Genomic DNA, 72,089 nt, shown 5'->3' with positions numbered 1-72,089 from the left:
TTTCTTTTTAGAAAACAGTTGTAAAGTGTGAAAAATGCACTTTTAACACTTTGTTACTGTTTTCATTAACTGGCAACATATTAAAAAACTAAGAAAGTGGGGGGAAATCGGTTTCTCCACAATTTTTTATTTTTTTTCTTCAAATTTTCCCACAGGAAAACCATTATTTTCCAATGGGATTTTTTTTTTTTCAAAAAATTAGTTTCCTATGAATATACCCAGGGGAAAAATTCCCATTTTCTAGCCAGCTCTAAGTGTAACTGACATGAGAATCTGAAAACTTAAGATCAGTAATCTTTTGTAAAATAAATATTGCAAGGAAAATTTAAGATATATCCAGTGACTTTCACTCCCATCTCCACCAGAAACATCCTTTGATCCTTAAGCTGATATTAACTATTAACAATGGCTTGGTTTACCCCTATGCTTCTTTGTTTGGGGGGAACTCTATTCAGCTACAACATACCCTTCAGGGTATGTAAGGAAGAAGTTTTGCATTTTTAGCTATATCCTCAAAGTTCCTGGACCTTTTAGGATCCCCTCTACAGGGGCTCTGCATAGAGAGAACCCAGGGATATTTTAAAATGGGGCTTGGAGTCTCCTCTCTTCACAGCACCCTCCCCTGCTCAGCCCATGGAACTACAAGCTGGAGGTGTACTGCCATGTCAGGAGGGGCCAACAGTGCTCCACACAGGACAGGCACCCACACAGGATGGTTCCTTTCTTTGAGGGTATAGAGATGCACTTTCCCACAGATCCATGGGACTGGGCGACTGCTCCCCCATTCAATACATACCTAAATCCATTCAAACACACAGGAATGTTCTATGGAAACTGACCTTTGACCTTTACCATGGGTTTCTTTGGGCTAGAGGTGATCTGTTCCATTGTAACTCATGTATGTACCATCAGTTACAGAACGGATGATGAAGATAAGACATGGTACTTACAATATTGGAAAGTTTACAGGTATAGGAAAGATCTTGAAAAGACCTAATAACTAGAATGATCAAATCTTTACTTATAATAAGCAGAACAGTACATGGCTGTCCTCTTTCATTCCTTCTTCTTGATATTGCTATGTAGAACAATTGCAATATTAATTCTCTGTCAATAAATCATTAATTTGGTCTTTTTTCCCCCTGTTTGCTAGTTGTCAATGAACAGATCATGAAATTCTCAAGTGGTATACTTTATTTGAAGATTTTTGTGAATGTTTCTAACAATAGTTCTTTGAAACTACAAGAATTATGACTATTCACAGACATGGCTTGTTTACAGTACATAACGCATTTGGTATTGATTTTGTTCCCTGACTGGATGAATTATGTAGCTAACACAATGCAAACTGAATTTTACAAATTAATATACAATTAGCCAGCTACTCAACATTAGCTGTTTAGTTACACAAGTCATCTAACAAGGAAACAGAAACAATATCACAGGACTAATGTAGCTAAGCAAACATAGTGGAAATTGTGAATAACAAATTTCAAATTTCAAAGTGAAATATGCAAGTCATTGTTGGCATTTGGGGAATATTCAAGCAGTATTGTTCAAATTTCACTTTTTACAAGTATTAGTGCCAGTAAAGCTCAAATTCTCAAATGGTCATGGGAAGTAAACAAGAAAAAATTGCAAATATAATATTTGTATATGTTAAGAAATATTTTTCATATGATTTGCTCAGTCTGCCTATGTAGCTCTTAGGAGCCAAAACAAGATTAGATAAGCTGATTAATATAATGCAAGTAGAGAATAAAATACATGAGGAGCTGATATTTGCTAATGACATTCTATATTCATAACTATCCAAACTCAATTTAAGTGCATTGAGAAATATGACATCATATCAGGGTACAAAATAAACAAGCAAAAGTCATAAATACAACTTTTTTCAATTCAATTTTACTAAATTGATTTTTAAATTATCTTCTCAAAGACTGTAGTACTTAGGCCTCCTAATAGCTACAAAATTAAAAGATCTCATTAAATTTAACCTATAGCCATAAACAGACACATCAGATTACATATTACTAGAGTTGAGCTCAGAGTTCAGAACTGGGACAGAGCTGTATCCGAAGTTCAGGGGGATGTTTCAACTCAACGTTTTAGTTCAGAAATTGTGACAATGTCAGGTTCTAGTTTAATACATTAAGGGAGGTGCTGAGCTGTTCTGCTGACTTGTCCTGGAAACCAGACCAACTGGATCTCTTTAGCAGTAACTAAGTCACATAAGGCAAAGGAAAGGTAAGGAGTGAGACTGGAATTAACCACCATCTCAAAAGGAAACTTCAGGTAAGGTTTATGTATGTTTGTTATTTGTTAAGACAAGAAAAACCCAAGAAGAGGATAAGGGGAAGCTTTAGACAATAATCCAAGGCATGCTTGTGTGTCGGAAGTAGGATGAGGCTTAGAACAGGCATTATCTGTTACAGACAGAGGTAGATTTGAGTTATGAAATTCAGATTTGGCTATGAATGTTCTCAAAATGTTGTGGGAGGGTTTCAGAACTGGTGCTGTAATTTAGTCCCATCTCTCAATATGGCAGACTTGATATTATGTTCAGATCCTTATTGGGAACAAATAAAATCATCTCAATTAAAATCTTCCCAGATATTAATAACTACATATGATTAATCAATATTTCCAAAATTATCCTTACTCAAAATGTAATTAACCAGAAGGGAGGTTTCAGATTCTCTCATGTCTTGATATATTTCTCCTCTTCTTACTATAACAGGAACTGCATTACTTCTTTCCAGAAATAGCTGAGACTCTCATTAGGTAATATTAAAAGGAAAGGAAGCCATTAAAAGATGGACAGCTGTGAAGAGTACATTTCTTATAGGGAGCTTGAGTTTTGATGTTTATAACTCGCGGAGTGTATGACCTTGAGTAAGTCACATAATTTGTTACCATTCTGTAAAGGGAGATAGCAATGCACCTTTGTAAAAAAACAAAAAACGACAACCCTATTTGAAAAGTAGAGGAAAAATGCTATGCACATTAATAACATTACAATATCCTTTCCCTACGTAATTTTAGCTCAGTGATATGTGCAGGGAGGTAAAGATAATATACAGTTAATCAGGACACACACATAAAAAACAAGCCATGACTTTTAGCCAGCAAAAAGTGAGTCCCATTTCCACGCATTCATCCTCATGTGCCCCAGATGGCCCTATTTCTGTGAGCCAAACAGAAATCTGGTAACCAAACTTTTCCAAAATTAGTGGATGTTTGGATCCATGGTTTTGCTGCAGGCCTATCTCTAAAGTTAAACAATATATCATGTGAGTTGAGGTTCTTGGAATATCTACATTCTGAAATAATCTGTAACCACACATGCCTATCAAAAGTATGGAACTGGTTCTTAATGCTTACATACCACATAACCAAGGAGGAGAATTTATGGCTAAAATCTAAAAGTCTACAGCTGATTTTTGAATCTGTCCCATATGGCAACAAAAGGTGTGTGTGTATACCATGACAGCTGGAGATTTCATGAGAAAGGTACACATTTACATAAAATTTGGGAAGGTGAAAACAAATTTTCTTTTTTCTTTTCTTTTCTTGAGGTGGTACGGGGAGTCCAAGAAAAGTAGTATCTAATACTAAGAATACAGAACTACTGAATATCTACTGTTATATATTCCAGGATTTCTGACTCCAAGGAAGAGTGTAATGGATAACCAAGTACAATGGGTTTTGAGAGCTCTGTTAATTGCCAAAAATCTAATATTTAAAAAAAACAGAAGTACTCCCAAAATAAATAATATGAGGTGCATGGTGGAACTGTACTGACAGGGCTGGCCGCTGCCCCTGGAAATTCTGTAAAATGGTCTGACTTCACAGCATAGAAGAGAATTGCCTATGAAGTTAACACAGTCTAATGGTATATTGGCTTCTGGGCATCTGTTGGGTTGGTAGGAAGATAAGATGTATTTCCCTCAACACCACCGTATCCTGCCCTTTACCACCTGCAGCCCATATGCAAGTCAAAAATTCTTTGGAGATATTTCTGCAGGATCCTGGGAAGAGGGTGATGGTATCATCCTGGAAATTGTGCCACTGTGTTAGAGAAAAAGAGGGAGATCTGACTATGGAGGGGCCACATGGTCAGCTGTGGCATTAATTGTTTGCATTACGTAAATTGTATTGGTGCTCAGATACTTTGGTCATAAGTGCATTAGCAAGAATAAAGAGAGATCACTAAAAATAAATAAATAAAAGACCATAAGGTAAAATCATCTTTAAAGAGGTCTTTTACTTTACCTTGGAAAAATGGAATGAAGTAAAAATCAACATTATCACACAGCATTACTTTTTATTAGAAACAACAATGTTGCCCAAGTTATGTGTGAGTTTAATTCAGTATAACCGGTAGCCAGATTTTTCACTAAAAACATAGAATTTAAAGCTTGGTATTGCTGTTAAAGGAAGGAACTAAGCATCGTGCAACAATCTTGTCCTACCAGCCATCCCTTTGAACATTTATTTTCTAGTATTGATTATACTGAGCCAGATAGTGCCATCTACTTATTTCAATCAATGAGAGGAAGATACTAATCACCATGAGTAAAGGTAGCAGAATCATGCCCTATATTACAGCCTGATCTTATGAGATGTTCAGCACCTTCAATTTGCATTGACCGATGATAATTAAGGATGGCTAGTACTTTGCAGGAGGTGCTCAGAATATTGCAGGACTGAGCCTTATCTTATACACTGCAAAACAAAGTCAGTGATAGAGATGAATTTGAACCAAAACCCCAGATACGAACTCACAATTTTTCGATCCAGAGCCAAACTTGGAGGAACGTGCTTAGCTTAAATGATAATATATTTATAATATTAAAAGTATCAAGATTAAATAAAGAATATGCACTGAGATAAACATTCAAAGAATATTATTTATGGGCTGAAGCCTGCTGGCATTAAAGTCAATAGAAAATTTCCATTGACTTCACTGGAAACAACAGCAGACCCCATTATGTGGACCATATTGAAAGAACATACAAAATATTATCTACCAATGGGACAACACTAGTTTCTTGATGGAATTTCTTACAATAAGTAGAGTCAAGATTTTTTTTAAACTCGCTTAAACTATAAATGCAATGCAAAATAAGATAATAAATCTTAGAACAGGTTATTATAGTTAAGTCAGTATCGATTTCTAGGAGTAAAATTGCTATATTACATGTTGTAAAACTTTTTCATACCCAGGAAAATATTACATTAAAACTATAATAAATTGCAATCATTTAATAACTTGGCAAGTGATTTGACTCCTTCTGTTCAATTTATAGTATCGTTCCCTCAGTGCCTGCTTCATAAAATGTGCATATTACTGATTCAGCTCTGATAGCTTTTATAGGGATGATATTGGAATACCATATTGTTCTTTTTAACTAATTTTTTTCTCCTTAGGTAGATTCATTTTTTAATCTTTCACAATCTTTTAGAATATCACTTACTCATCAATTTCACCATTTCCAGTTGTTGAACTAATAAAGTATCTCTTAACTTAATATTACATAGGATAAGCAAAAGAAAAAAGTCCCAATTTTAATATTTCTAGTCTTGCCTTAATTATAAGTCATTTGAATACAAGTTTACAGAATGTGTCCCTGAGATTACATATTTGTTTCAAATCTAGTTTTACGGCACTGCATTCTTTATTTTTAATTAAATTTTTATTGAATTTTCCATATAAGAGTAACAAACAATAAAATGTTAATTATACATGATCTGGAAAAATTTATATTAGTCAAAGGGCAAAAGAACTTATATTTGTCTAATATACATTCCCACCCCCCACTTCAGATTGTAGATATTACTCCTACCACATCATAGGTTTGAACTTCCCACAGCACAAATATTCAGTCTTGGCCTATTCTCCATATTCATAGATAGGAAAAGAGAAAATTTATGATGTAGGTATAACTCCATTCAGATTTAATTAAGATATTCCAGAATAATCTAAGCAATGCAAAACAGAACAAGGCAAGAGCAGACAAAACAAAACTAGACCAAATAAAATAAGGCCACCCCAATGTCTGTGGAAGAAACAATGGTTAAAGAGGATTAAAATATCCCACTCTTTTAGGAGGTATTTCTAACTAACCATATTTCATATTGTTTACAAGATTTGAGAGTAATATAAAAATCACATCTAGGTCTGGCTGAACATTTTTCATTGAAGAATTTGTTTGAAATTTCCTATATTTTCCATAAAACAATTTAGACCAACCCACCAACCAAAAAAATAAATAACTTAAAATTTAAAGAAAAAAATTAGGAGGGCAGATATTGGGCCCCCCCCTTTTTCTCCCTTATTAGCTATTTCCCCCCCAGACCAGAAAAGGTGTGTGTGGGAGGGAGGGGGCGGGGTAAAAGAGAGAAAACAAGCATGGGTAAATTAAATATTTTCATTTCGCCGTATTGTTTTCAAAACATTTTTGGTTTTGAATTTATTATTCTAAAACTTAGAAAATAATTCAAATTTTTCAACTGTTTCTCATCAGATTTCAGTAAAAGGGAAAGAAGGTATTTTGACCTCTGTGTGAGGCTTGCTTTTCTGTATATATGAGACTGTCTCAGGCTTTGCAATATACATTTTTTGTATAAATCCATTCAGGGACCAGAGAGAGAGAAGACACAATACTTAATGGTGCTGTGAACAAATATCTATGGCCTGGTTTCCAAAAGTGCTGAACACCCAGCTGTTCTCATTATTCTCTGGGGGAATGTTAGCTGCTCAGCATTTTTTAAAATGAGGACACTTATTTAGTTGTCTAAACACTGATTTTTTTTATTCTAACTATATTTTTGAAAAAATAGGTTCCAGTCTCAAATCCTCCAAAGTATTTAGGCACCTAAGGGGATTAGATGCTTACATACCTTTTAAGATCTGGGCCCCATTTGCTTTACTTTGGTATTATTTACAATGTCGTGAAATATAAGAACTCAGGCCTGCATACATCTCTGTACTGAAACTCTGACCCAGTGACATTTTTCACTTAAACCAGATAAAGGCACCACAAATCGTAATGATCCTTGTTCAGACACACAGCTGGCTCTGCTGTAGCCTTTAATAAAATAAAAGGAAGAAAGGAAGGAAGGAAGAAAACATTACATAATTACATAACATGAGTTAGACAGCCATGTTCACTTGAGTAATAGAATCCTGAAGTACTAAGAAGAAAGTTCCTGTTATGCTTAGCCTAATGGGGGGAAAACTCATGATTCACCACAGGTCATATTTTGCTCAGGTTTACTCATGTTATATAACAATGGCCTAGGTGTGGAACCCCGCATAAATAAGGGTTACAGAATAATGCTCACTTGTGATATAAGAAAAAAACAAAATTCGGATAACCTATTCAAATATCTTACAGATAAGAACAGGTTTAAAAATGTTATTAAAGTTAATGTTTAAAATTAAATATACACAAGTTAAGAGGGAAGGTAATGTACATCTGGGGTCAAGCTTGAGTTATGAGGGATTACAGGTATCGGTTGCAAGAGTGAGGAGATACATACATATCACATAACCAGCATAGACCCAGATTGGGGTGCAAGAGTTTTTAAAGTGTCAGTGGATAAGTGGGCTCAGGTACGCCACCCATGGAATGTATAAGGAGTCCAAGTCAGTATCGGTGTAGCGAATGATACTTGGGTGGGGTGCATCCCTTAGTTTGTCAGGGAAGGAAGTGGGTTATTTCCCTGGTCGGCGGTCTCGATTACTCAGGGTACGTCTATACTTACCTCCGGGTCCGGCCGTAAGCAATTGATCTTCTGGGATCGATTTATCGCGTCTTGTCTAGACGCAATAAATCGATCCCGGATCGATCCCGGAAGTGCTCACCATTGACACCGGTACTTCTGCTCTGGGAGAGGAGTACGCAGAGTCGACGGGGGAGCCTGCCTGCCGCGTGTGGACCCGCGGTAAGTTATTCACGTAGCTGAAGTTGCGTATCTTAGTTCGAAGTGGGGGGTTAGTGTGGACCAGCTCTCAATGTGGTATTGACGGTGTCCTGTGATGTGTTCCGTATAAATGTCTCTGGACCACCTGATGGTGCTGGACACCATGAGCTGTCTTATGAGCCGGGCGTAGCATCGACCGACTCCGCACGCTCTCAGATATAACTTAGAGAATTTTTCACTTGACCAGAGCTCAAAGAGCTATTACAAAACCACTTAGTTCTAGAGCAGTGGTTCTCAAACTTTTTTTTTTTTGTGGGCCACTTGAATATTGCTGAGGGTCTCGGTGAACCACTTAATGATCTTTCCAAATGTTGTTTGCACCATTAGCTAACTATTGTAAAGCACGTTGGATCAAAGCGCTATATATATTTAAAAAAACAATAAAAATAAACTTTTTTTGTTCTACAAATAAAAGCACACAACTCATATTTTAATATCAGTAGTCTTACCTTTCTAATGCAGTGGATATGCCCTCTCTCCCCTGCCGTGGCAGCCCCCAGGATGGGGCTGGGAAGGAGGGCCGTTTCTCCCCAGCAGCCATAGCCCTGGAGCTGGGGAAAGTTGCCTCTTTCTCTGGCCACCGTAGCCCTGCATATCCCAAATTCCCACCACCCCCTCTTCTTACCCCACTGCCCCCTCCCACCTACCCCTTATTCCCCCCAAAGCCACCACCTCACCTTACATGTGCATCTTCTCCAGGCACCTAATTAGTGGAGCCATGCCTGTGCGGCTCCACTAATTAGGTGGGTGGTCCTTCATTCTCTCATGTGCAGCTGTCCAGGCACGCACTTTAGAGGGAATTATCTGAGGATCATCTGAATGGAGCTCGTGGACCACAGTTTGAGAACCTCTGTTCTAGAACCTTATGTACATAAATAGTTGCATTAAACTCAATGGTATTATTGATGTATGTAATATTAATCACGCATGTTAGTGTTTACAGGATTGGAGACAAAGTGTGTATGCTCTGCTAGAAAATGCTGATGCTGACCAGAGTGACTGTCATAGATATATTCTAGAGATAATTCAATATACATGCAGAAACTATAAGCTCTTCTGGGTAAGGGCTATATGCTTACTCATAGACTCATAGACTCATAGACTTTAAGGTCAGAAGGGACCATTATGATCATCTGGTCTGACCCCCTGCATGCTGCAGGCCATAAAACCATCCCTACCCCTTCCCTGGACTGTGCTGCTGAAGTCCCCAATCCTGTTATTACTGACTTCAATCGGCAGAGACCCTCCTGCTAGAGATCCCTGCCCCATGCTGCGGAGGAAGGCGAAAAACCTCCAGAGGCTCAGCCAATCTGCCCTGGAGGAAAATTCCTTCCCGACCCCAAATGTGGCGATCAGTAAGACCCCGAGCATATAGGCAAGAGTCTCCATCCTGACCCCTTTTAGCCATTATGCTATTTACCTACCATTGCTTGGTTTTCCTTGACTACTATGTTTTACCATTAAACCATTCCCTCCATAAACTTATCTAACTTAATCTTAAAACCAGACAGGTCCCTCGCCCCCACCGTTTCCCTCAGAAGGCCGTTCCAATATTTCACCCCTCTGACGGTCAGAAACCTTCGTCTAATTTCAAGCCTGAACTTCCCCACGGCCAGTTTATATCCATTCGTTCTTGTATCCACGTTAGTACTAAGCTGGAATAATTCTTCTCCCTCCCTTGTATTAATCCCTCTAATATATTTAAAGATAGCAATCATATCCCCTCTCAGCCTTCGCTTTGTCAGACTAAACAACCCAAGCTCCTCTAGTCTCCTTTCATACGACAGGTTTTCCATTCCTCTGATCATCCTAGTGGCCCTTCTCTGCACCCGTTCCAGTTTGAGTTCATCTTTTTTAAACATGGGAGACCAGAACTGCACACAGTACTCCAAATGAGGTCTTTTGTAAAGTTCTGTGAACCCTTATCATTCAGCATGCAAATAATATTAAATGGATAACACCTATGAATGGAGGAACTTCTCACCAATAACTTGCCCAGTGCAAGACAACTTTCTTTCTGTAATCCATACCACCTAGGAGAGAGGGCTCCTGTTAGCCCCATTCCTCAACCACCTCCCCCCACCCCCAAATACACACACTCTGTTAACATAGTCCCTTGCTGTACCAGACATTAGGAGCTCCAAGCCCATTCCTCTCCTTCTTTAGTGGATGCTCTTCCTTAATCCTACTTCCAGTTCCAGTTTATCCGTGAACCAGACCCTTTATTCAATGAATACCTGCACTGGGCACCTGCCAAATTGTGACTAAATAAATTATACAACTTGGGTCCCCGAGTTGCTGAGGGGAAACTGAAACAATCCACCCTGCCAAAGCCAATCTGATGGTGACAGAGAAATTCCTTCCCAGCCCCAGAAAGTGATGAGCATAATGTCCTCAGCAAGGCCCAGAAACCCAGTCCTATTCTAATCCTAAAATGAACTGGGGGGGAGAGAAAGAGAGAGAGGCAAAGCATGCACTGATATTTCTGGGCACAGAATGGCTCCTGAGGCAGGAGAGAGGGGTTTTTAACTCACCCCCTTGAGTGTGCAGGGTCCAGTGGGCTTTTGCTGCACCCATCAATTCAGCCAATCAGGCAGGCACCCCCCTTACCCCAAATACCCTCCTCCTCCTCAAGCTTATGAGGAAGCTGAGCTCCCATGAGGAGGCGACAGGGGAAGGGGGCAATCCTTAAAGGAACCCCCAGAGCCTTCTTTCTCCTGTTGGCCCAAACAGAATCTTCCCAGCTCCGAGACTGTGGTGATGGGGGCATTGTCAAGTAGAGTACTTAAAGAGAAATGTCAGCTGAGAAATCTCCTGCTATAATAGGTCCAAAGTTGGAACATAAATGGGTACCACTTTGCGATTCAGATTTGAATTCATGCATGTGAACCCTAGCCTGTTGTTCTGTTTCTGAGTTGTGTCCAGATTTGAGAGATATATCTACAGAATTTTATAAAAAAATAAAATTAGTGCTGGCTTTAATATGGTCAAAATGTCACAAAAACCAGCTCATAAAAACTTGAGCCATCGTATCTGAACTCTAACACACAAGACCTAATGTGATTTGATATCTTGAAAACCTAGCTCAAACCTAATGCAGAGCCAAACATTACTCTGTCAGTCCACTTCTAATGCTACATAGTTTCAGGAGAAAACTTTTGGCTCCCATCATAGAGCTGCTGCCTTAGGGACTCTGAGGGTCGTCATTTGAATCTCAACTGTGGTAATACTCAAAATATGAAGGGTATAAGTGAAATTCACCCAAATGCAGAGGGACAAAATATGGTCCTAAGTACTTCTGTGTTAAAGAACTAAGCGAGGCTTGTTAGAAGGCTTTCCCTTCATCCTCTCCCCTTGGTTCGTGTCACGCAGACAGAAAGCAGAAGATCAGAAATCCAAAGTACAGGCAATGCAAAGTTTATTGGGGTTAGTTCCAAGCAAGCATATCCATAGCTTTACATGCCAGCAGAGTCTGTTTCCCAGTGTTCCGTTCCCAGCTCTGACACTGCAGAGTGTTTACCCTGTGTCCCCCTTCCCAGCTCTGACATCACAGAGCCTTGCCTGTGTCTCGGTTCCCCATTCCCACTTCCTCCTTCTTAGCAGGCCCAAATATACCTGCAATGCACGCCCACTGTCCCACCCCTTACAATGTATGGTCATGTTCCATTTTGGGGGGTCATTTTGGGGTCTTCGTCCCACCTCTTTTGTATCGCATGGGAGGGGTGAGGAGTGAGGTTGTGCTATGGTCAGGTAAAGGCATTTATTTGGCCTTTTAGTGTTTTATACCTTCCCCCCAACCCCCCCTTGCCCCGCCCGACTGGTTGCTTGACCTTGCCTTGAGATAGGAGTTGAGGCAGCCTTTCAGTGTATGCTCATATATTATACTCCCACCATGCCCCGTAACACTTTCACTGCTCTATCCCTTATCTCTCCCCATTATACTAACAAACCCATCTGGCCAGGCAGAAACAACACACACAGTGTCTTTGTCCTTTGTTCACACATATTAGTAGAAAATGTAAGAGTATCAAAAAGTCAAACCCAAAATTCTATCTCAGGCTTGTGGTGACGAAAAAGGAAGGAGACAGAGCGCCAGGTCGTGGTAGCCGAAAAAGCCTCCCAGGGACTTTTCTCTGGGGTTTTTATTATCGTACTTTTCTATTTACAACACTTATAAGTGGTTGAATTTCTGCGCATAGGAGGAGCATACAATACTCATCAACATGACTTAACAAGGTCATATATTGTGCACGTGAAAGCGAGCAGCGAGGGTGATGATTAGGTCAGCCAATAAATATTTTTTAATCACAGGCGTGGGGGTGTAGGCTGCTCCGGCCTTGCAGCCACGGGCGCAGTGTGCCGCAGCCGTGAACTACCAATTCGGGAGCTGTGTGTTCCTACATTCCCTCCTTTTTTGTTTTAAAAGCGGTGTTTAGACGGGGCACCCTCGCAGGGTCGCATACACAGTGCTACCAGGCTAGGTATACATTGAACGAAGCAGCACAGTGAAATGCCAAGGACCAAAATTAGGACCCTATATGTTAAACTGCAGCTGCTGCTTTATCTGGGGCTCGCCTTGACAACCAGGAGCCAGCAAAAAAAAACCCCAGTATGCACAAAATAAGGAGCGAGTTAGCATTAAGGCAAGCTAGCAATGTCACAAGATAATTTTCTGCGGTAGGTTCCAGCTGCTGCTGCACCCGCAACTGCTCGGCCTGCAATGAGAGGGCCTTAACTTGTCCCCAGGTCATGCGCTGCGGGGGCTGAGGTGGACGGAAAGGAGCTGTTGCAGAGTGAGAAAAAGGGCCAACAGGTTGTCATCACAGAAGGGCGACACATAGGAGCCTGGAAGAGACTTAAGAACATTAGTAACATAACCCATAGGCTGTATAATTTTGTTAATGGCGCGAAGATCCTGCAGGAGGTGCCATTTGCCAGATCTCTTTTTAATAACAAAGACGGGTGTATTAAATGGGCTAGTGGATTCCTCCAAATGCCCTGCCTGTAGCTGGTCATTGACCAAGTGCTGGAGGGCCTCCAGCTTTTCTAAAGGAAGCGGCCACTGCGCAACCCAGACGGGCTCGTCAGTGAGCCAACGGAGGGGGAGGGCCGTACGCCTAATCATCAATATGGATGGTGGCAGCAAACTGCGTTAATAAATCACGGCCCCACAGGTTGAGGTGGACAGGGAGAATGATGGGCCGGATACGGGCGCGGCGGGTGCCCTGGGGCGCCCTAACCTCCAACCATCGGGCGCTCCGTTGCGAGTCCTGCGCCCCGCCCACATCCCAGACAGCCGGAGCCTGCTCCGTGGGCCAATGGGCGGGCCACTGCGCGGCGGCGATGACGGTGACGTCTGCCCCAGAGTCGATGACACCCTCGAATGGCTGATCGTCGAGGCAATAAACGCGTTTAGGTTGGGGTGATCCAATGTCTTTAACGACCACTGCTACTTGCGGGTGAATAGTGCGCTGGCTGGTGGACCCGAAACCGCCAGTTCGGGGGACGTTTCTTCCCCCTGCCGGAAGGGAGTAGGGCACAAGTATAAGTTGTGCCCAGGCATCTCCCTGAAACAGTTGTTTTGGCAGATGACTCCACAGCTGAACGTGGATAATTCCACCATAGTCCGAGTCCACCACCCCAGGCACCACAAACAAGCCCTGCTTACTGGCAGACGAGCGGGGCAGAACAAGGCCCACCGTGCCCTCCGGCAACGGGCCCTGAATTTGAGACGGCATAAGGAGGACCTCCCCAGGGAGAGTTATATCCATATTTTTCTGATTGACAAGGTCAATCCCCGCACTGCCCCTTGTGGCGGCAGGAACATCGTGCACGGAGAGGGGCGCGGCCTTTGGCCTCGGGCTGGTCGCAGGCCCGACTACGAGTTTCCCGGGGGGTTGTCCTGGCTGGTTGTTAGGGCCCGGTTGTCACCCCCGGCTGAGCGACACTGCGCTGCCCAATGGTAGCCCTTTTTGCATTTGGGACACAACGTGCGGGGCCTCTGGCCTGCTTGGGGTTTGTTTCGGCACGCCCCCCCGCCGGGGGCCCGGCACTCCCGCCGAAAATGCCCGGGCTTTTGGCAATTAAAGCAGTTTCTCTGAGGCTTCTGCCCCTTGTGCAGGGCAGCGGCCAATAAGGCCATCTGATGGGTCTGAGTGCCTACGTCAGCACACGCCTGTAGCAACTGTGCCAGGGTGTACTCCGGGCGCCCGACCACTGCCTGCATTGCACGGCGGCAATCTGCATTGGCGTTTTCATAAGCCAGCTTTCTCATAAGCTCAGTTTGGGCCTCCGGGTTGTCGATCTGCCTTTGGACTGCCTCTTGGAGGCGGTCAATAAACTGATGGAACGGTTCGGCGGCACCCTGCCGAGTAACCGCGAAAGACTTAGAGGACTCGCCCGTAGCGGGGACCCTACGAAACGCCCGACGGATGCACTGACCGATAATGGGATAAGCGGCCTGGGGCGTGCCCACCGCCTGCTGGGGGATGCTCAAAAACTGTCCCGTGCCATATAACTGCTCAGCGAGATAGGCCCCCCCACCCTGTGCGGCCGCCGCAAGCGCCTCTCGCTGGTACTCGCTATCCCACACAACGTATTGCGCGGGAGACAGCACCATGCGGCACACATCTTTCCAGTCTTGGGGGATTAACCAATAGCCGTTCGACACACCTTCCAAGATCCCCAGGGTGAAAGTAGACCACACCCCGGTCTCGCGAACCGCCTTGCGGAGCTCGCGCAGAACCGAATAGGGGAGTGCCTGCCAGTCCACAATCTGCCTTCCGTTACCGTCATCCCGCCAAGAGACGGGAAACGCCTCAAACCCACAGCTGGATTCCTCGTCGGTCAAGAGACCGGCCTCACGTGCTCGCCGCACCGCCGCAGCGACAACGCCCCCCCCCCACCGACAGGTGGGCGGGGGGGCGCTGCCGCGGGCGGCGGCGCAGGGAGGGTCAGCTGCGGGTAAGAGGGGGGCGGTCCATCACCTGGGGGCAAAAGGGAGACTGGCTTGGGACCATCGGGGCCGACCCCCTCCAGCGCCTTCTTACAACGCTGCCAGAGCAGCAGGTGCTGAACCGGGGCACAGGATTCACTATAGAGGGTGGTCCTAATCCGTATCCAATCAAGAAGCCGCAACGACCCACAGTCCGGATACCAGGGGCACTGGCGATCTATTTCCCTTAGAAGGTCCTCGATATGAGCGACCGAGACAACGACACATGATCGTTGCCGTATAATCTTTTGTAACTCCCTTGCGTGCTCCTTCCGGGCACTGGAAAGTCCCCCCCCCATACTCACGAATCAGGGGCGGCAAACGGCCGTGGAGGTGCACTCGGCGTATCCAGCCGGTGAGCAGGGGGGATCACGTCGGGGTCACCAGATGTGGCGACGAAAAAGGAAGGAGACAGAGCGCCAGGTCGTGGTAGCCGAAAAAGCCTCCCAGGGACTTTTCTCTGGGGTTTTTATTATCTTACTTTTCTATTTACAACACTTATAAGTGGTTGAATTTCTGCGCATAGGAGGAGCATACAATACTCATCAACATGACTTAACAAGGTCATATCTTGTGCACGTGAAAGCGAGCAGCGAGGGTGATGATTAGGTCAGCCAATAAATATTTTTTAATCACAGGCGTGGGGGTGTAGGCCGCTCCGGCCTTGCAGCCACGGGCGCAGTGTGCCGCAGCCGTGAACTAGCAATTCGGGAGCTGTGTGTTCCTACACAGGCTGACAAACAAGCCTACATACTAACAAGGCTTTGCACAAAACATTGTATAGGCCTTCTGTACTAGAGTGATTATCACCTTATATTTATAATAAAATAAAAAATACAGTATATCCTGGGGCTGGTTCTCCTCTCACACATTTGTACACTTATCTAACTCCATTGCTATTGCTGAAGTTGCTTCTGATTTATACATGTATAATTGAAGGACGAATTAGGATCCCAGATCCTGAAGCCTAACTCTCCACTTTTGTACATCTAACTCCACCATTTCTTTCTCTTTCTAAATATTGGAATTTAGAGCTGCCAGATTTTGAATTAAGGTTGTCAGTCCCCAATAACCAGCCCACAACAACAGAAATATTTTGAGTGTCTTGTTTGGTAGAAGCTAGTTTGGTTAAGAGCAGACTACAGGGTATATGGGAATATTCATCTTGATGGGTAAACTCTAGAAACACATTATCAAGCCTGGTTCAACTTTAAGGGCAGCTAGGAATGTAAGCTTCATCCTGCTTTTAAAATTGCTGGATCCATCTCTGATGATGCCAGAACTGTCAAGCAAGTCTTAATACTAAAAGTATGCAAGTTCTGACATTTATAAAGGTGAACACGTAGACCTTCCTCTACAGTTGGCTCTGTCCCACACTCCCGCTACTGTTGCTGCCGATTCTGGTGTCAGTTCTGACAGCAGTATTGATGATGACTGTGTGATGACAGCAGATGATGAGGGGCTAAAGCAAAAATGGTAATTTAGCCCTGAGTCCTGCAACACCTTACTATCTGAACTCTACTAACTCAAGTGTTGGGGACATATATATTATAACTGAATAAAAAATATGGCTGTGGCTCAGGTTTGTAAATTATGCACTATTACTGTACATGCCAGTGAGATAATTAAAACTCTTCTTTCCTGCAGCCAAATATCATGTCTGAATAAAGTTTCCAATATTATTCTATGGGAAATCTGATCATAATTGAATTAGTAGACTAAATCCAACCCTACTGATTCCTTTCTCCCCTCAACCCCTCCCACAAAACTCCCCCCCCCCCCCCCACAACTCTGCATTAAAATATCCTTAAGTTAAATAGTTAAAACCGCAAAGGAACAGGTTCTCATTTATATTTAGGGTAAATGAGAATCAGGCTTAAAGAATCAGGAATGTAAACGTTAAGGCTGCACTAGCAATGATGACATCCTCCATATTTCATACCATATGTTTTACAGCTTAAATAGTAGTATATAAAGCTACACATTTAATGAGTAAAGTGGCTCCTGATATTTGCAATGCTGCTGAAGTAACATTGCAGCAGGAACCTTAAACTTTAGAGTTTCCTGATTTTTGCTGTGCAATTCTAATGTTGCATACATGTCATTTGTTTACACTTGCTTTCCTTGGTTTCTGTTGTAAGGAAAGAAGAAAAAAAAGGCATGTACATAATAATGTTAGCATGTAAATAGTCCTAATTAGGGCACTAGTGCCTCATGCTAGCCTGAAGGGGCAGATTACTGCATCTGGCTAGAGCACCATTAGCTTCACTGGATCTTCAGGTGTGCACAAGAGCAGGCTATGTGGATCAATGTGAAGAATAAGGGATCTGGTTTTGAAATGTACACCTAATTTAGATGAATTTGATGGGGATGGGTAAGTTTATTTCTTTCCTGCTGCTAATTGGGTGGGGATTCTGCTGCATTGCATTGTGTTGGCTATGTATTCACAACAGACTATGGTTGAAGCTTTGGGACACGATCTAAATTAATGTAAAGCAGCATAGCTCCATTGACTTCAGTGGAATGGCACTGATTTGCTCCAGCTGATGATTAGGTTCTTTATTATCAAATGAAACTATAGAATTAGCAGAGCATTGTAAAATGGTAACAGAAGTTGCAGACAGCCCTTAGAAGAGAAGGATTTATGAGTTTGATTCCTCTTTTAACTGGATTTTCCTTCTGTCACTAATATTAAATCAATTTGAGAAGTTTACTATGTGTCTTTCAATGACACACTTGAAACTTCTTTCATGTAAATTATCCTAATAGCAGCCTAAGACCAGTAGCCCCATGTCCCTGATCAGACAAGAGAGAACATGAGCAGTAACATCACAAAATAGATAAGAATTTCACTAGATTCTTCTAATGCCTCAGAAAAAAACACTCACTGAGCATGCTCAAAAACAATTCTTGTCAGTCATATATATATTACAAAAACACCATTCATCATAACCACCTGGTTCCTATAAACTCTCCTGAGCTACAGAGTTGTGCTTTTATAGAAAGTTTTTTTCCCCCCAGCATGCCTTTCAGCTGACTAACCACTTCAATTTGGCAGCATTGGGTTGTTATAGCTCCCTGTATTTTAGTTGGTAAGTATTAAATTCTCTTTAGAGTCTATCCTTGTTTTCCCTTTTATATTATTTATGAGATGGCATATTCTCAAATATATATATATATAAACTTCCACCAAAAATCAAGCACAAGTACTTATGCTTACTGAGGGTTTTGTCTTTGTGCAGTTTTAAATATCAGATGTCAATCACTGTTACTAGAGTTCTGTTCAGAAGAGGCTGCTCAGAATTTTTTATGATGGGAAAGGTACATTTTCTTCCACTCTTCCCTAACTCAAATCTTTGTGAAAGGATTTTGACCATGCATGGAAAATGTCTGCCTAAAGATGAACTTTTAAGAGAGTTATTAGCATATAAAAAGAGGGTGTTATAATGGCAACTGAGTTTCAGCCTTAACTGTAACAGGTGCTACCAGACATCCCACTAATACACTATAATTTTCTTTGTTTTCAAAATTGTAAATCCACTCTCTGTGAAATTAACAATATTCAGATGGAATACTTCATAAGTGGTAATAATCAGCAGTAATTTGGAAGAACTATTGTCTAATGTTTTCTAAAATAGGTTTACTAGTCTACATACAGTATATGCAGCTTAACATGGATATTTTCCTGCTTATCATGGATACCATCTTCCATATTTGAAAGAATTTACATTTGGGTCTGGATTCAAAGTTTCTGTCTGTAACTTATACCTGTAATGATCTGATTCAGAACCCTGGATCTAAATGGAAGTGAAATTAGGGCAAAGTTCTAACTAGGATCTTGATTAAAAATTTGAGGTTCAGGTACATCCCTATTTCCAACTAAGTTAAATAAATGCACACATATGTATACATATTAGGTATACAGAATATATTGTTGTCTCAGTTTCCAGTGCTGTTGTAGGATTTTTCTCAGTATTTCACATGATCACAGAGTAACTGTGTAAAGACTGCAGGATATGATCATATTAGTAGAGGTTGGAATATATCAGATATATACACTCTGCCAAATAGGAGCTTTTTGTTTATAGTTCCAACCATACATATTTGTGTGTCTATGCTTTCTTCGTGCACAATTTTTTAACAGTAATATAACCACGCAGAAAGAAAAACTACCTTAGTTGGGAAACATACAGTAATTATTCTTGCAAATTTCGACTGAGCAAAGTTTGTGTAATAGAAGAAAAGAATAATCAGATTTAAAACTAAATTAAACAGAAACCATTTCTTCCTTAATCGAAGCTATTCATTTTGTTTAAAATGTCATATTGCCAAGGCAACACTAGGGCAAATTCTAAATGAAAGCAAAATACAAAATATGTTCTTGCTTAATGTTTTCTGGCTATAACCCAGCTTGGTGGCAGCAGCATATATTACCTGGATGTGTCACTCTCTTTACCACATTGAAAGGAAAAAAGCAAGTACATTAATCACCACTAGATTTGAACTGTATGCAGTATGTGATTTTTTTTTTCCCTTGCAGCATAACAGTTAAATGTGCTTAAGTAAGACATCTGGTTCACTGTTGAAAAGTGGTGGGGTTGTGTGATTTTTAAATTTCTCTAGCACTTGTCCGTCTCTCTCTTTCTCTCGCTGTGCATCTCCTGTAGAGCCTGATGTTCTGCACAGTGCATCTCAATGTGCCTTTGAACAACACACTTAAGATACTAGTGTTGCCCTGTGATAGTGGAGAGGTTATTTTCAACCATGTGACAGGATTTGGGGGACCTACTGTTCACCATACTTATTAATATTATATATTTATATTAAAGTAACAATCAACAACCTTAATATTCTGAGTGCTGTATATAGAGGCAAATAGATTGAAAATTCTTTGAGGCAGGCATTAAGCTGCCAAGCAATGTATGGAGGGTAGCAGAAAGGGATATAATCAAATATATACAGGCCAAGATTTTTCAAGTAACTAGTGATTTTGAATCTCTGTGTCTCTCTGAAAGTGAGGCCTCTGTAAAGGTATCTCAAAATAGATACCCAAATCACGTGTCACTTTTGAAAATTTTGGCCACATTTTTTAATATACATTTTTGCATTTTTTTTAGTATTGTAATTGTAACAAAAAAAAAAGTATGGCAGTGTTGCTAATTCTTGTGATTTTTTTTCTCAAGTGTCTCATGAAAGTTGTTGTTTTGTTTCAAACTTCAGCCTCTGTAAATATGAGAATCTCCTACAGGTTTTTTAAAGTAATTTTCTAGCTCTTAGAGTTGTAGAGAGAAGTATGAAAATATGACCCCAGTGTACCCTAAAGGATTAAAAAAGTAAACAAAGGGAATCCAAAATAGATTTTTAAAAAATACATGATTTTGACTCATGAATTTTGAGCACTTTGATTGACAGTATTGGCGTGGGATTTCCCAAAATACCCTTCAGCCCCTTGCTCAACCTACCACTCAGTTTAACTATTTGAATATAGGAGACTGGTGTGATATAAGTATTAGGGAGGGGAAGAGAAGGAAGCAGCAATAATGAAGAGGAGGTGATTAGGGCCGTAATCACCTCCTCTTCATTCCTGAGAATTCTGGTTGGCTGGGCAGGAAGAGAAGATCATATCTTAGAAATGTCCTAGAGGGAGAAGAGGCAAGATTTGGAAACAGCATGGCTGTGTGAGGTGGGAGAGAAAAAGGAGTTGAAGATGAATCTTAGGTTACTAGACTAAGAGGAAAGATAGTGGTGGTGTAAGCAGTGACAGAGAATGAGGACAATGGAGACCATTTCAGAGGAGAGATTAGTTCAGTTTTTCCCATAATAAGTTTAAGTTGATGGTGAAACATCTGGCAAGAAATGTCAGGGAGATGTGCTGAAATGCAGGATTAGACAAAGGGAGACAGGTCAAAAGTAGAGTGTAAGGTCGGGGAGGAGGTATCTCATCACTAAACTGTGGTTCAGGGAGGCACAAAGTAACAGAGTGAATGCCAAAGTATCCTCCATCTTCATAAGCATCTAGATGCTATGGCTTGTTGAGTGCCCATCTTAATTTTGGCCACTTCAAATCTTTTCCTTCTATCCTTTCCTCTATACTTACTTTACATTTATACTGAAAAATGGGCTTTACGAGACACCTGGGCTCCCAGAAATCTCAGTGTCTCAAGGATTCAAGCTGGTTTTCAAGCCATTCCCAACAGGTAGGCAAATAGTGCCTTTTTGCTTCCTTAAGAAATAACTATGGCCAAAAAATAATAATGAAAAAAGGGTGATATCTGCTATTCTCCTATCCGTTCTGTAAGTCTCTCTCCATGTCATATATGAGACCCATTTGTTTTAATGGCATTTGAGTCTAATGAGTCTCAGATATTTAGTTTTATATTTCTTGCTCTCTCAGCATTTGTGGTAGTCTCAAAACTGGAGTTTTTTAAACACATTTGCTCAGATTATCCAATAAGTTCTTGGAATGTATTGGAGACAATTTTTAATTTCAAAAGGTGGAGACAGCTACTGTGGAGAGGCTGTTCTTGATTTGATTTTGACAAAGAGGGAGGAACTGCTTGAGAATTTGAAAGTGGAAGGCAGCTTGGGTGAAAATGATCATGAAATGATAGAGTTAATGATTTTAAGGAATGGTAGGAGGGAGAACAGCAAAATAAAGACAGTGGATTTCGAGAAAGCAGACTTTAGAAAACTCAGGGAATTGGTAGGTAAGATCCCATGGGAAGCAAGTCTAAGGGGAAAAACAATAGAAGATGGTAGTTTTTTATACATTATTAAGGGCACAAAAGCAAGTTATCCCACTGCATAGAAAAGATAGGAAGTATGTCAAGAGGTGACCCTGGTTTAATCAGGATATCTTCAGTGATCTAAAACTCAAAGAAGAGTCCTACAAAAAAAAGTGGAAGCTAGGTCAAATTACAAAGGATGAAAATAAATAAATAACACAAGTATGTAGGGACAAAATTAGAAAGGCCAAGGCACAAAACAAGATCAAACTAGACAGAGACATAAAGGGTAACAAGGAAACATTCTACAAATACATTAGAAGAAAGAGGAAGACCAAGGACAGGGTAGGAAGGTTACTCAATGAGTGGGGAGAAAGAATAACAGAAAATGTGGAAATGGCAGATGTACTTAATGATTTCTTTGTTTTGATTTTCACTAAGAAGTTCAGTGGTGATTGGACGTCTAACATAGTGAATTCCGGGAAAAATGAGGTAGGATCAGAAGAGGCTAAGATAGGGAAAGAACAAGTTAAAAATTACTTGAACAAATTAGATGTCTTCAAGTCACCAGGGCCTGGTGAAGTGCATCCTAGAATACTCAAGGAGCTGATTGAGGAGATATCTGAGCTATTAGTGATTATCTTTGAGAAGTCATGGAAGATGGGAGGGTTTCCAGAGAACTGGGAAAGGGCAGATATAGTGCCCATCTCTAAAAAGTGATATAAGGACAACCCAGAGAATTACAGGCGAGTAAGCTTAACTTCTGTACCCAGAAAAATAATGGAGCAAATAATTAAGCAATCAATTTGCAAACATCTAGAAGACAATAAGGTGATGAGTAACAGTCAGTATAGATTTGTCAAAAATAAATCATGTCAAACCAACGTGATAGCTTTCTTTGACAGGGTAACAAACAAAGAAAGCAGTAAACATGGTGTATCTTGACTTTAGCAAAACTTTTGATACTGTCTCGCATGACCTTTTCATAAACAAAGTAGGGAAATGCAAGCTAGATGGAGCTACAATAAGGTGGATGCAAAACTGGTTGGGAAATCATTGCCAGAGAGTAGTTATCAGTGGTTCACAGTCATGCTGGAAGGGCATAATGAGTGGGATCCCGCAGGGATCAGTTCTGGGTCTGGTTCTGTTAAATATCTTCATCAATGATTTAGATAATGGCATACAGAATACACTTATAAAGTTTGCAGATTTTACCAAGCTGGGAGGGGTTGCAAGTGCTTTGGAGGATAGGATTAAAATTCAAAATGATCTGGACAAACTGGAGAAATGGTCTGAAGTAAATAGGATGAAATTCAATAAGGACAAATGCAAAGTACTCCATTTTTAGGAAGGAACACATACAAAATGGGAAATGACTGCCTAGGAAGGAATATTGCGGGAAAGGAATCTGGGGGTCATAGTGGAGCACAAACTAAATGAGTCAAAAGTGTAACATTGTTGCAAAAAAACCAAACATACTTCTGGGATGTATTAGCAATAGTGTTGTAAGCAAGACACAAGAATTAATTCTTCTGCTCCAATTAGGACTCAACTGGAGTATTGTGTCCAGTTCTGGGTGCCACATTTCAGGAAGGATGTGGACAAATTGGACAGAGTCCAGAGAAGAGCAACAAAAATGATTAAAAACATGACCTATGAGGGAAGATTGAAAAAAATGGGCTTGTTTAGAATGGAAAAGAGAAGACTGAGAGGGGACATAACAGTTTTCAAGTATGTAAAAGGTTGTTACAAGGAGGAGGAAGAAAAATTGTTTTTCTTAACCTCTGTGGCTAGGACGAGAAGCAATGGGCTTAAATTGCAGCAAGAGAGATTTAGGTTGGACATTAGGAAAAACTTCCTAATTGTCAGGGTGATTAAGCACTCGAATAAATTGCCAAGGGAGGTTGTGGAATCTCCATCGTTGGAGATTTTTAAGAGCAGGTTAGACCAACACCTGTCAGGGATAGTCTAGATAATTAGTCCTACCACGAGTGCATAGGACTGGACTAGATGACCTCTCAAGGTCCCTTCCAGCTCTATGATTCTGTGAGAAGAGGAATTCTTTATCCTTCCCTGTCACACTCCCTCAGCCAAGGCCTCACTAATTGCTGATAGGTCAGTTGGAAAATTATTGTCTCTTTGTTGAGATCCCTTTCAAGAGTATATCAGGGTTTATACTTGGAAAGCTTTGTCAACAGTACAAGTCCTTGGGTCTTGATTCAATTTATGATAATTTGAATTCGATAAGTTTAATTAGAAAACCACTGGTTTATGAAAACAACTGGGTTTTGCTGAAGGACCACAGCGATCCTAGTTCCTGATTTGCCAAAGACTTAAGCACATTCTTAATTTTATGCACTGTTAGTAGTCCCAAAGAAATCAATAGGACTATTATGGTGCATAAAGTTCAGCACATGTGTAAGTCTTTCTGGGATCAGGTTAATAGAATAAAACATTTACAGCTGGACAAAAAAATTACAATGTTTTATGCAATTTTTTAAACATTTTTAAGGTTACCTATTCTAGGCTTCTCCCCACCCATTGTCTTTCTTGGATTGAGATACAGGTCTGTCTCTCTTCTGACCAGGGTATTCCAAGACTACACAGTCCCCTAACTGTACTGCGCTATCCCCAGCAAAAGCCAATCTGCCTAAGGAAGCTTCATTTCCCTTTTCTTCACAAGTGGCACACAGTGTAATTGCCATAGGTATAAGTTACCACATGGCTCTTTCTAAGCAAGAACAGTTTATTCTTGAGGTAAACACATTACAGACAAAATATATTAAAAACAATAAAAGAACCTGTGTGCATGGTTATAAGCTGCCCAATTCCAGGAATGGCTCTGGCAGGTGGCCAGTCCTTCAAAACTCCCACACAGGAGTTTTCCTGTGGTTTCAAGAATATAACAGTCTTTTGCCCAGAGCAGATGCAGATGTGGTCACATAATCTCAAAAAAGATATATTTTAACTGGAAAAGGTTTAGAAAAAGGCAACAAGTGATTAGGGGTATGGAACGGCTGCCATATGAGGAGAGATTAATAAGACTGGGACTTTTTAGCTTGGAAAAGAGACGACTATGGGGGGATATGATAGAGGTCTATAAAATCATGACTGGTGTGGAGAAAGTAAATAGGGAAGTATTATTTACTCCTTCTCATAACACAAGAACTAGGGGTCAGCAAATTAAATTAATAGGCAGCAGGTTTAAAACAAACAAAAGGAACTATTTTTTCACACAATGCACAGTCAACCTATGGAACTCCTTGCCAGAGGATGTTGTGCAGTCCAAGACTATAACAGGGTTCAAAAAATAACTAGATATGTTCATGGAGGATTGGTCCATCAATGGCTATTAGTCAGGATGGGCAGGGATGGTGTCCCCAGCCTTTGTTTGCCAGAAGCTGGGAATGGGTGATGGGATGGATCATTTGATGATTACCTGTTTCGTTCATTCCCTCTGGGGCACCTGGCATTGGTCACTGTCAGAAGACAGGATACTGGGCTAGATGGACCTTTGGCCTGACCCAGTATGACTGGTCTTATGTAACAAGAACCTAGGCTTGTGGGGCCTCTGTAGGCAAAAATCCTTCCAATTATTCCCTAAGGATTGGGGCCTTCTGTGGACTGGAGGTCCTGTTGCTTTGCTGGATTAGAAAGAAGGCCCTGCATCTGTTTAAATTAACTAGAAGTCCTTTCTTTGTCTGTTGGCACATGGAGAATCCAGTTCAAACCAGTATATGTAAGCCTCTCCAGGTGATGGTGCCTTTTGAGAGGAATTACAACCTGTGTGGATTTGCCCAATCACCATATGCTGTTCTTAGTTCCTGGAGGGCTGTAGTCCCCCTCCCCCATGGATTTACATACAGTCCCTGTCCCACAAAGATACATAAACCATTAACTTAATACAATGGACTCCAAAGATGTAAAGATGTTTAACTTAATTCAATAAGGCGTGTTCAGGATATTGCTGGATATTGTCATATCTGTTGCACCAAGTTCATGTTATATAGCATCACATTAAGGGTACATTTTCAAATAGTTTATAAATGGTTAATAAATGATATTTATCAATTGTTAGGATCTAACAGGTCAATAGTATGCTTATAACAATGGTAATAATAATTTACTCTTCTGCTTATAACCATCTGCAACACTCTGTTCATTTCTGTAATATACTTATCACTTCTAATAATTTATTAATCCTTTATATATTTTCTAATTTTATTTAGAAATTTATTATTATTTGTATTATTGTAGCACCCAGGAGCCCCAGTCATAGATCAGACACCTTGTGCTAGGAGCTGGACAACCATAGACAAAAAGACAAATATCAGTGTAGGTCTACACTTACCTCCGGGTCCGGCGGTAAGCAATCGATCTTCTTGTCTAGACGCGATAAATCGATCCCGGATCAATCCCGGAAGTGCTCACCGTCGACGCCGATACTCCAGCTCGGCGAGAGGAGTACGCGGCATCAACAGGGGAGCCTTCCTGCTGCGTCTGGACCCGCGGTAAGTTCGAACTAAGGTACTTCGAATTCAGCTACATTATTAACGTAGCTGAATTTGCGTACCTTAGTTCGAAGTGGGGGGTTAGTGTGGACCAGGCCTTAGTAAAGTGTGGTCATATCTCTGTTTTTCCCTGCTAAACTATGTGATTATTGATGACTAAATCCACTTTTTCTTTATATATTGTTGTTAGCTGGTATAGTAAATTGTTAGACCACACTTTGATTTGCTGTGAAATAAACTCGAGAGACCAAATATGAAATGCCAGTCAAGTTTATTGCTATAAGCCAGTAGTAATAATATAGTATAGGAAAAAGGTTCCATATGATACTAGTCTCCAGGAAGCCATCTCATGCAGCTTTGTTACATTCACCTTATGCAAAAGATGTGCTCCTTACATGTAAAGGGTAATCCATATGTCATCTGAAACAAGATTTAACCAATCATCTTTCTACCTTGTATTTCTGGTACCATGTGTGTCCTTTATCTCTTTGTTCTGAACACATGCATTCCAGGGACCAAAGGTTAGGAAGGCATCTCCTTAGGTTTGTACCAGTGTAGAACACTCAGATGTTTTGCCCTCTTCCTTGGGGACATTCCAGTACATGTATGTAAGAATGCCCTACTTCTAGCTATGGTAAAATAATCCTGTGACCTGTTCCTGACAACTATCTACTTAAGCCAAAGCTTACTTGAGCAAATGCAAAGTGTTATGGGATACTTAGCATAAGTGAACAGGATTATAGTAAAGGTATAGGGCAGTTTAGGCTATCTAACTATTATAATGGTGCTTAATTCTATTTTGCTTAATGCATACTTATACATAATGCAGATAATACATATCAATATGATTATATATGTGTTAGCATATATTGGTTTACAGTGTGATGCTTAATTGTTGTGGTCTGAATGAATGGGGGGTGGGGAAATGACAGACGGTAATATCAGTTGTTCAGCTGAGGATTTGTTGTCTGATTTTTTGTACTGTTTTCCTGAAATCTTTATGTTTACAGCTGTGCTGAAACTGCTTTATATATTAGACACTTGTATGGCAACAAGCATATGATAATTAGCCAATTAGTGGCTGATAAACTATCAGGTTTTTGGGCCTGATCCTGCACTTCACTCAGTTGAGTTGTTCTGATATATGTGTGTGTGATTATTACGTTGACAGAGGAGGCATTTATTGAGCTATAGTGAGTGTGTGTAATATATATATTTATTAGTGGTTGCATGTGAGCTTGAACTGTAGTTAATAATTCAGTTAGGCCATCTCTCATTTGTAAATTAGAACTTGTCCTGAATAGATTTAAATAGACCTGAGTAGAAAATAGAATTTATATTTTATGGGAAATTATTATATTTCAACCTTTGTTTACATCCGAAATGATGGATGAAAAGTAAAAATATCATTTTTTCCAGAACAATGAGTTCCAAAATGTTTTCATTTGGATATGTCTAAATGTTTCATTTTGACTTTTCCAATTCAAACAAAATGTCAGTTAGAATCAAAATGTTGAGTTTTAAAAGGTCAATTTGAAATACAAATTTTCATTTTGAATTGGCATTTCAAGTTAATGACATTTTTAGTTGAAGTGTTAAAATAAAATGTTTTCGTTTTAATCAACACTAAAAAAAATAAATATCTTGGTTTGTTTGGAAAAGTCACTTCAGAATATTGAACAATTACAGGAAGAGGTCAATTTTGAGGAAACGGAATTTTCTGATGGGTGGGGGGTGGGACATTTTTTTTCATGTGCCTTACATTTAAACTGGTCATTGACTGACATCAGTCTCTAATGCTAATTGAATAGGTTGCTTACTCAGATCACAGTCCTGCACTTATGAATGTGAGTAACTTTTCTCAGATGAAGACCCAGTCTGACAACCACCTAAGTTAAATTCATGCCTGAGTGCTTAAAGACTTTAGTTCTTTCACATAGTGAAAAATTGATCCAACTGGAGTTTTGTGATTGACTTCAATGGGGACTGGATTTCACCCCTGAAATAGACTGATTGTTCTCCTGTTTGGCTTTTCTGAATGATAATAATCATTCTTCAGAACAGCAGATAACACAAAGTTTCAAGTTCACTTAACATTAATCCTTTGGCAGTCTTCAAATTCTGGTACACAATTATTGATGTGAAAGCACAGAAGTGTATGGATTTCAAGACAAAAAATATAAGCAAAAATAGACCACAAATGAAAAACATTTAAAATTTCGTAAATTGTAGAATATAGAAACATGATTTTGTTTAAGATTTATCCTTTATTTAGAACTGACAGAAGCACAAACATGTAGACAGATGCGTTTCTGCATTTTTCAAAAAAAGTTCTGAAACAAGATTTTTAAGAAAGGCCTTGAAAAATGTCTCATTTTTTGGGAAACCTTACTGGTTGTCTATTCCATTTTTTCCTCTGAGACTTTAGATCAAGGGGTAAGCGAATGGCTGGTTGAAAATTGATAATAGTTGGATAGAATTATAAGTAGTGTTAATATTTTGATTAGTTCACTCTCTGTGGTAGTGGTTGAGTTAATGTTTTGTGATGCATGAGTTTTGCATTTTATTTATAAATATTCTACTTAAAATAACTACAGCACAAAGATATATAGGTGGATCCTGAAGAAATTGAAATAAATGTTGAGATGGAGCACTTCCTTATTCATATTTGGGAAGAAACCAGACCCTGGCTTTAAAAAAAGAAGAAGCTAAAATATAATTTAACAAACATACATTCAAATTGTGGATACAAATAGTAAGTGGCTCCTGAAATGGGAACCTAAGGTACCTATTACTTTGCCCTGTCTCTTGTCCAATATCTTTTTCTTTCTGCCTTCTGTCTCATTTGTGTCCAGCTTAGCCAGCCAGGACAAATCTAACCTTGCAACTCTTTGCTGTGAAACAGTGAAATGCTAAAAATGGTACCTTAACAATCTGACTCTGGTAGACATTTGCAACATCATGGAGTTGCATGGATTAATATGAATGTGCCCTGCTTAGTCTGAATGGATAGATTCCAGTAATTAAATTTAAAGTGTCAGTGGAAGAAGACTCCATCACGATCATCTACTCTGACTTCCTGCATGTTGCAGGTCACAGAACCTCTCCCACCAACTCCTGTAATAGACCCATAACCTCTGGCTGAATTAATGAAGTCCTCAAATCATGATTTAAAAACTTCAAGTTACAGAATATCCACCATTTTATTAGTTTAAACGTGCAAGTGACCTGTGCCCCATGCTGCAGAGGAAGATGAAATGCCCCCCCCAGGGTCTCTGCCAATCTGACCCATGGGAAAATTCTTTCCTGACCCCAAATATGGTGATCAGTTAGACCTTGAGCATGTTGGCAAGACCCAGCAGTTGGGAAAGAATTCTCTTTAGTAACTCAGAGCCCTCCCCATCTTGTGCCCCGTCTCTAGCCGTTGGGGATTTTTGCAGTCACAGATCGGCCACATGACATTTTAGGCAGTCTCATCGTACCATCCCCTCCATAAACAGTCTTGAAGCCAGTTAGGTTTTTCCCCCCACTGCTCCCATTTGAAGGCTGTTCCAGAATGCCACTCCTCTGATGATTAAAAATTTCAAGCCTAAACTTATTGATGGCCAATTTATATCAATTGGTTCTTGTGTCACCATTGGTGTATAATTGGTGCTTCACTTAAATAACTCCTCCCCCCAACCTGGTATTTATCCCTCTGATGTATTTATAGAGAGCAATCAAACCTCCCCTCAGCCCTTGTTTGATTAGGCTAAACAAGCCAAGCTCTTTGAGTCTCATCTCATAAGATAGAGTTTGTCCATTCCTCTGATCGTCCTAGTAACCGTTCTCTGCACCTGTTCCAGTTTGAATTCATTTTTCTTAAATATACCAGATACCATAACTGTACACAATAATCCAGATGAGGTCTCACCAGTGCCTTGTGTAATGGTGCTAACAATTCCCTGACTCTACTGGAAATACCTCATCTGCATTCTAGAACTGCATTTGTCTTTTTCATGGCCACATCACATTGATGGCTCTAAACCATCCTGTGATCAACTAGTACACCCAGGTCATTCTCCTCTCTGTTGCTTCCAACTGATACGTCCCCAGCTTATGGTAAAAATTCTTGTTGTTATTCCCTAAATGCATGACTTTGCACTATAAAATTTCATCCCATTTCTGTTAGTCCAGTTTTCAATGTCATACATATCTTCTTTGTATGTGTCATCCGCAAATTGTATTAACTCCCACTTTTTTCCAAGGTCATTACTAAAAATGTTAAATAACATTGGTCTCAAAACCAATCTCTGAGGGACTCAACTAGTAACTTCCCTCCAGCCTCACAGTTCAACTTTCAGCATGACCTGTTGTGGTCTCCCCTTTAACCAGTTCCTTATCCTCCTTTCATTTCTCATATTAATTCCAATCTTCTCCAATTTAATTAATAATTTCCCATGAGGAACTGTATCAAATGCCTTCCTGAAATCCAGGTAGATTAGATCTACTGCATTTCCTTTGTCCAAAAGTCAGTTACCTTCTCAAAGAAGGAGATCAGGTTGGTCTCTCACAATCTACTTTTGTAAATCCATGTTTGTATTTTATTCCAATTATGCTTTTCCCTAACTTCTACTTTTCTTCTCTCTTCTCCTTTTTGTGCGTGGGTGTGTGCCCTGCTTTTCTTAAAAAAGAAACAGAATCAGACTTTGAGTTACCACCTAAAATTTACTCTTTCTCAACAGTTACTTAATGTCGTTAGAGGGACTGTCAAGAAAGTGGTTTGCCCTTCAAGAAAAGTCTATAAAATAAGAGAGGTGGATCAGGGATGAGTTTTAAAATGAAGCATTGCTTTTTTATTTTTTGAACAATTCTTTCAGCAAGGCATATCTTCCACTTGGACCCTGTGTTCGATGCTCTCAATGAATGGATGAGTGTAGGTTATTCTGTCAGTGCACGAGAATTGTTTGGTAGCATTCTAGAAATGTTCTCAAGAAACAGAGAGTGTCTGTCAGTGGTAATACAAGGGAGAGAGGTAGTTATGGAATTGTATGATCCAATCCTACTAGGTACAAAGTTTCCATGACTTTCAAGAGACATTGAGAATGCTTATCACTCTGTATGATCAAACATTTAACTTAGAATGTCCTGGCTTTCTAACACTAATATTTTAAGGAGTACTTGTCTAAAATGTGTGATATAATCTTTCAACAACAGGCTGACTTTTTTTGTCCCTGGTAATAAATACTTGATCCCACTCAATTCAGAAGAATGCACTGTTTCATTCAGGATTTACATTAGCATTTAGTCTGAGGGAACAGTCCCCTCAGATGCTGTACCCCTGTGTAAAAAGAGATGCAAGTACTGCAGGTAGCATGGGTTGAGATGATAGAGCAACTTGTAATAAAATTAAATGCATCTACTGGTTATATGCAAGGTAATAGCTGTGTCAGCCCAAAATATGACAAAGACAAGGTGGGTGCGGTAATATCTTTTATTGGACCAATTCTGTTGGTGAGAGAGACAAGCTTGTGAGCTCAGACAGAGAGGGGGTGAATTTGCCAGGGCACCAGTTAGATTTTAAAGCTGAAATCTAACATACTAAGTTTGCCAATATATTAGAATCTAATAGGATAACACTTTTGAGTTCCAGAGATGTTAACATACTAGTTTAATGCTGGGTTCTTTCTGGATGAACTTTTAACCTAGTGGCAGCTCATTTTGTTTAAAATGACACAGTTCATGTTCTGGGCCTAAATAGCTTGCCCTCAGTGAGTGGTCTCATTAAATGACCAGAGCTCTGGCCAGGACTCTTGGGGGCTTCACACCATGGAAACTGCAGCATACAGGTCTGTCGCATCTTATGCGCATTTAACATGCGCAATTTCAACTTTACGCGGTCGGCAAAAAAAAAAAAAAAAGAGAGAGAAAAACAGTTTTAATACTATACTATAAGGTGCCACAAGTACTCCTGTTCTTTTTGCGGATACAGACTAACACGGCTGCTACTCTGAAACCTATACCTATAGTGCGGGCGATTTCGCCCACCATTGAACTCAATGGGGTTTTGGATATACGCGGTTTTCGCTTTACGCGCTAACCGCGGAACGGAACCCTCGCGTAAGATGAAACAGACCTGTAATATATCACAGAGATGCATGTAACTCATGAATTGTACTTAGCGTGTGAAGTATAAGGGCTAGAATGGAAACATGTATAGTAGCTCCCACATACTAATTTTAAAATGATGTATTGAGTAAATACTGAAATAGTCCTGTTTTCCATAGATTAATATTAGTCTAAAATGTTTGTGTGTAACAAGATAACCATAGGAACAACAAACTAGTAAACAAATGTCATATTTAACATTGATTTTACTTAGATTTTTTCCTAATGTCAGTTATTAAAAATAACTAATTTATATTTAAATAATCTGCTAATTAAACATAAATATCAATGGGGTAAACTAAAAATCACTTCTATAAGTTAAATGTCTTTATATAAATACCATCCCTAATTGCCTATACAATACTAGGTTAATTGCATTGCTTTATGATTCAATTTTGGATTGTTCATTTAACCTCAAGCTTATTTTTTTTTCCAAATTGTGCTATTACATCTAAATGAAATGTTTGACACTATTTGTTTTGAATGATCTTGAACTGTAAATGAAACAAAACTGTTTCCCCAACTAACTAAATTAAATATTGTTCTAAAGAAAAGTGAAGAAATGGAAAATGGCTCTTGAAATTTTGATTTTTTTTTTTAAATCTTTTTCTTTGGCTTTTTTTCTTTGGTCTTTTATTTATTTATTGGAAAAAGGGAATTGCACATTGGTGTCACACATCTAAATTGGAAGTGGGGAATACTACTGTGGACTAACTAGTACCCTATAACTTAAATCAACATCTGTACCAGATGACTGGTGGATAGCTAAAGTAATGCCAATTTTCAAAGAAGGCTCCAGAAGTGATCCTGGTAATTATGGGCTAGTAAGCCTATCTGCAATACCAGGCAAATTGGTTGAAACTATAATGAAGAACAGAAATATCAGACACATAGAGGAACACAATATGTTGGGGGAAGAGTCAACATTGCTTTTGGGAAGGGAAATCTAACAGATTTGTGAAAAATGAATTATTCAAAGGGGTTAACACATATGTGGAAAAGGGTGATCCAGTTGATATAGTGTACTTGTACTTTCCTAAAGCCTTTGACAAGATACCCACACCAAAGGCTCTTAAGCAAAGTAAGGAGTCATTAGATAAGAGGGAAGGTGCTCTCATGGATCAGATAGGAAAAGATAGGAAACAAAGGGTATGAATAAATGGTGAGTTTCATAGTTGGAAGGAGGTGGGATCCCCAAAGATCTGTACTGAAAAAGGTGGCAAAATTTTCAAATGATACAAAATAAGTCAAGATAGGTAAGTCCAGAGCTGACTCCAAAGAGTTATAAAAGGATCTCTCAAAACTTGGTAACAGCGCAACAGAATGGCAGATTAAATTCAATATTGATACGTTCAAAGTAATGCACACTGGAAAACATACTCCTAACTATATAACTATATAACTATATAACTATATATATATATATATATATATATATATATATAATGATTTGTTCTAAATTAGCTCTTACTGCTCAAGAAAGATTTTGGAGTCATCGTGGATATTTCTCAGTGTGCAATGGCAATCAAAAACACTAACAAAGTTAGGAACCATTAAGAAAGGAATAGATAGAAAATATCATGCTGCCACTATATAACTTCATGGTACACCCACACCTTGAATACTTGAATTCTGGTTATCCTATCTCACAAAAGATATATTAAAATTAGAAAAATTACAAAGATCAACAAAAAATATTAGGGGTGTAGAATAGCTCCTGTGTGAGGAGAGACTAAAAAGACTGTGACTGTTCAACTTAGAATAGAGAATTAGAGACAACTAAGGAGGGATATAACAGAGATTTATAAAATCATGAATGGTGTGGAGACATTAAATAAGGAAGTGTTATTTACCCCTTCACATAGCACAAGAACTAGGGGACACCCAATGAAATCAATAGACACCAAGTTTAAAACAAATCCAAGGAAGCACGTCTTATAACTCACAGTCCACCTGTGGAACTCATTGCCAGGGGATGTTAAGATCAAAATGTAAGCGTGTTTAAAAAATATTATAGATAAATTCACGGAGGCTGGGTCTATCAATAGCTATTAGCCCAGATGGTCAGGAACACAACCCCCATGCACTGGATATACCTAAATTGTTTACTGCAAGAAGCTGGTACTGGAAGACAGGGGATGGATCTCTCTATGATTGCCCCATTCTGTTCATTCCCTCTAAGGCAGCTAGCACTGGCCCCTGTCCGCAGACAAGATATTGGTTTAGATGGACCAAGATATTGATCTGATCCAGTTTGGCCATTCTTATGTTGTTTTGTCCATTCAAAAAAAATACAACCCTTTCTTGAGAAGTTCTAGCACCTCCATGTTTTTGGAGCAGAGACAATGAAATTTGGCAAGTGGAGTAGCATTTGTATCAGGAATGTGCCTTTTGAAGATCCTGTGAAAAATCTGCCCAAATTTGGATGAATATTGAACCTTTGAAAAAGCTTAGTTTGCATGGCCTAGAGTCACAAAGGGACTGCAGCACTCAAAATTGCAATGCCTAACGTTTAGGAACCTAACTATCCTGTGAAATCCATAAAATCTGGATTGGCATCTAGGCTCCCTAGACAATGTGTGGTGAGAGATTAGCTGCCTTAATGGGATCCAGATATGCCAATAAGCTAGTTGAGAAGCTGCTTAAGCTAGCCAATGGAAGATACCTACAAGAGGGGCATGTCCCCCCCTCAGGGAGTTAGGTAACAACGTGGATACACTTGCAGATGTAGAGCACTGTGAATTAAACCAGCCCTTGGAGACCACAGCAGTGAAAGCGCTGCCATGTGTTCACACTGTCAGCTGCATGCTCAGTGGCGTGACCACATTTGCAGCACTTTCAGCGGCACTGGGAGCAGTGTAGCTATCCCACAGAGCACCTCTTCCCATTCTGGCACTGTGGCTTGTGGGAAGGGGGTGGGGGCGCAGGGCATTCTGGGTCCTGTCCCAATGCCCTGTGATGCATCACTTCATATCCCAGCAATCCCTGTTCTTCCGTCCACATTTGCAACAACTTTCAACATTTTTTGTACTGCGTGCTCTGTCTTCCATTTCGGTCTGCGGGAATGGATCCTGAACTTGTGAGGAATATGCTGATGGGTCTCGCCAGCACGTCACAAATTGCAGTCGAGTTACTCCTTAAGCTACAAAGTGACAGTGAGGAGTCCGATGATGATGTCGAATTGTATAACACGTACGACATGAGATTGCTTGTGGCATTCACGGACATGCTCTCCACAGTGGAACGCCACTTTTGGGCTCGGGAAATAAGCACTGAGTGGTGGGATCACATCATCATGCAAGTCTGGGATGACGAGCAGTGGCTGCAGAACTTTAGGATGAGGAAAGCCACTTTCATGGGACTGTGTGCTGACTTTGCCCCCACCCTGCGGCGCAAGGACATGAGATTGAGAGCTGCCCTGCCAGTGGAGAAGTGGGTGGCTATTGCAGTCTGGAAGCTGGCAACTCCAGACAGCTACCGATCGGTCGCTAACCAATTTGGAGTGGGAAAGTTGACCGTTGGAATCGTGTTGATGCAAGTTTGCAGGGCCATTAATCGCATCCTGCTCAGAAGAACTGTGACTCAGGGCAACATGTGTGACATTGTGGCTGGCTTTGCACAATGGGTTTCTGTAACTGCAGAGGGGCGATAGATGGGACGCATATTCCAATTCTGGCACCAAACCACCTAGCCTCAGAGTACATAAATCAGAAGGGGTATTTCTCTATGGGTCTCCAGGTGCTTGTGGATCACCGTGGGCATTTCATGGACATTAACGCAGGCTGGTCTGGAAAGGTGCATGATGCATGCATCTTTCGGAACATAGGTCTGTTCAGGAAGCTGCAAGCCGGGACTTTTTTCCCAGATCAGAAAATCACCGTAGGGGAAGTTGAAACGCCAATTGTGATCTTGGGAGACCCTGCTTACCCTTTAATGCTGTGACTTATGAAACCCTACACAGGGAGCCTTGACAGCAGCAAGGAGCGGTTCAACAACAGTCTGAGTCGGTGCAGAATGACTTGAGTATACTTTTGGCCATTTAAAGGGCCACTGGCGCTGTCTGTATGGGAAGCTGGACCTGGCCGATGACCGCATCCTCACAGTTATAGCTGCATGCTGCACCCTCGATAACATTTGTGAAGGGAAGGGTAAAGCGTCACTCAGGCATGGACCACGGAGGTTCAACACCTGGAGGCTGAATTTGAACAGCCAGAGACCTGGGCTATTAGAGGGGCCCAGCGCAGGGCTGTAAGGATTAGGGATGCCTTGAGGGAGCAATTTGTTGCTGAAAGCCACCAGTAATGTTTGGTGCCCTGCCCGGGAGTGAAGTGCAGTGGTTCCAATGCTAGTAGGCATCTGTATTTGCTACGTATGATGCACTGACTTGGAGTGCCTGTTGCTTTCCTGGGCTACGGTATCTTTTACTTAATGCAATAAAGAATGTTTTCAAAGCCAAAAAAATCATTTATTGAAAAGAAACACAACTGCTTGGGAAACAGAAAGGGCATGATACATCTGTGCTGTGTGGGAGGAGGGAAAGGGGAGGGGTGGGGAACGGGACAATCATAGATTTGCGTATGTCCTGTTATCATATTCAGCCTTCCTGTCTGGAGTGCCGTGCAATGAGTGCTGCACTTCATGCTGGCTATAATGCATGGTGATGGGGTTGAGTGCACAGGTAAGGGTCGTAGTTAGCAGGGCTGGGTGGTGAAGCTACAGGTGTTGGAGGCGGCTGGTGGCAATAAGAAACTGGATGTTGGGAGAAGTGAGTTGGCGGTGACATGGGGGCATGAGGGGAAAAAGTTTTGGGACAAGGGCTGCGGGGGAGGGGGGAACGGATCTGCTCCATCTGCAGTGCTGTGAGTACCTGTATCGAGTCTGCTTGGCGCTCCATTAAATGCTTAGAAGCCGCTTCGTGCTTTGGTACCAGCGATCTGCATTCTGCTGGTGGAGCTCCTTTCAGGCTCCACCACTCCTGTACTTTTTGATATTCAGTAAGGGACTGCTGCATGACTTCATACAGCATGTCCTCTTTGGATCTTCATGGATGCTTCCTGATTCTTTGCACTCTTTCTGCCGTTGATAACAAGGATGGCTGGGATCTCAAGGTTGCATCTGTAAAGCCAAAATGTAACCCTTGATAGAGGCAGCATTGCTCACACCAGACAGAGCAATGATTCTACCATACTTAAAGACAAGTGCAGTGTACACAATAGCAGAAAGTGCCCATCCCAAAGCGAGCGCACATAACCCTCAGGAGACGCAAAATGGTGAGTAAGCACAGAGACAAGGGGGACTGATTGTTTCAGGACCGTATTGTCCTCTGGGATTCTGTGCCTTGGGGAGAGCCAACAGCTGCAGGGGGCCCCTATACTGAATGCTGTCCCCACGTTTTCCACAGAATGAGTTCATCCTGGAAGGTATCTCGCTGCTGAGGGTGACCTGGGAAGCAAGGGAGCATCTTCTACTACAATGCGGATTCCACCCTGGCCCTTATGCCACTTGCCTGTGTGCAGCAATGGTCCCCCTGCCCCTCACGGCACAGTGGCGCGGACATGTTAGCCTTATGGGACAAGGAGCACAGTAGCTCTGCCAAGGAACCTGCACAAGCGGATTGGCCAGCTTCTGCATGAGACCTTTGAAGAGATCACTGAGGCTGATTACCGCGATGTGAGAGAGTACATCAACGCCCTGTTCCACATCTAGGCATTCACACAGCCCTAAACCTTCTTTCTGCAACCCTCCTTGCCCGCACCAAACAACTACCTTCCCAAAATAAAAGCCACTTACCGGGCACCTCCTCTGCTCTTTGTTCTTCCACAAGCACCATCCGCTGTGACTGTCTACCTTCCTCCTTAAAAACAGCTCCGGGCTGCATGCATCTAGGGATGCTGGGCCATCCTGTGGCTCTGGGGCCCCCACCCCCATCAGCACCCTCACTTCTGCTTTCTTCCTCCTGACTTGTTGAACTCTGTGCTGCTACGGCCTCTGAAGTGTCCATGATGGTCATTGGAGTGGAGATGGGGTCGCCCCCAAGTATCGCAGCCAGACCTTTGTAGAAACGGCAGGTCGTGGGGGCACCATCGGAGCAGCGGTTTGCCTCGCGGGCTTTGTGGTAGGCATTCCACAGCTCCTTCACTTTAACCCTGCACTGCAGAGTGTCATGGCTCCTTTCCATCATGGCCCTTGATATCTGCCCTTGATCTGTAATTCCTATGGCTGGAGTGCAGCTGGGACTGGACAGCTTCCTCCCCCCAAACACTGATGAGGTTCAGCATCTTGCCATTGCTCCATACTGGGGATCACTTGGAACATGAAGGCATGGTCACCTGGAAAGATGCGCTGAGAGCACTCCACGCCTTGCTGAGTAAACAGGAAGGGGAATTTCAAAATTCCCAGAGAATATAAAGGGCGGGTCTGATGGTTGGTCACCTGAGGGCAGGGCAGTAGAGTTCAAAGTGATGACCAGAGTGGCTAGAACACGCATTGTGGGACACTTCCGGAGGCCGATCAGAGTACATTAATAGACCAGGGTGTCCACACTGGCACAGCGGTGCTCCAGCCGGGGCACAGAAAGCTTTGTGCTTCTCGTGGAGGTGGATTACCAGGAGTGCTCCAGCCGCGGTGCTCCGCCAGTGTGGACACCACAGGAGTTAGGACGCCCGGGGCTGGTTTAATGCGCTCTAACTTGCAAATGTAGCCAAGGCCTAAGTCTGGCCTGGAGTGAGGTACCTATCTCTGAATGTGAGCCAAAGCTGAGAACCCTCTTCTGGAGTCATGTGCCTAAGCCATTTCTTGCAAGTAGAGCAACAGCACATGCCTAACTCCACTCTAAACACTAGTGGTAGGGAGGATGGAACAGACTCCCTTATAGCCGTTAGCCCAGTGATTCTCAGATGGGATGTGGTAGACCCTGATTCATTTCTCCTCCTTGCCCCAATTGATGAGGAAAATGGGTTTGAACAAGATTTTCCCATCTCTCAGGTGAGTACCCCAACCATTGGACTATCGTCATTCTCACTCTCCCTTGTGTCCAATGAATATTTAATTATTTATGCAAAGTGGAATGGCTTCCATGGGACAGATTGGGTGACCCACACCAGAATATCCCATAGCCCAGGGGTCAGGGCACAGAGCAGGACCTGTAACACATTCACTGGTAGGTTATACTTACCGCTTTAGTAGTATTTTGTACTCACCTTTAACTCACTGTGCACATGGGTTAATAATGTAACAACAAGCAAATAAATGGAGAATAACAGAGGAAGTTCTGTCGATCATTTGAATGCCCAGGCATGTCAAGTGGGTCACTTCTGTCTCTGTGACCCTCCTGTAAGCTGCAGGGTTCTTCATATGCATTCAAGTAACACTCAGAAAGCTGGGGGTGGGGGAAATTCCTTCTTTTGAAAATATCCAAGCAATTAGTTTCTCTGTGATCTTTGCATATGAAACCCCCACTGAGAATGGTGAGGAAAAAACTGAATCTGCAAACATAGACACTGGCATTTGGAAAGCCAGATTTGATCTGTAGAGCTGAATGATCACTGCCAGTCGCAATCAATAAAACTGAATTCCACTATGGGAGTGCAGAGTGAAGAGTGGGGGACCCTAAACAGGTACCCCTGAGGAAATCAAGTGGGATGGGAGGAAAAAAGCAATAAGTCTAACTCTAAAATTGGTTCCCTTAGAAGTACATGGATTCAAAACATACACTGTGAACCTTTAAAAATTGAGCTAAAGGCCACTGTACCAGAAAGCTTCTGCTGAATTCTGTTTAATGGATTTGCCTCTGTTGCCTCCCGCTAGGTAGAGGCAGCTGCTCCCTTTGTGCTGTGCAATATGAAGTAGCTATGAAAAAAGCTTCTTTTCAGAATGAACTGGAGTTGTGACTACACTGAAATTAGTTGGCAGTTGTGTATTATTTTATACTAAGTGCCCTGAGTTAAGTTGCTTACAAGGCACTGAAGTACCTGGGTGCATGGCCCTATACGCTATATTCTGAAATCAGTGTGGGAATAAGATGTGTGTCTCTTGATTAGGGCCGGCAGAATTATTTGCAGTACACAATTTGGTCATTAAATGTAGCTCTTTCTACTGTTCATGAAAAATTACCTGTAATTGATTACTGTTTCCACTCTTCAGATTTATTCAACTGCTGATTTATGTGAAAGGAATTCAACTTATAGATTTCTCATGAATTGTTCATTAAATTGTTGCTTCAAGTATTTTATACTCACAATTTAAAGTTCAAGTTGTTTTGATAGGATACATAGGCCAATGGTATGTTTATGTTTCCTGTTTTGATGAGTAAATTTTAGAATCAGATTGCTTAACTTTAAAAATAACTTGGGACGTATTCCGGCAAAGGACACTTAAGGCTTGATAAGGATATGTAATTTCATGGATGCTGATGGGAGTTTTGAGTGTGCGTTGACAGCAGAGTCAATTCCACAAAATCGTTCCCAATAATAAAAATAAATCACTGAAAAATATCAAAATGTATCAGTTTCATAAAGAAAATACTGAATCCAATGTATTTGCATGTGTCAAATTTGTATGCTTTATGTGAGTTAGACCATCATTTACACTTGGAGAGAAATACTGTAATATTCATCCTTGGGTAATTAAACGTTAGGGCTATATTTCATATTTATTTGTGGATTATTTGGGGGGGGGGAAGTAGATGAGAGGTTTGACATATCAGAGGATTTTCATTTTTCAAAACATGCTTACAAAGGTTTGATTATTTTAAAACAAGTTGATACATTTTAACAGATAAAAGATAAAATCTTCCATAACTTAAATTTATGTACTGAATGAATCTTTGTAGTCCTTCAAATATTGATTAGCCACACAAAGTTTGGACATTTATTTGCAGTTTAAATAAATTGTTTAGGTCTAAGCATGTGTAGGATTTCCCAACAGACAACTGAATGTTAATATTAATTAACTGAATGTTAATACACTGTGAAAACACTAACCCCTTCCTAACTAAGGGAAAAGAGGTGGAGATTGTAAAATAACTTTCATCTGTCTCTGATGGCTGAGTTTTGTGTTTCACTCATTTTGTTTCCTATTTTTCTCTCAGGAAATGAGTACTTTAACTTGACTTAAAGATGTTTTAGCATAGATGTCTTTCTGGCATCAATTGTAGGGATTTAGAAAATAAAGGATAGTCTACATGACAAAGTTTTGCTGACATAACTATGGATGGCTTGGAGTGTAGAAAAAATCCCCCATCCCCAGCTGACATAGCTGAGCCAACAAAATCCCCAGTGTAGAGGCAACTATACTGACAGAAGCATGCTTTTCTTGGCATAACTAATGTCGTTCAGAGAGATTATTATGCTGGCAGAACGCCTTCTGTCAGCATATGCTATTTCTCCACTAGGGGGCTCTGCCAGCATAGATATGTTAGCATAGGCTCTAGTGTAGACAGAGCCTAAGAGGTGTTCTAGTCCAGACAGTTGGACTGGCTGAAGAGCCATGATCTCGTTAGTATTACTATGTATAATGTGTTCAATGGCTACTACTTTCTGTTCCATATGTTCAGTTGTAGTAGGTAGAATATCATCTGTTTGAATAGCAGCTGAAGTGGAGATTTGTATACTTTGCTGGATTCAGGCAAGAGTCTCATGGCAAGCTTTCATAGAGTGATTAAAGAGAATGTAAAAAAGCCATCCTTATCCGTGCCTGTTCTGCCAGCAAGAGAGATCTGTCCCAGAAGCAAGGCTCTAAAAATAGTAACTCTAGCTCCTTGGTAGTCTTTGCTATTTTTAAAGATTGAAGACCTCAAGTGTATTTTATTTGTGCCTTGTTGTAATAGTGAAGCCAAAATGTGTGATGGGTGAATTGCTGGGAAATTCAGGCAGTGACACTGCAAAAGGGAGAGTGCTCCTCTGTGGTTGATAGGAATGATTGCTCCATGTGGGCCGGCCGAAGACAGACCACTAACAACTATTAACAAGACTGGCAACCTACAATGTTTTTGAGAGGTGTCATGTTAAAGAACCGGAGTGAGGTGGAGAAGAGCAGAGCTCATGCTTCTCAATCCTGAATTACCTTTTAGGAGGAGAGAAATGGAGGCAGATATAAAAAGAAACAGCAGGTCAGAAGCAAGAAGTGTGTGAGGGGGCTGGAGTGGGATAGAGGAACAAAGTTAGAGCATGGGAGCAAGTTAGGGGTGAGGAGTTGGAGGAGTGGGCTGACAAGAGAACAGAAACAGTGATTTGAGTTGGGCAGGGGAGGTGACCCTGTGTTGTGGTGATGGTTCATCATGTAGATTGCAGCTTCAGAGTGTTGCCGTAGAAAAGTGTATCGATTCAGTGATCCCTTCCTATCTAAGTGTATAATAGAATGGGTGTGATGCCCATACAGCCCCCAACACATTCCAACAGCCATACAGGTTGAGGAAGAAAAGGGAGAAGCAGGCTCATGATCACACCCTAGCTGCACCAAGAGACACCCCTTCTGGGTCCATAAATACTTTCTGGAGCCCTAGCACCTCCTTTCCATTCAGGGAGTGCTGACTGCCAAATTAAGGCCTTCTTAATGGGATGGGAAAGGAGTTTCTGTGTGCCCTCCCTTTCCCATTGTACCTGTGCTAGGGAAGCTACCATTTAGCCACAACTAAAGACAGAGGTATTGTTAAGTCAGAAGCTTTGAATCCTTTTCCTATCACCTTTCACTTATATGTATAGGTGGACTGATGTCACCTAGGACAATAGAACCAATTAAAATGGCTTGGGGGAAGAGACGCCATCCCACCTCAGAATAACTATCCATAGTTCAATGATTAGGGTCCTTACCTGGGATATAGGAGACCAAGGTTTACATCCTTCTCAGGAGCAGTGACCAGAACCTGCCTCTTCCACATCCCAGGTGAGTGTTCTAACCATTGGCTGTTCTGGGATTGGTTGTCTGTCTGTCTGTCTCTCTCCCTCCCCCCCCAGCAATTCCATCCTGGGTGTGAGAAACCTTTGTGTAAAAGTTTTGTCAGAACTGATAGATTTCTGTACAAAATTTTGATTGTGAAAAATTGCCATTTTCTGATTTAAAAAATTGTCTCAAATTTCCAGCCGGCTCTAACAGATACAGCTAGAAATAAGCTTTTCTCTAAATTATTTCATTTGATTACAGCAAATGGCAATATATTTAGTCTTCATATGCAAATGAATAACTCATTCCCCCTTGATTCTGCAAAGGAACAGTATTGCAATAAAACTGTTTACTTATGCCTTTTACTTTTCCAGCCAGGTTATCAACAAAGCAGTCAGTAAATGGCAAATATGGGGAGTCCTATCACACACAGTGTTTTTAAAGTTTGTTATTGTTCTACCAATAGACTTTACTGAGGTGAGAATGGAATTTCATCAGTTTTCTGTTCTATACAGTAACTCTTCACTTAATGTTGTAGTTATGTTCCTGAAAAATGTGACTTTATGCAAAACGATGTTAAGCTAATCCAATTTCCCCATAAGAATTAATGTAAATGGGGGGGGGGGGGGTTGCCAGACAAAAGACATTTAATACATATACAGTATAAGTTTTAAAACAATTTTTAACAAATAGTTTAATATTGTACATAGCAGTGAATGATTGTGAAGCTTGGTTGAGATGGTGGAGTAAGAGGGTGGAATATTTCCCAGGAAATGCCTTGCTGCTAAATGATGAACTAGCACTTGGCTGAGCCCTCAAGGGTTAACACACTGTTGTTAATGTAGCCTCACACTCTAGGAGGCAGCATGGACTGAGGGAGGAAACACAATAGATGCAGGGCAGTGGCTGCAAACACTTCACTGCAAAACCTGAAGATTATGAACCCATGCTATTCAGCTGGAACGCACCACTCCCTCCTCCTGACTGCACGTGCACGGCTGCACATGTGCTGTGGGGAATGCATGCATGAGTGAAAGAGAGAGAGGCGCGTTGCCCCTTTAAGTACGCTGGCCCCGCTTCAAGTATGCTGCCCTTTTAAGCCGTTCTGACAGGAAGCATAGGTTTCCAGCAAGCTTCCTCCATTCTCTCCCTGAGCCCTGTCCCCCTCCTCTGCTTTGTGGAGAGGGGGTACGGAGTGGGGGGGCAGGAGCAGGGGGACATCCTGATATCAGCACCCCTCTCTCCCCTCCTTCTCACCCCCCCCCCACTCCCCCAGCAAGCAGGCAGCTCCCAGGAGCAGCTCCCAGGCAGAGGGCAGGTCAGGAGCAGCACTGCACTGGGGGCAGGGACAGTTGAACTGCTGCTGGGTAGCTGCTGAGCCACATACCTTACAGGGAATTTAGGGGAGCTGTTCTAACCCGCCCCAGTTCTAATCCCCACGAGGAGGGGCTGCCCTTCCGGGGAATCCTGCAAGCAGTGGACAAAGCAGGCAGCTGCCAAAGGCCTTATTATGCAACTTTAAATGAGCATGTTCCCTAACTGATCAGCAACATAACAATGAAACAGTTAATATTCTTTAAGTGAGGAGTTACTGTAATTATAACTGAGGACCAGACACACACAATCCTAAATTCAGGCAACTGAGACTAGTGTCAGAAAGTTGATACAAGTGCCTAGATCAGGGGTTCTCAGAACAATTTTTGGGGGGGGCCTCAGAGTGCGGCCACCAACCTTTGCTGGTGGACGCTGTGCCAATTTTTCCAAGCCCAGCTATCCAGGTCTGAAGCCAAGGCCGGCTTTAGGACCTGCGGGGCCGATTCGAATACCCCGCAGCGGTCCGGGTCTTCGGCAGCACTTTGGCGGCGGGGGGTCTTTCACTCATCTCCGGGTCTTCTGTGGCACTGAAGGACCCTGTTGGGGTCACTAGGTCTGCCTGAGCCAGAGTTCTTCCATGTTTAAACTCTGTCCTTCCATGTTTAACTCTAATCGGCCTCAAAAGCCAAGGGCAGAAATTGGAATGTGTAAACAGCCAGTTAGCAATTACGACCTTGCTCATACCAGGTACCAAGCGATAATGATGAGGTTTGCATGTTTCTAGCTGGAGAAGGGGTAATAAACCAAGGGTAAACAAGACCAGGTAACAGTTTAGAGAGGAGTGTTACTAACAAGCTAGATTTATAGCCCTAGAATGATTTAATTGCTTAAATGTATAAACATGCCTTCGGTAGAGAGGGGTGGGGGAGTAGAGGGGGGTGGTAGAGAGGGGGAGAGAGGGGGAACTTAGTTGTAAAATGTATAAGAAGAAAGAAACTGTTTTTGCTGGTGTGCTTGATTTGAGACTTGCCTGTCTCCTTGTATCACTTTGAGATCTCAAATAAACTTTGATTGTTTCTCCACCCTGGTATGTTTATTGGCACGAAGCACACCGGGCAACGAACCCCGCTGTTGCTGTCCTCGGGCCTCTGTGCCGGTAACAACCCCCTGCCGCTGAAATGCCGCTGAAATGCCACCGAAGACCCGGAGTGGACCCCCAGCCGCCGAAGTGCTGCCGAAGACCCAAAGCAGACCGCTGCCAGGTGAGTAAAAATAATTAAAAAAATTAAAAAGGTGCCTAAGGCTCGGGGCCCTCTTAGGCGCGGGGCCCGATTCCAGGGAATCGGCCTAAAGCTGGCCCTGGCTGAAGCTCAGAGCCGGAGCCCAGGGGCGGAAGCCTGAAGCCTGCTGAGCGCACACACTGGCCCCACATGTCTGCAGAGACGCTGTCTGGAGCCCCCAGGAGGCTGCATGGTGCAGGCCAGCAGGAGGCCTGTTCGTGGTGCCAGCAAACACCAAGACAGCCAGGAGCAACAGCAGGGTGCTGCAGGGAGACGTCGCTGCTTTGCCCTCCCCTCCCCACCGTCTCTGCCCAGGAGGCTGTGGTGGCCGCAGAAAATTCCCCTGGTGGCCACATTTGAAGAACACTGGCCTAGACACATGCAGTCTGAAGTTTGGTGCAAACCTCCTTTTGCTTTTGGTGTGTCAAATCTTTGGAACAGCATATGCACAGCAATGAGATCATGAAGTACTCATTGGCAGTATTTGATATGTTGGCTCTATTCTTTTCTGCAGTAGAAATTTGACTGTAACCACTTAACTACAATATCAACAAGGAGTCTGGTGGCACCTTAAAGACTAACAGATTTATTTGGGCATAAGCTTTCGTGAGTAAAAACCTCACTTCTTCGGATGCAACAACATCCGAAGAAGTGAGGTTTTTACTCACGAAAGCTTATTCCCAAATAAATCTGTTAGTCTTTAAGGTGCCACCAGACTCCTTGTTGTTTTTGTAGATACAGACTAACACGGCTACCCCCTGATACTTAACTACAATATGACACTTCATGTTTGCAGAACGTCTGAACCTTTTAACAGTTACTTTCAGTAATATATGAAATAGCTATTGCTAATTTATGTTCTAATATATAGAGAGCAACATTTTCAAATTTGGGTGCCTAAAGTTAGACTCCTAAATCCATATTTAGACATCTAAATTAAAGTGGCTTGTTTTTTATTAAAGCACGGAACACGGCACCTTTCATTTACTCCAGCAGGAATTGGTGACGGTTCAGCTTCTGATAGTCATGTAACATTTGACAAAGGAGACAACAGCACCAGTTTCCCAGAGGATCTTTACTGTCATGACCGGGCGCAAAGTTCCCAGGTATCTCAAGTCTTTAACAACTAGAATTTCACCCGTAAGTGAATAGGAATCCAGTGAAAAGGCTTGAACAAAGTCATTATTGGGGAGATTTTCAAAGACACAAATGCCAGTTGGGTGCCTAATTACCAACCAGCTCTAGTAAAATCCTCTTATAAGAGGAGATCAGACTCCAGGTGGCCCCTCAGCCCTTTCTTCTGTAATCTTACTGTCTTATAGCTTCAAATCTGGGAGAACACTCAACATGAGAGGAGCCTTGTTATTTGAAAAAGGCTCATTTAGTTTCCTTCATGAGTTTTTAAATCTTTCTATCTAAGTTTCCCTAAGGTCACCTTTCACCCAGGTATCTGAACACCGTTGTTTGTACTTGTGCACCAAGCTGCCCTACTGCAAGAGAAACCACATCAATGGTCATAAGCCATGGCGAGTGACCTCCAGGGACAAGAGATGATGAGGATGTGGTGAGCAATTGACAAAACTGAGACCAACCCTTGTTGAGCTCATCAACGCACCTAATGGAAAGGAAATTCAAATGTGACTTGCCACCCGTGAGCATCTGTAAAAATCCATTAGTCTCCACCTTTGTTTTGAAGTAGACCAGCTTTAGTCTAATATAGAGGTGAAATGACCCAAGCTTTGAAACTTCTAACTGATGGTTGGACCAAACAGGTTTGAAGACTAGACTGAGTACTTTAAAAACATCAGTAACAAAAGACCAGAATCGTAGCAATTTTCAGAGTGGGTATTCCCATTCCCTGAGCTTCTAAATAAAGCTCACAAACATAAGCATGAACTACAGAAAGGGGCACTCATCACAATCCACCCACCTCAGTAAACACTGACTCACTGCCATAGATATAAAAAATGAGACTGAGAATTCTTTATTGCCCTTCAGACACAAGCAATAAAGGACAAACTGAGGTAAGAGAACTGTCTCTCACCACTGATAAAAAGAAAGGGGCAGGCTGCTTCTCTGTGCAGGTCTGATAGCCCAAAGGGCTCATTAAACTGTCCTAAAGGCCAGGTTTTCAAGGGCTCAGCATCCACAGCAAAGGCCAGATTTCCAAAGGATCTCTGTGCCCTTTCAGGCAGATAAATAAGGGGTGACTTTTGAAAAGTGATAGCACCCAGCAGCTCCCACTCTGATACTTATGGCCACAACCTAAGGAGATCTAAGTACTTTTGCTACACCTACTGGTGTAAATGGGACAGTAGAAAATCCAAAGGAGGAAGTTGCAAAATGCTCTTTGCAGCTCCCAGCTGAGCCCAGAGATCAGAAGTCAGCCCCAAAAGGAAAACAAACCATGAGCTTAGCCCACACACTTAAAGATGCTCTAAGAATGCAACCAGTGGGAATTGAGGGGAAAAGAGAGAGATGTGCATATATAGGACAAAACATATCTGCCTAACCTAACATGCAATTCTCGTCCACAAAAAGCTGGTGCCCTGTTGTATTAATTTAGATGTACTATATACACTAAAAAGATTGACATAACTCGGTCACTGCCCAACATTAAATAGTGTTAAACAAGATCCAGGGCTTGGTATACAGATATCACAGCCTGCTTCGTACCCTGGTAAGCACACTATTAAAAATAATTTTAATCTTTTATTAGAGATGCAGAAAAGAAGGAAAAAAATAGAGCATTTGAAATTCAAAGTATTAAATAATGCTTTCACTTTACTGACATTCCTTGTTCCCTTTCCCTTTAGCTGGAGAGGGTTTTAGAAGGAAAAGACTGTTTGACAGTCTCTTACATGGTATTAAAGATAACTGTCCTTTTGGGGAAATTAGAAGACATTAGTTGAGATGGGCTGGAGCTGTCATTGCTATTGTAGTTGAAGTCTGATCCTGTTCCTAGAAAATAAAATAAGGTAAACACACGCAATAGGAGAGAAAATGCAGCTTCTGTCTCTGGTGTTGACTCTCATTTGCAGCCTCTCTATGGAAAAAACACAGACCCAGCCCACAGTCTTAAGAGTCACTCTGAGACCTGGCAAACTCATACTAGCATTGAGGTGTTTAGGGCATAGCTTTTAGCTGTCTCTTTCTGGTCATAGATTTACAGCTAAACCAGACTATTAGAGAGAAGGGAAGAAAGGAGAGGGATGGAAAAGAGAATAAATAAGGTAGGAATGGAAAATAATACATGGGCATCAGAGAGCAACAAAGATTGACATCCCAGGTGGTATTCAGAGTTCAGCTGGAGACAGTAGGGAAAAGACAAGAAGTTAGTTGAGATGGGTTGGAGCTGTTGTTTAAGTCCAATCCCATTTCATCCCAGCTGTTTTGGGATTCAGCTGGAGTGGATAGAGGTAGCAGTGTCATTTGGGTCCCTCTCTCTGGCCCGGTCTGGTCTGGTCAGGACATCTCTCGGGATCAAAATAATGAAGGCCTGGAGTCCCAGGAGATTGGGGATGGGTGGGTGGCACCCATGATGGGGAAGTTCACTTCAGTAGTCAATTTTTCCCCCCAAAGTAATTTTCTTAAAGGCTGACAAAAGGAATGGTGGGTGGGATAGCCCATCCCCTCATTATTTTGTCCACCAATTAGACCTACTTGCTGACACACCAATTTTAGTTCACTGATTTCTGGTTCCACACTTTTCTTGTTTACCAAGCATGATCGTAACACAGCCCTTAAGTTATATCAGTAGGCTTTTTTGTTTGGATTAATTCAACCGTTGTCTCCCTTCTGTACCTTTTCTAATCAACATTTGTTATCATAGGTTATTGTGTCATCTTATGAACTTTTCACTCACGGCGTACATTTGTAGGCCCAATTATCACAATAATCCTAAAGGCCCACCCTGGAGGCTGCCATCTCCAAGCAAGGAATCTGTCTTCTATTGATTTCCCATAGCAACGGAAGTGGTGGAAGAGCTTGTCTCAAGGGAACCTAGGGAACAAACCAAAGCATTTGGTGATGTCTGTGTACGTCCTCAGTTCTTTACCTACAATGTGCTTTGCTAGTGAAAATTGTGAAGGGCTATCCCCAATATGAGGCTATGTCTACACAGCTCCACAGTTTGGTCTATGGGTGTGTGAATTGCAGTGCACGTACGGTTGCCAACTTTCTAGTCTCACAAAACACACTAGCCCCGCCCCTTCCCTGAGCCCCTGCCCCCACTCACTACATTCCCCCTCCCTCGGTGGCTTGCTTTCCCCCACCCTCACTCACTTTCACTGGGCTGGGGTTGGGGTGTGGGAGGGGGTGAGGGCTCTTGCTGAGAATGCGGGCTTTGGGGTGGGGCTGGAGATGAGGGGCTTGGTGTGTGGGAGGGGGCTTCAGGCTGAGGGTGCGTTTGAGGGATTTGAAGTGTGGGGGGGGCTGCAGGTTGAGGCATGGACTTGGGGTGCAGGAAGGGGTGAGGGTTCTGGGGTGGGGCTGGGGATGAGGGGTTCGGGAGGGGTCTGGGCTAGGGCAGGGGGTTGGGGTGCAGGAGGGGTGAGGGCTCTGGCTGGGGGTGAAGGCTCTGGGGTGGGGCCAGGGATGAGGTGTTTTAGGTGCGGGGGGGCTCTGAATTTGCAGGGGCTCAGAGTTGGAGTGCAGGCTTACCTCGGGCAGCAGTGCAGCCGGGCTAAGGGAGGCTGCCTGCCTGTCCTGGCACTGCGCTTCGCTGCGCCTACCCTGGAAGCAGCCAGCAGGTTCAGGTCCTAGGCAGGGGACCAGAAGGCTCCACAAGCCACTCTCACCCACAGGCATTGTCCCCCACAGCTCCCATTAGCTGGTTCCCGGCCAATGGGAGTGTGGAGCCGGTGGTCAGGGTGGGGCAGCACGTGGAGCCCTGTGTCCCCCTCCCCCCGCCTAGGAGCCAGATCTGCTGGCCGCTTCTGGGGCGCAACATGGTACCAGCCGGGACAGGTAGGGACTAGCCTGCCTTAATTCCGCAGCACCGCCAACCGGACTTTTAATGGCATGGTCAGAGGTGCTGACCGGAGACGCCAGGGTCTCATTTTCAACCCAGTGTTCCAGTCCAAAACTGGGCACCTGGTCACCCTAAGTACACACCGAAGTGCTGGGCTGTAACTCCCCTGTGTGCATGCAGCAGGTGCAAACTAAACTATTTCTACTTCACATTAATGTAATCCTGTTTGAAGGTGTCAGGCCCACTTGAAATGTAAACATTTTATTTTCCTTTCTTTGCATGTGATACAGATTCTGTATCAAGTGAAAAAACGGTTGAGTGCAAGGTGAGGAAGGATCATCAACCATTATAGGAGAAAGGAAGAAGTATTTCATCAGTGACATCAAAATTTAAATAAAAAATGGGCTTATCTCAGTTATAGGAAAGGTGAGAAATAAATTGTATTTAGTATATGCCAACAGCTATTGGAGGCTGCTATATGGTGCTTAGATTTCTACATACTTCACATGAGTTACTAGTTGCAGATCAAGTCCATCAGAATTGTTTTGTATCCTATCAGCCACCTTTTATGGTTTTTTAAATAATGAGTTTGTTTTATTTTTGAATAAGGATGACTGAACAGAAAACATGTCTCACTACTGCCAGATCAGATTTAAAATGGACTTGCATAGGATCTTAATATCATTTATTTTGCCCAGGCTAAACCAAAAGAGGCTATTGTAGCTAAATTCTGAAAAACTGTAACAAACACATTTCACCAATCCTTGCATAAAACACAGTGCATTAGTAAAATGTATCAATTTCCCATAGCATTTGTCCAATCTACATACAAATTACTTTAGAGCATTCTTAGCCCATTAAGGGGACTGTTATGTAAAGTTTTCTTTTTATAATTTGTTAATTACTGATATTTTCTTGCGGGAGATTTATATTCTGTCTCCAGTCTTAATCAGTTGTGTTTTTCATATTCTCACTAGGTAACTAAGATGAAGCGAAAACAGTATTGCCTTGCCTGATTTCACCCCAAATGTTTGTGGTTCTAAATGTTGATGTGTTGGGTTTATTTTTTGTTATGGGAACTGTAAATATATATAAAGTGTGAAGGGTTTGTGCACTGGAAGCACATCAGTTCTGCTATTTCATTTAATTTTAAAACAGATTTCATTTATAATTCTTTATCCACTATATTAAGAAGTCACCAGCTTTTGCATTGCCTGGGAAATTCTGGCTCATTCAAGGACTTCAAACTCACCTAAAATATGTTATTGATTTATTAAAATGCATATTTCATAGTAGATTGCACAGAGTAGAAAGGTGATATAAAGCCATATCAGGATTGAAAGGCAAACCCATGGGAAGACAGCTATCTGAATGTTGTGTAAAAAAATATTTATTATGAGATGCAGGAAAAAAAGCCAAAATCATTTATTTAGGCTAGGAAACTTTAGCCCATTCTCTTGGTTGGCTTTTCAGGATTTGTTCCTGTCTCTTCCACCTAAGGATCAGTGCAAGAAGAACCAGTACGGATAAAATAAGAACTGTCCTGAATGTATGTGTAAACTCAAAACAAACCTAAACCAAATCTTTTCAGAGATTTGGGAGAAGAGATGGGCCAATAAGAATCCTTGGTTGCCTGAGAGTTACAGAAAATCAAAATTCTGATTTGGGTCAAACTGAATCTTTTTCAGAATATTACGTGAATTCAAAAAGTAAAAAAAAAATGTTATGGGTCAAATTAAATATTTTGTTCAACCTGGAAAATGAAACATTTACTTTCCAGGCATTTAAACCTTTTTAAAGTAAAATCAAAGGGCCAGATTCACAAAAGTTGAGGAGCAGGGATTCAAATCCACAGAGCAGATATTTGAACATCCCATATAAGTTCTCTAACTATTGGGCTATAGCTAAGGTTAAGATTTTGTCACAAGTATTTTTAATAGAAGTCAGGGACAGGTTGTGGGCAATAAACAAAAAATCATGGAAGCCAGTAACCTGTCCCTGATTTTTACTAAAAATATCCTGAGGAGCGGGGCACAAAAAGAGCGCTGCCAGGGCTTGACCCAACCCCAGCTTCTGCTTCAGTGGGCTGGGGACTGCTGCTTTGATTGCCCCATCAGTCAGCTGTTCCAGCAACGCGCCAGCTGATGTTCCAGTGGCCCCAGAGGCTGGCTGCCGGCCCGCTGTTCCCGCCTGGCCCCAAAGTAATCATAGAGGTCTTGAAAAGTCATGGAATCTGTGACCTCTGTGACAGAATTGTATCCTTAGCTATAGGGTATAAGGACATCATCACCATGAATCTAGCTCAAAACATGTTTTTTGTCCAAAACTATTCTGCAAATTCAACAAAAATTTGCAAATAGGTTTGGTCAACCTGAAACAGTATTTTTCAGTGAATATACTATTCCTCAAAAAAATGTCATCAAGCTCTATTTGAATAGAACAACAAACCTTTTTAATTACTCTTTTTCCCTTCTCTGCACTCCTAGTTTTGGTTGGGACCAGAAGCAGAAATATTGCCATACAGTAAGGGAACCTATTGATATTTTTCTGAGCCACACTGAGACAGGAAGCCATGGAAATCTTACTATGAAAGAATTACCTCAAGTTTTTCAACTCAATTTCTCAGTTAGTGGTTTGGATAAAGCATCTTGTGGTAAGGGTGACCTCTATCTTGAATTTAGATGCATAGGAAGCATGGATTGGGACATTAATGCTCTATGGGCCAGTGAAAAGAGTTCATTAGGAATCTAATGCCAATCAGTCTTGTGAAAATGGGAGAATGGAAACTCTCAATTTTCTTATCCTCCGATGATAGTTGTACCCAAGAGGAGCTTTTGTATCTAAGAAGAGCTATAGTCGCAAGAAATGATTGTATCCTTTCCCAGTTAGGGCTTCAGAGAAGAATCAAGTGATTTTCTAGGGGTAAAAATCTTCCTCGTTCTAGCAGTTGTATAGTTCTGAACATTTACTTATGTGATCCTCTTGAGTGATTCTTTCTTCCTCTGAGCACTTGGGCTCCTAGTGCCATCCCTTTAGGCTATAGCTAGAAATAAAAGGGGAATGGAGAGGTGAGATCTAAGAAATTCAAAAACCTGAATAAGATAAAGAGCCCCTCTCTCCCATTGGTGTGGGACTCACAATGTATGGCCTGATTCTGCTACTGATACAATTGGAAGTATTTTACTCCACAAGTGACCATGCTGATTCAGTGGGATTGTTTGTGAAGTAAGGCACTAGTCCGAGTAAAGGGTTGCAGAACTTGACCCATAGATAATAGGTTAGTCTCTCCTGCCCTCCCTACTCCTCCTGCCATCCCCCCAAACTGTTTGACCTTATATGTTAGAGAAACTTGACATACTTAGCGACCTTTGGTCCCCCCAGCACACATAACACAGCACACACACAAAAATGGTGCACAGAAGATCGTATGACCATTTAGATTAGACTGGTTTTGAGTGGGGCTAATGTGTGGCCATCTTCACCATGTCAGTTTACTACTACAAATGGAAAGCACTGATGTGGTAGTATGGTGACTGCAACAGTTCCAAGCGCTTGCACAAGGAAGGAGCACAAAAGAAGGTGGCTTGCTCCATTCTACTCCTTTGGTTACATACTTATGGAAGGGAGATGAAGCATGGCCTAGTGGATAGGTCATTGGTGTGGAACTCAGGAAACCTTGGTTCAATTCCTAGCTTTGTGGTATCTATGTGACCTATGGCAAATCGGTTACTCTACATGTCTCATCTGTAAATTGGGGATAATAGTTTTCTACCTCACAGGATTGTTGAAAGGGTAAAATTCTACTAGTGTTAGAGAGGTACTGTGATGATGTGGGTCATACAAGTGCCTAAAGAGAAAGGGACAATTTGGTCCGAAAAACAAAAAGTAAAGTGTACATTTTTACATATCATACACACACTCTCAAAGGAAATATTTTCTAACAGCAATATTGAAGTCAATGAAAAGAAACCATCAGTTTCATTCTTAAGTATAACTTTCCTCTTTCTTTTCTCTAGTGAAGCCCAGACACTTTTTTTTAAAATGAAATAACTCTCAGATTCTGAGTGCAGATACTCTCCCTGTTGAATGCTAGGGAGTTTAATACTGGTGAGAACTCCCAGAATGTCCTTTCTTAAAAGGGCACAACATCTTCATGTATCATCTCAGAAACATTAATATCAGTACTTTTCCCCATGTTTAATGATAACTAGATGAAACCTTTTGAAAATATCATCAGCCATATACTGAAGGATACATATGAGACACTGAGTGATTGTAAATAATGGTTTTATTAAACTGTTACAATACAATTGACATTTTTGAATCAATTAAAATGTGTCTGACATCAACACATTTATGAAATTCACAATCTCCACTGGAGTCATTAAATTTATTCTTATGCTTCTATTGTATGCATATTGGTCTCTTATTAAATCTTGAATTTAGCAGATACACATTCATGAAACACAAAGAAAACTGTTCAATATTTGTTGCATACATGTATTAACGGTGGGCTAAATGATGGCTTTGCCACCAGTCCTGGGCAAGGGGCAGTTCGTAGCTGCATAGCCCAAGGACCAGACCAGGTAGGGTGACCAGACGTCCCGATTTTATTTTATGTTAGGTCGGAACACTGGATAAACAAGCAAATGCTCCGGAGCCCGGAAGTGCTCGTGCCCCCCCCCCCCCCCCGCGGCTCCGACTCCACCCCCTCCTTCCCCCATTGGCTCCCTCCCGAAATCCTCCCCACCTCTTCCCCAGGCTCGCCATTCCTCCTCCCTCCGCAAGCGCTGAAAGGAGGCCCCGGAGACGCACGGGGGGCGCAGGGCCGGGGTGAGTGAGAGTCCGGCCTGGCCCTGAGCACAGGCAGGACTCAGTCGGGCGGTAGGGAGAGTAGGGGGGCAGCCCGCCAGGCCAGGCAGTGGCTGTTCTCCCCCCATGGGCAGCGGGATGCGGGAGCAGCCGCTGCTGCAGCTCCCACTGCTGCGGGGGGAGGAAGCAGCCGATGGCCAAGCTCGGCGGCTGCGGCTCTGGCGCCCGCAACCCCCCCGAGCCCGGGCCTGTTGCGGGGAACCCAGCAGCGCGCATGTTGCGCCCAGCCGCTGGCCAGTCGCGTCTGGGCTGCCCATCTGGTGCACGGCGGCCCCAGGGCGGAGGCATCGGCAGCTCAGCCCCGTTCGTTCCCCTGCGGGACCCGAGCAGGACGGGGGGCTGGAGCCTGCTGCCCCCACTCCAGGGCCGCCGTGGGATTGCACCAGCTGGGCAGCCAGCCCAGACCCGACTGGCCAGGGGCTGCGCGCAGTGTGCGTGCTGCTGGGTCCCCGCAGCAGGCCCGGGTTCGGGGGGTTCAGGCCCGGGTGCCAGAGCCGCAGCCGCCAAGCGCCACATGCTTGTCCGCTTCCTCCCCCCGTGGCAGTGGGCAGCAGTGGCTACTCCCGAGTCCTGCTGCCCAGGGGGGGAGAACAGCAGCCGCCAGGCCCCGCGGGCCTCACCCCTATTCTTCCTACTGCCCGACTGAGTCCTGCCTGCTCGGGGCCAGGCCGGACTCTCACTCACGGCACCCCGCTCCCTCTGCATCTCCAGGGCCTCCCTCCAGCACTTGTGGAGGAGGGTTTTTTTTTTGCTCTGCCACCTTTTTTTATTTTTGCCCCGCCCCCCTGCCACGCATCCCGATATTTGACCTGGGTGATCTGTTCACCCTAAGACCAGGAACAAGATTGACTCAGTCCCAGTCTCGTGCTCTGCTCCCCTTGTGTCCAGTGAAGAATAGCTGGTACAGATTCCTATCTCTGCTGCAGATTACTTTGCTTGCCAGGCTAGATCAGTGGCACTCTCTGCGGCATAGGGGGCAGAACGAAGGCTCCACCTATTCCTTGCTGCTGCCTGCCCACTCCAGATGCACATGCACAGGAGGTGGGGGATGGTGGCTCCTGGGAGACTGCCTCTTTCCTGTTCTGCTGTCCTGCATGTGTGCAACAAGTGTCTTATAATCTGAACCACTATTGCTAAAAAGATTACAAAGCAAACTATGAAAAAGACCTCCCCAGACTCCACAAGAGAGTCCATCACACGACTGAGCTGCTTCAATTGGAGCTCGGTGAATAACGGATTTGTCAGTTAGTGGGCAACTTAAAAAAAGTGTACAAAAATGTTTTGGGTCCACCCCAAAATGAAAATTTTCAACAAATTGAGACGTTTAAAAACAGAAACATTCAGTTCAAGCAAAAAGCTTTGTTTAACCCAATGTTTTGTTTTAATTAGGATACATCTTAAAAATAAAGGACACTTTGAACTGAAAAGTCCTTTCAAACAAACAAATCAAAATGTGCATTTCAAACATGTCAAAATGAAACTTTTTTATATTGTTTTTTTAATTTTTGATTTTTTTAAAAAACAATTTGGCGTAACCACCATGAAATTGTGAAATATTTCTGGGTTTCTGAATCTGCGTGTTTTTGCTGAAAATGTTTTTGCCAGATATCACCCAGCTCTTGCTGCAATGTTGCAGGCAGGAAGAGACCTGCAGTCAAGATCGGATAGTGTTATGGGCTGGTGGTATAGGGAGCTGTGTAGAAGAAACTGTTTGCAGTGCACAGCAAGTAGTTTAATTGGTCCTATAAAAGCCAGGGCGCTTTATCCATTAATTATTCACATATAGAAAACTCTCATAGCCGATAAGTCCCACTAAAAATGTTGAAACCTCAGAAGGCCAACAAGCTAAACCTGCCTTTCTCCCTAATGACTGTTCCCAATATTATCTCTTATAGCCAGCTCTGTTCTCTGTCCCCCATTATTTGGTGCTTTTATTTCTCATACTACACCAGAAAGGCACCCATATTCATTTGAACACCCACCCCCGCTATTATTCCTTTTCTGAGTATGACGCTGGGGGGAAGGTGGTGTCACTGGACAAGAACTGTCCCCCTGCACTTTACCGGAACTGTTAAGCATGAAAAGGAGCTGTTATGCTGGATGACCAATCTGGGAAAGAGGAGGGACGTGGATTTGAGGGGAGAAGGGTTTTCAGAGGAACTCTAAGGTGGATTTGTGGCCCCCTGAACAGGGATCAAATGTGAAAGTGGCAGTAGTTCCTGCTGGAGATCAAAGCAGTTGCTGTTCTGTAATGGCTCAGGAGAGGAACTCTCTGAGGCAGTAACAGCCAGCCAGAGCAGCAGCACAGACCTGTTGACAGAGGAACACATTCCCTCAGACCTGAGCCTAGGACAAATTCCCCTGCTGGACCTCTCAGTGGTGGCCAAAACAAATTGGGGAATTCTACACGTTTTCACAAAACGTTTTGCGTGACCCAAATCCGCATTTGTTGTGGGGAAAAATGCTGTGTCTGAAAAGTTTCACCCAGCTCACTTTGTAGGAAATCTAGCTAATGGAATCTACCTTCTAATGTAAGAATACTTTTTTTTTATTTACTTTCCGAATATTTTTAAGGAAAAAGAAACTCAAGAAAGAGGAATTTAAAAAGCCCTCGGTGTGTTCCTGCAGGCATAGGGATGTTCCTGATTACAGGGCCATGTGTGTGGTGCTTATTTGCATTGTCACAAGTTTTACAGTACCATTAATATAAGCACACATTAGTGTTTACAAGAACTGCACCAGGGCTTCAGAGGAGTCAGCCAAGGAGTAAATTAGGCAGAGTGTTGTCAGCTCTCACTATTTTATTGTGTATTTTGTGATATTTGGTGTTATTCTTTAAGTCCCAACTCCTTGAATCAAAAGAGGACATGAGAATCTCAGCTTTGATTTCTTTTGTTAAAGGAAGCCCTCATGATTGTGGGATAAATCTTGGAAAGCTTTTAATGCTTTTTATTGCTCACATTAAACCAGGGAGGCACTCACGTTCATCTGAACGCCCAAGCCCACCATTTTCCCTTTTATGAGTATGACAGTGAGGGCAGCTGGAGCCTCTGAAGCAAGAACCAGAAACCATGATGCTCAAAAAACAGAAAGCAAATCAAGATATCAAATTCATTATTTTAAGCCAATTTCCTTATGTTTTGGTCCTGACTCATTGTCTGTGAATGATTGGGTTTGACAGAACTGTTGGATATCCCCCTCAATGTCCAGGATGTTATGGAGCTAGGGGATTTCTTCTGGAATTCTCCCCTCTACAGAAAAAACATCCATATAGGTTCTGGGTCCTTGTTCACAACCGCAAGAAAAGCCTGAGGATATACTGGCCAATAGAACAGGTTGGGAAGTAGTCAGAATGATTTTCCAATTGAAAATGCCACAGGAAAATTTCCATTTGACTGGGAAATTTTGATTTTTCCCCCCATCAGGAATATCAAAATGACAGCTCTCTGGCTGCCCACTGAGGGTTAGGGAGGAGGCTGAAAGTGTCCCAGCTCTCTGCTTCTCCAGAAGCAGGGCTGGAAGCCTCTTGTCAATTTCATTTCTGCCTCCATGGAGAAAGTGAAATTGAGAACCTTTCAGACTGCTGTTGGTAAGCTGAAAAATCCCAGTTAGGTCCTCCCAAAAGAGATTTCCACACACACACCCCATAATTCCCTGCTTCGGGGGGTGGGGTGAAAGGAATGTGTTTTTGACTATTTGTCCCAATTTTGGCATTTTTTGTTTTCAAAAATATGATTTCCTTTTTCAGGAAGGGATTTCTATTTTCCCTCCAGGTCCTCTCTCTAGGTATGTATTTCACATTTCCTGATCTCTGGAGGCCTCAGTACATTCTGCTGTGCAAAGCTATTGTACCCAATGCTGACTACACATACGGATAACACCAGTTTTTATGAATTTGTGTATTCAATTGAGCTGTTTAATCCGAAACATCTTTGTTTCTTGCCTTGAGAATAAATTATTGTATGTTCTCTCATTTTTATCAATCCTTGATTTTTATAAGTGTTGGGTGTTGCCCTTCAAAACATTGCAGTTTTCCTTGTATATATAAATGATAAGCATATGATTTCATATAGGGCTGTTGTTCATTCTGATTCAGGGGTATAGCATCCTGGCTTCTTATCTATCAGTCTTTTCATATTCACCAGCAATGCTTGATTCTTCCCCAGTAGACTATGTTTTATAACGGCTTCAAAAGTTTGCAACTGCTGTTCATGTTATTCTGAAGTTCCAAACCTATCCTTTCATCCTAATAATTCCCCTCCCCCCCCCCCCAGGCCTATTTATTTTTTTAGGGGAAAAAATTAGAATGCAACATTCAGGGTACCCGCTGAGACAAAGTGTTCTGTTTCCATAGTAAAGAGTGTTTAAAGTTTGTTTATTTTTCAGTAAAGTTATAGTAATGAAACTATGAAGCAAAAAAAAAACTGTTTTACGCCTTCCTTCTCTACACATTTCAGTTGCCCTGGGTTAAATGCCAGACTGGATTTTAGGATAAAATTACCTTCCATTTTGAAAAGTTATATCAAACTTCCCATATAGCTTTTTGTTTTTAATTAAAATTTAAAATGTATAAGCATAGCAATATCCTATTAGCACTGGCGAAAGTGGCCAACGTGTCAAATCATTGGCGGGAAAGCAACACACTTACTCCCAGTCTGCTAACCATGGAGATATGTACATTTTAAAATTGAATAATTAAAATCAATTTAAAACCAAGTGTACATATCAGGAAGAAGTGGTAGTGACTCCTATATTTAGGTTGTCTCATGCGTTCCATTATAAAATAGATGGGGAGGAAACAGGATGAGACTGCTCTTATTCTCCAAAACCAACAGAACTGGCCAGCTGTGAAGGGGAGCATATTATCTATCTCTGTGTAGACTTACATGTCCCCAATTACTCGAGTGCCATGCAAAAGGAATTTGCTATATTGGGAGTGTTTCACATTATTCCAGAGGAGCCCAGGGGGGGATAGCTCAGTGGTTTGAGCATTGGCCTGCTAAACCCAGGGTTGTAAATTCAATCCTTGAGGGGGCCACTTAGGGATCTGGGGCAAAAATCAGTACTTGGTCCTGTTAGTGAAGGCAGGGGGCTGGACTCAATGACCTTTCAAGGTCCAGCTCTATGAGATAGGTATATCTCCATATTGTGTGTGGCTCTTTTAGCAAGACACATTCTTTGCACACCTGTGCACAAGATATCCCATTATGTAAGTGGTAAGAAGTAGATCTCAGTTGTCAGTTTAATTGTGGAGAGAAACACCATAAATAATACATTTTAGCCTTTCAATTAGTGTCTCTATTGTTGCCGTTCAGTAGTGCTGATAATACATGAGTTTTTCATCATCCACTTTCTGGTCTGTTGCTACATTGAAGGTATTATTTCCAGCACAATGACTACCATTACATCCATGATCCTATCCTTGCGTATGGGTTATACTCTGGGGGTGGGGGACTATTTATAAACTTGGCTGACACATTTGTGAACATAAAAGTTCCAGCAGGAGGAAAGATAATGACTATCCAGATGCAAAACATGAAGTATTATGTACGTATTATGTACTGGCTTTCATTATGATCTGTTCTTGCTTCAGTTATTAGTTTTGAGAAGCAGTTTGTTTTGAGAGGGCAATTTTCATGTAGAAATGAAAAAAAGGAAAACATTTCTGGATTGTGATAGTGGATACCAGTGCACAGTAAATTACTCAGCTCCTTTATAAATGAAAAGGCTTTTGAAAGTGTACAGTATACCTATTTAATTAATAGTGGTTGCTATGGACAGGTTATTTTTCTTTTGGTCTTTCTTTGTGTGAGCTACATTCTGTTCCTTGAGCTAAATATAGAACACTCTTCAGCTGCTGTAACTCTTGAGTTTCCTTCTGAAGTCATATTTACAAATCTATTTTCCCTCTTTTATTTTCAAGAACACAACACCCAGAACACTGGGACTTAAGCCGTGAATACTACCAGAAAATAATTTAGACTGGAATTTTCAAAGGGTACTAAGGGATTTAGGCACCCAGATCCTATTGAATTTGAGTGGCACCCAACTCCTTTTGGTTCATTTAAAAATACCAGCATTAGTCTACAGACATTTTGATAGCTTCACAGCTATAAACGAATTGTCTTAGTATAGAAATGTTCTTAGATTTGATATCCTAAATAATTCTTTATGGAAACCCTCCATAGGGATCACAGCCTCACTTCTGTCTTGCTCCACCTAAAGGTCAATCCAAGGAGATTCCTCAAAGCACTCACTAGGCACCAGCATTGATTCTCATTTGTTCTGGTGTGGCTCCTCTAAATGTCAGGCTTTACTGCTAACCAGGAATCAGATAGCAGAAGCTGTAGGATGGTGAGGATGTAGCTACAATAGTGACTGGCACAAAATATTTATGTTCCATAACCTGGGAAAATACTGGTCCCATGATGGATTTCAATAGATAATGGATCAGCTTCTAAAGCCCAATTCCTATAAAATAATCCTCATATATGGCCCTTGTGCCCAAGTGGAAATGAATTGAAGTTGCTGCTCCATACAGATGAGTCTTCTGGCACAATTCCTACACACACCAGACACACACACACTCACTCTCACTCTCTCTCTCTCTCTCTCAGTTGCAGGGTTCTTCCTACACAATATAAATGAAGCTTACACTTTTGGATAGATTGTTACTTTGATTTTTGTGCTTGTCTGAGAGTTTGAAAGGCACTCAAAGAGGCTACATTATAAAATATTTAGCGGTTTGATTTGAGATATTTTCTTCATTTTGCCAGTAAATTCTTGTGAATGATAGACATCAATGCCCTAATTTAATAAGGAAAAACAACAGCAGCATATTTTATAGCAATCTCAATGTAAAATATTTAAGTGCTCAGGAGTTGCCTAGAACTGAAGTTTACAGGGTGTTTATGTAGGAGCTGGATTTTATAATGTACTATGAGAATTAATGTATGATTTGATTTCATCTTGTCAGCCACCCTTTTTGAATGGCAGAAAGGAATGGCAGACCAGAACAATCCTTATGACTAATTATGGTCATCCTTTTGTTTTAGAATAAGTTATAAAGCTACTATGGTTTCCTATATGTATTACAAATTAGGAAGTAAGAGACAGGATTCTCTATTGTGTCTATATTAAGTAGATTAGACATTGAAGGCCTGGGTCTCAATGTAAATTGTCTTGGTTATTGATTGTAAAACTTAGCAAGGTTTAATTTGCAATGCCCTGTTGCTCAATATAAAATACTACTGTTTGTATTCTCAATCTGTTTGTGTGAATGAGGAATGTATGCATTAGAAAAAGCTAAATTGTGAAGCCCATTGTTATAGACAGTCAAGGAAGAAGGAGTGAAGAAACTTAAAGGACATCAAAGAATCATCAACACACATCCATAATGAAGGGCAGATTGAGGACCCTGAGGTAAAGGCTGGCACCCCTAAAGACAATTGATTAAATTGGAACAAAGGACAAGATGACCCTCTCGGAGATGTATTGGAATGTTTACACCAATTAAGATGTAACCGGTCACAAAATGGCACAGCAAAATAGGCTTCAACAGAGAAGAAAACCTATAAGAACAGGGTGCTTTTCCATAGGACTTTGGGTTCATCTTGCCACACTCCAGGAGCATCGGATCGCGACCGATAGAACCCCGCTCCCCTCTGCGACCAATCTGGCTGGCCACTAGATTGATCCAGACTCTGGACTGGTAAATATAAACATCACTGCAGGACTGTGTGTGTGTGTGTGTGTGTGTGTGTGTGTGTGTGTGTGTGTGTGTGTGCGTGTCTAAAAAGCATATGCTAACTGTGGTATTCTCAATAAACGCTGTGTGTATTTACCTTCCTCTATAAAGATCCCGTGTGCTTTGTATGAGCATAACATTTTCAGATCAGATCCATGGTGCATCTCGCAGAGCTATAGGATATAAAAATAGACTAAAACACTAAAGCAATGTAATGCTAACTACTAAACTGACAAATTACAGTTCAAAGTTTTCAGGGGATGGTGATAACTGATGTGTATGAATGGTGTGTGTGTTTTATATTTTCTGATGGCGGTGCTTAAGTATGAAGTGTGGTATTCAAAAAAACGATGAGCACAAACACTGCTGACTAACTGATTTACATATTAATAGTTTTTGGTGGTTGTTCTTTCATCCCAGGCATCAACCGATGCCCGAATTTACCTGGCTTCCTGGATTTAATTGGCAATGTACTATTTTGTCATTAGGGAAGGGTTGTTTCCAAACAATTTTGTATTGTTTATCTATTAAAGTAAAGAATCATGACATAAGCAACTGTGCAACAATATTTTGGCACATCGGAAATAATTTCACATAGCAAATGTCTTGTCTTAGCATTAATACATTATGTCATAATAATAAGTCATGGGAGCTTAAAAATAACCAATCTAGCAGACAAACTTTCCCTTAAAATATATGTTTGTATTTTATGCTATGTTTTGAGTCCAGAAAAAGAAAAAAAATACCAATTAAATGAAAAGCAAGAAACATAAATCAATAGAGAAGTAAAAAATGGGGAAACTGGTACAGCAATTCCCATCCAACAACTCTCAATTGCCTGTGCTGCATTTCCTCAGGCAAACTGAGAAGTTAAAATCGAGTAAAGAAAGAATAACTAGGGACTGATCCTCCTCACTTACAATTGTGTAAGACTTCGGTTCAGCCAAGCACTTAAGCATGTCTTTAATAGGACAACTCATGTGCTTCAAGTTAACACATGGTTAAGTACTGGGGCTTAAATAAACTGTAACTCAAATTTCAGTCAGTTGGAGAGTAGAATCAGACCAAATATTTCTTAACTGAGCCAGGGGACAATTTTCCCTGGATGCCAAAAGTGTAGTTTTACTTGCTAATTAAGGCCTCGATCCTTCAAGGTGATCTGTGTGGGCAGACATCTGCATCTGCAGGGAGCTTCAGTGAAGGCAGCAGGGCTCCAGACAAGTGCAGGGATCTACCCACACAGATCAACTCGCAGGATTTGGACTGCCCTGGGAGCAAAACCAATTAATTTTGGTTGTTTCTTGGCAACACACTTGAAGTGTTTTAATTTTATCTCTTCTCTTCGCCCTATGTACCCTACTTATGGATGCAGACATATAAGGTAGGAATTGTTGATTGTCACAAAGTGAGGCCTAGCAGCCTAGAAGTGGGTGTTTAGCAGCAGGTGCAGGAGTCTGTCATTCAGATCAAACCCACATTGGGGACACTGAGTGGAAGGGTGTGGGGTACCTTTATATGAAGGCTAGCAGAAGAGATAAAGTGGTAGGGTTAAAAGGGGAAGTTGCTGAGCACAGATGCTGACAGGGAATGTGAGCCCAGGAGGACGCAGGGAATCAGAGGAGCATTTGCAGGCACCATGTGTTGCAAGTACATTTATATTCTAACTTGGATGGCATATCCCAGAATCTGCTCAGTTAGTTCCAATTTCCTCTGAATTTTCCTGAACCTGTTGCCTGGTGGCAGAATTTACACAGCTGTCATATGATTGTTTTCATAATGGTTTTGTATGGGTTGTGCCCTTTTAAAGGGTCACCATATGCTGTGACCTGAGAGTACTGGCAGCTGAGTTTACTACGAGAGCGTGCACGCTATTAACTGCTAACAAGAGAGAATTAGCTGTACCAGTCTGAGTGTCTGGATTTAATGTCCATTGGATTGCTGATTCTTTTACCTTTCCCTATGTGACACGTCTGAAGGTTGATCCCTGAATTACCTGTTTTTTACTTGTCAGCACTGGTGTCTTTGTGAGCAAGATCTAATGCTCTGAGGATAATTGGAGGATGATCCCAGAGTACAAAACTGCAATAAGAGTAGACAAGGAGTTAATTCTTAGTCACAGCACCAGTACATGGCCCACTTAACTCTTCCATGGGTATGCAGTTGCTTCTAGGTTAAGAAGTACAGGCTATGGCCCGGGTTTTACAATTTATCCCTTTGTGAGATATATAATCTGTTCTATGATTCAGCTGGACTTTGTGATACTTTGCCACTCAGCAGTCATTTCTCAGGTTTCTATGTCTAAGTATGAGCACAGAACATTTGCAAATACACTGAAATGGAAATAAACGGGTATGTCCGTATGTTATGTGGACACTAGTATCTATGTGCTGATGGCAGCAGCTACCCCTGCATGTGCAGATGGCCCTGCTGGCAGAAGCTGTTGCCCTCTCTGGGACAAAGCTAGCCCTGTTGGTGTGGGCTCACCACATACAGGGATGCTCGCATTATGGGGAGTGCTGTTCCTATACAAAATAGTGTTTGAGGTGGCTGTGGATGTGGCACACCGGTGCAATCAGGCATTATTTTCCTATGGCAAGTTCTAATCTTACTTTGCCCTGTTTGTGGTGCCTGATCTAATGCTTCTATACCTAAACTGAAGCCACTCTCTACTGGTCAGGATCAGAGGGCCTGCTGTCTGCATATAAAGTGCCCCTGCTGTGTTAATCCAGTGATGAACCAATGGGGATCTGCATAGCCAGAGATGGATTCACTGGAGACTGATGTGCAAGCTTATTAAAGGGTCTGATTTACTTTTTGCTGTTTTAGCCGCCTCTTTTCAGCAGCTGTTACCTAGCTCTGGCTTCTCTTTGTGCTTTGATTAACTTTCACCTGATAGCTGCCTTCTTCGGAGTACTAGGTGAGGCTTTCTGTTGAAGTTGGTTTCTGACCCTCAGTGAATCGTGGCCTAAACCAGTACACGGAGGTGCTCAGTAGGACCTGAATGAATTTAGAATGGTGGCTTGGGTGCAAACATGTATAGGTTCCTGTGGGCAGCAATACTTTTAAATTAATGTCACTGATTAGCAGTAGCCATAAACGAATAGTCTACATTTTAGTGTTGTGTTTTGCCTTCTTAGTAACAGCTAGTAAACAGTAATGAAGCCTAACTGAGGCATTACGTTAAACAATCACATGAAATCTACAGAGATCCAGCTCCAATTTATTTATTTTAAATTGTTCTTTCATTCTGTGCAGTGCCTCATTTGCACTCAGGAAAAAGAAAATGCAGGCTGCTGCCACCCCACATCCTGTCACTTATATAGCACCTTGAAGAGTAGCAACCTACTGTAATAGCAGACTCAACAGAGTTTACCAAGTTGGGAGGGTATGCTGACTTTGAAAGAGTTAAACTGAATTCTACTTTACAACAGTTTGTCAGTGCTTTGTGATAATTTGAGGGAAGACATGTTTATCTGAATGCATAGGCTTTAACAGATCACTTCTAACATGAAGCTAAAAAGGCCATTGTCCCTTACCCATGATGCCAGACATACGGATCCACCTTTAAGCTGCCGAGTAAAAGCAGGTCGTCTGCTGGGCAGAAGATGACTTTCTCTCTCTGATACCAGAAGCAGAGATAAGATAAAGACTTTCTGCCCAGTTGGAAGGTGTCTTTTGACTGATTAAACTGGCCAGTATTCAGACCCTCCCTCCTCACCCACTGGTAAGCACCTTTGTTTTCAGTTTAAACCAATTTTTTTTTAACTGAAAAAATTTACGGCTTTTACAAAAAGTATTATTTGTTTTTCTTCCACTCTATTTTTGTAGCATTCAAATATATAAAAATAAATGGTTTTATTAGGAAAATACAATGCATTGCATGAGATATAGGTATGACTATAATACATTAGTCTGTGTATATGCAAAGCTGCCTGTTGAAGTAAGACTGTGTATTAGTCTAGAAGATACACACAATAAACAAACAGGCACACACACAAGCTCTGAAGTGGTGAACATCTGAACATACTGATGAATCTCTCACACCCATTGTGTACACATTTCAAGCTGTTAGCAGATAACAGTTTAAAGATCTGACACACTAAAATTAAAAGAAAACAAAAATCTGTATCAGAATATGTTTCAGAACACAAGGAATTATTCAAAAGTTTAAAACAAAACAAAACAGGAGAAAAGGATGAAGTATGTGCTGCAAATGATGTGGCCCAGTTATTACATGTAAATATTGATAGGCTAATAGTTCTAAGTCTACAACAGTGAACTGTTTATTCAAATGAAAAGATTAGAGATATATTGTTTTTTTTTAAACTCGTAGGTGGCATTGTGTTTTGAGTTCTGTTTTAGTTCTGCAGCGAGCCACATCAATGCTTTGATGACTGGAATTCCATCTACTGAACAGGGCCGGCTCTAACTTTTTTGCTGCCCCAAGCAGCAAAAAATAGCGCTTAGCCCCCCCTGAGCCCCCCGCCGAGTGCCACGCCACCCCCCCCAGCGCCGCTCCCCCCGCCGAGCACCGCGCCGCTGGAGCCCGCCCCCGCCCCACCCCCCGCCGAGCGCCGCCGGAACCCCCCCAGCGCCGCGCCCGTGCCACCTCCCCGCCAAGCGCCGCGCTACCGGAGCGCCCACCCCCCGCAGAATGCCGCGCCACGCTCCCCCCGCCGCCCCTTACCAGGTGCCGCCCCAAGCATGTGCTTGGGTGCCTGGTGCCTGGAGCCGGCCCTGCTACTGAATACTTTTCCCCCCATCCTTCTGTCCACCAAAATAAACCTCGATATTTAACCAGAAAAGTTATTAATAGTTTTCTACTGATTTTTCACCTGTTTTTGTTGTAGTAATAAACACCAATAAATTCCCAGAAAAAAATAAAATAAAATAAACATAGAAAATGAAGTGCCCTACCCATTGGTTATAGTGGAGTGAGGGAATATTGGGGAAGAAGTAGCTTAAGGGGATGGGGACTGAGAAGCAGGAAACTGTTGATGTTGGAGAGTAAGGAAGAGAAGAAGGACAAGAGGCGAGGAGGTAGAGGCACTTAACTTGTGGACATAACAAAAATGTGAAAGAAGAAAAAAATGAGATACTGACAGAAAATTTTCAACTATTTTTTTAATGGAAAAGGACTTCTTTGACAAAAGTATTTTTCACAAACTGTTTTGTTGCTGAAATTTTGAGGGTTTTCATGAAAGAACTGGAAGTGTTTGAGTTTTCTGCAGCAGACACTTAAGTTTTTGTTTTAAACTGGAAAAGATTTACCATTTTTAACAAAATCTTTACAGATCATTTTTGTTGAAAATTTTCACACAAAAGAAAAATACAATTGGTTCTCAACCAGTTCTAGATAAGATACTTAAATTATTGTGATATGTTTTATTAAAATGGCAATGCCAAATTGTTTATTGAAATTTGACTTTAAACTATGTGGTTTTTCATTTTCTTCCTCCTCCAGCTTTTTATAGTTCATTTTTGAAAATTTGCAAAACAAAATCATTTTCAATTTTTGTCATGCTTCACTGCAAATAATGATTGCTCCCCTGAAATTTGACAAATCACAGTTTCTGGGGGGGAGAGAAATGGGGAAGGAGGATACGGTGTTTAATATCTATATCTACGTTCGTATACATCACCCATCACGGACGTATATACAACCTAACATTTAAAACTTCTAAAAGGCTTTAAAAAGGCCTTTGTAAAAAAACAAAAACAAACTATTACCTCAGGATTTTGTACTATTCCCTAGATATTTTATTCCCTATAAGTAAAAGTAAGTACAGGGAATATTTTGAATACTGAAATAATATTATTTAAGGCAAAATGGAAAGATTCTGAATGTGAACAGAGTGCATGTGTATAATCTGAACTCTCCCTTACATTTTTGGGTGGGTAAGGAAGTTATTACAGGAGTCTAGAAGAGTAACTTGATAGCATGCTTTTTGGGTAACCTTTTTGTCCTGCTGTACCACTGTACTTGTGTCAGGCACAGTGTGGAATTTATATCTTATTTAGAAGAGAGAGTGATTTGCTGTAGATGTGGAAGGTCCCAAGGATAGCATATAGAATGGAAGTAGTTTATGGCTATTAGGATTTAATTACTTTTTATGATGAAGAGACTCTGCCAAGGTTCTAGAGAGGAATTATATGTGATTTAATTCTCAAACAGTGAGTTTTGCAGAATTAAGCATGAATCATTAAATTCTAAGACATGAATGAAACTGAGTCAGACCCCAGGTATCATAAAACCTCAATATAGTACAAAGCAATTCTTCTATAAAAACTCAACTGCTGCAGCTAACTGAAGAGACTGCCAGCCGTGAAAAGACATGTTGCATAAATACAAATTCTCGGCATAGTCGACAGCATCTCTCAGATTCTGAGGCCTGGTCTACCCAAGAAAATTAGGTCAGTTTAACTACATTGGTCAGGGGTGTGAAAAATCCATACCCCTGAGCAGCATTGTTAAGACAGCCTAAATTCCTGTGTAGGCAGTGCTAGGTCAACAGACTTCTTCTGTCGACCTATCTACAGCTTCTTGGGGAGGTGGATTGCCTATGCCGATGGAAGAATCCCTCCCATGGGTGTAGATAGTGTCTACACAGAAGTGCTACAAAGGCACAGTTGTGCTGCTGTATCATTTTAAGGGTAGACGAGCCCGGAGACTTACTCAATTTCTGTTTAAATAACTTCAAAAAATACTAAATTGAGATGAAGAGAAATTTTCCTGTTTTCAAGTAAAACTTTCCAGAGCTGACAATTTTTAACACCCCAGTGAACACACTAGACTTTTTACTTCTATAATACTCTGAATCTGCTTTAAATAAGCAGCAGTGTGTTATCTCTTCCTGCATTTCTATAGAAGCAATCTGATGTTGACAATACCAGAGCAGAACAGCAGATGGGAAAGTGAGAAGGCAGACGGATCATATTAATAAAGTTCAAATTCAATATGGGAGGGAAGATTATGAGAGGAGGACTATAAATTGTCATAAGTTAACATTATCAGCAACAGACTGATAGTCCAGAACTAGAAGCAGGGACTGTGCAAGCAAACTCTAATGCCTGAATATTAATTTTAAGCTGTCAATAGTTTGCTATTTCCTGAGGCCTGGTGGGATGATCCCTACACATAGAGTTGCATCCAAAGGCCTTATAGACAGCAGGTAAACAACATAAAAATCACTGCTGTTGTACTTCTTAAGTGTATTGTTGTAATATGTTGTGCACTCCAGGTTGTTTATTTGTATTGTCAATTTTCTCTACAAGATTTCTTTGCAACTTTAATTAAACTTTTAATGAATTGATGTTGATATCCTTTAGTACCTAACCCTAAATGCAAATAAAATAACAAGGGGAAAATAGCCTATTACACAGCACTAATGAAACACGACTGGAGGAGTTTCTATTTTTGGACCACTATCTTTAAACCTCAGAAGACCACATTACATAGAAATAAAGAGCTGGAAGGAAATCTGTCTGTCAACCAGAGGTTCTCAATATTTTTCGAATAATGAGCCCACATCGAGCCAGACAAAACTGATCCCCTTTACCTGTGTCCCTGCAGCGGTTTATGGAACATTTTACTTGGCATTTGAGGAAGACCAAGTACAATTGTCTGGCAAATCTATTTCACTGAAAAACTGGGGAAAAGAAGGTGAGACAATTTCAGTCTCTCAAGTAACTATTGGAAACCTCATTGCAGATTAAGAACCATTCATGCAGACTACCCCATGCTAATAAGCGGAGGACAGTCTATAATGAGAAATGTTATGATTCCTCAAATTGATATCCATTCTAGGCTCAATCTTGAATCCCTTACAATTGGACAAAATTCTCACTGAAATCACCTGAAGTCAATGGCCTGTTTCTCCAGGACCATAAATCTTTTTTGTACCACATAAGCATCTTTATCTTGCACTGGAGTTTGGTAGCTTGAGATCAGGGAGTTTCCTGTTAGCTCCACTTCACTGCATCTGGTTGGAGCCAAGACACAGTTGAGAATCTTCCCCAGTGGGAATATAATTATATTGTAGTGTGTATACATGGAGAATGATCATTTCATGATTGTTAAATGCAGGACAAAGTGCTTCCTATACGATGACTCCAAAATCTTTCTTGACTGATAGCAGCTAATTTAGAGCCCATCATTTTCTTTGTGTAGTTGGGATTATGTTGTCCAGTGTGCATTACTTTGCACATTTCAACAATGAATGTCATCTGCCGTTTTGTTACCCAGTCACTCAGTTTTGTGAGGTCCTTTTGTAACTCTGCCAAGTCATCTCTGGTCCTAATTACCTTGAGTTATTTCGTATCATCTGCAAATTTTGCCACCTTGCTGTTCATCCCCCTTCTCCAGATCATTTATGAACATGTTGAATTGCATAGGTCCTGGTACAGATCTTTGGAGGACCATACTTCTACTGTGAAAACTGACCATTTATTTCTACCCTTTGTTTCCTATCTTTTATCCAGTTACTGATCCATGAGAGGATCTTACCTCTTCTAATGACTCCTTACTTTGCTTAAGAGCTTTTGATATGGGATCTTGTCAAAGGATTTCTGAAAGTTCAAATGCACTATATCAACTTGATCACCCTTTAGATTTTTCTTCCCAAAAGCCATGTTGACTCTTCCCCAACATATAT

The 72,089-nt window shown here is 41.7% G+C and overlaps 1 long non-coding RNA gene across 2 annotated transcripts; it reads left to right on the top strand.

The window, feature by feature from the left end:
- Positions 1 to 17,661: 17,661 nt before the first annotated feature.
- On the top strand, positions 17,662 to 50,096 carry LOC135981113 (uncharacterized). 2 transcript variants are annotated; one of them, XR_010598077.1, is made up of 3 exons: positions 17,662 to 18,081; positions 45,672 to 45,826; positions 46,838 to 50,096. It is a non-coding gene; the product is annotated as an uncharacterized LOC135981113 (long non-coding RNA). The 2 variants fall into 2 exon arrangements; XR_010598078.1 differs by lacking the exon at positions 17,662 to 18,081 and adding an exon at positions 43,094 to 43,253.
- Positions 50,097 to 72,089: the final 21,993 nt, after the last annotated feature.

The sequence above is a fragment of the Chrysemys picta genome, chromosome 2 (genome assembly GCF_011386835.1).
Source record: "Chrysemys picta bellii isolate R12L10 chromosome 2, ASM1138683v2, whole genome shotgun sequence".
NCBI classification, from domain to species: Eukaryota; Metazoa; Chordata; order Testudines; family Emydidae; genus Chrysemys; species Chrysemys picta.
The sequence above is the reverse complement of the archived record's forward strand: the minus strand, read 5'-3'. Positions and strand labels throughout refer to the sequence as shown.